Source organism: Cynocephalus volans, chromosome 16 (assembly GCF_027409185.1).
Source record: "Cynocephalus volans isolate mCynVol1 chromosome 16, mCynVol1.pri, whole genome shotgun sequence".
In the NCBI taxonomy this organism is placed as follows: Eukaryota; Metazoa; Chordata; class Mammalia; order Dermoptera; family Cynocephalidae; genus Cynocephalus; species Cynocephalus volans.
This window is the reverse complement of record NC_084475.1, coordinates 72013707-72085795: the sequence shown is the minus strand read 5'-3', so window position 1 is coordinate 72085795 and position 72089 is coordinate 72013707.

The following is a 72089-nucleotide window of genomic DNA, read 5'->3' as shown; positions in this document are numbered from 1 at the left end:
ATTGCTTTGTATATTAGGGGTCTTTTTTGGTTCCATATGAATTTTAGAATTTTTTTCTATTTCTGTGAAGAATATTATTAGTATTTTGATATGGATTGCATTAAAACTGTAGATTGCTTTCGGTAGTATGGTCATTTTGACAATATTAATTCTCCCAATACATGAGAATGTCTTTCCATTTTTTGTGTCGACTTTAATTTCTTTCATCGATGTTTTGTAGTTTTCATTGTAGAGATCTTTAACCTCCTTGGTTAATTTATTCCTTTGTATTTTATCTTTTAGTAGCTATTGTAAATGGAATTGTTTTCTTGTTTTTTTCTTGCTAGTTTGTTGTTGGTGTATAGAAATGCTAGTGATTTTTGTATATTGATTTTGTATCCTGCAACTTTACCTAATTAGTTTATCAATTCTAAGAGTTTTTAGCAGTGTCTTATGAAAACAGTAGCAATTAGACTTTCTCTTTCCCAATTTGGATGCCCTTCAATTCCTTCTAATGCCTAATTGCTCTGCCAGGAACTTCCAATACTATGTTAAATAGAAGTGTTGAGAGTGGACATGCTTGTCATGTTCTTGGTGGTAGAGGAAAAGTTTTCAACTTATTCCTGTTCAGGATGATGTTAACAGTGTGCTTATTATGGATGGCCTTAATCGTGTTGAGATAATTGTCTTCCATACCTAATTTGTTAAGAGTTTTTATCATGAAAGGGTGTTGAATTTTATCAAATAATTTTTCTTCATTTATTGACATGATTATGTGGATTTTGTCCTTCATTTGGTTGATGTGGTGTTTTGGAGTCAACATTTATTCACTCTCATATGTTGAACCATCCTTGCATCCCTAGAATGAGCCACACTTGATCATAGTGTATAATCTTTATGATGTGCTGTGTTTAATTAGATTGCTAGTATTTTGTTAAGAATTTTGCAGCTATGTTTGTCAAGGATATTGGCTGGTAGTTTTCTTTTTGCTGTGTCTTTGTCTGACTTTAGTATCAGGGTAATGCTGGCCTCATAGAAGGATTTTTAGAAAATACCCTCTGCTTCAACTTTTTGAAATAGATTGAGAAGAATCGGTATTAATTTTTCAAACACTGGTGAGGATGTGGAGAGAAGGGAACACTACTGCACTGTTGATGGGATTGTAAATTAGTACAACCACTATGGAAAATAGTGTGGAGGTTTCTCAAACAACTACAGATAGATCTTTCATATGATCCAGCAATCCCTCTTTTGGGTATATACTCAGAGGGAGGGAAATCATCATGTCAAAGAGATACTTGCACTCCCTTGTTCATTGCAGCTCTGTTTACAATAGCCAAGATATCGAACCAACCTAAATGTCCATAGATGGGTGATTAGATAAGGAAACCATGGTATACATACACTGTGGAATACTACTCTGCCATAAAAGAATGAAATACTCCCATTTGCAACAGCATGGATGAAACTGGAGAAACTTATGTTGAGTGAAATAAGCAAAGCACAGAGGGATACATACCACATGTGCTCACTCATATGTGGGAGCTAAGAGAGAAAGGAAGGAAGGAAAGACCACAGTAGTGAGGTGGTCTTACAGAGGGAGGGAACATTCCTAGGGCTACAAAGAGTAATGGGGGGAGATGGCCAGGGGTAGGGAGGTTGGGGGATAATTGGGTGGGGACATGGGGTACAAAAGCAATTTCTGGTAATGGGTATGTCGCCAGTATGAACCTGGCCCTCACACCATGGCCATGAGGGGTGACAGTTAGCTTTTTATTTTATGAATATTCTTTATAAATATTAAAAAATAAATAAAAAGAAAAGGCAAAACTCAGCTATGGTAATAGAAGGGAGAGAGTAGTTACTTTCAGGGGGAAGGTGAAGATTATGGCTAGAGAGGAACATGAGGGAACTCTGTGTGGTGATGGAAATGCTCCACATCTTGATCTGGGTGATGGTAATGTCAGTGTACGCATATGTAAAAATTCATCAGGTTGTATACTTAATACGTGTTCATCTTACCCCATGTAAATTATACCTCAATAAGAAAGAAAAAACAAGATTAAATAAATAAACAAATAAAAGAAAAAAATTTTTCTTTAGAAGTCTGGTAGAATCCAGCAGTGAAGGCATCTGATCCTGGGCTTTCCTTTATTGGGAGACTGCTGATGATTGATTTAATCTCTTTGCTCATTATCGGTCTCTTTGGGATTTCTGTTTCTTCTTGGTTCAGTCTTGGTAGTTCATGTGTGTCTTCTCTCTTTTTTTCTAAGTTAGCCTAGCTAATGGCTTGTCAATTTAATTTATCTTCTCAGAAAGTATTTTTTAAAAATTTTTGTATCATTTTTTGGTTGCTAGGTCATTGAGTTCTGCTCTAATCTTTATTTTTTTCTTTTTGTCCACTACTTTTGGATGTGGGTTTTTCTTGTTTTCTTGCTTTTATAGTTCCTTGAGGTAATGTTATGTTGTTTTGAAATCTTTCTGGTTTTTTTATGTAAGCACTTATTTCAATAAACTTCCTTGTCAGTACTGGTTTTGTGGTATCCCATAGGTTTTGTATGATGTGCTTCTATTTTAATTTGTTTCATTTTCTGCTTATTTCTTTTTGACCCATTGGTCATTCTGGAGCATATTGCTTAATTTCTATGTATTTCCAAAGTTTACCTTGTTATTGGTTCCTAGAGATTGTGCTCTAAAAAGATACTTGATATAATTTCAATATTTTAAAAAATTTGTTGACACTTGATTTGTGACCTAACATGTGATCTATCCTGAAGAACAATCCGTGTACTGATGAGAATGTGTATTTTGCTGCTGTTGGATGAAATGTTCTGTAAATGTCTGTCATGTACATTTGGTCAATAGGGTAGTTTAAGTACAATGTTTTTAAGCTTATTTCCATGGAGATGATCTGTCCAGTGCAGAATGAGGCGTATTGAAGTCCTCAGCTCTTATTGTGTTGTGTACTATCTCACTCTTTAGATCCAGTAATATTTGTTTTATGTACTTAGGTTCTCTGATGTTGGGTGCATATATATTTACAATTGGTATATCCTTTTGTTGAATTGATTTCTTTATCATTATATGATGTCCATCTCTGTCTCTTTGTTATAATTTTTGGTTTAAAATCTATTTTATCCAATATAAGTATAGTTACTACTGCTTGTTTTGGGTATCCATTTGTATGGAATATCTTTTTCTATTTCTTGACTTTTACTCGATCTGTATCTTTACAGGTTAAAAGAATTTTTTTTTCAGCATATAGTTAGGTCTTGTTTTTGGTCCATTCAGCCAGATGGGGAATTTAAGGTTGTCATTGAAAGGTATTGGATTACTCCTGACATTTTCTGAATTTTTTGGTTAGTGTATGTATCTTTAGTTCCTTTCTTTCTCTTTTATTGTTTGTCTTTGCTGTTTGGGCCTTTTGTGATTATAAGACAAAATTTCTTTCTCTTTCTTATTTATTATCTGCTCTATAAGTGAGTTTTATTTTTTTGTGTGTTATCATGATGGAACTCATCATTCTTTTAGTTCCAGATTTAGGACTCCCATAAGGCTTTCTTGAAGGGTCAGTCTTGTGGTTGTGAATTCCCATAGTTTTGGTTTGTCAAAGAAAAGACACTATTACTCATTATTATGAATTACTATTATTCATTTCAGAAGGTAGCTTTGCTGGGTATAATATTCTTGGTTAACAGTTTGTTTCTTTGAGTACTTCTAATATATATTATCCCATTCTGTCTTGGCTTATAGAGGTTTCTGCTGAGAAATTGGCTGATGGGGATTTCTTTATAGATAGACTTGATGCTCTTTCTTTTTTTGTTGTTGCTATTTTTAGATTTCTTTCTTTGTCTTTGATTTTTTGACAATTTGACTAGACTGTGTCTCAAAGAAGAGCTTTTTGGGTTAAATCTGTTTGGGGATCTTTGAGCTACTTAGATCTGGAAGTCTGTTTCTTTTCTAATATTTGGGAAGTTTTCAGCTATTATCCCACCAAATAAGGTTTCAATGCCTTTTTCCTTTCTACTCTCCTTCCATAACACCCATAATATAGTGTTTGTACACTCAAAGTTGTTCCATAGATCTTGTATACTTTCTTCATTTTTCAAAACCCTTTTTTCTTTTTTTCTTTTTGACTGGGCTGTTTCAAAACATCTCTTTTCAAGTCCAGAGATTATTTCTTTTGTTTGATCTAGACTCTTGCTTAAGATGTTAATTTTCTTTTTGTTGTTGCATTGAATGAATTCTTAAGAAGCAAAAGATTTCTGCTCGGTTCTTTTCCCCTAAGAAGAGGCCTTTGGGTACACCACACTTTCCAAGTTGGAGTTCATGGCTCTGAATAGGTTTTCTAAAGCTGTGGCAGTACTCAGTTCCATTGTAAGAGATGTGTACATGCTCCACTAAAGACAGCAGGGCCACCAACAATGGCAGAAGACCCCAATTGATTGGTGCTCTGGCTCCAGAAAGTGCATGCACTGGCTCTCTCTGTCCTGGGGGGTGTCTCTGCATATCACTGGTCTGCCTATTTCCCAGAGTGCAGGTCACCATGTGGGCTTTGGTGCCAGAGTCCCATTGGAATAAGAGGGCCTTAGAACTGTGGAGTTACTGGGGCTACTGAGCCCCAGGGGACAGAGCCTCATATACAACACCAGTGAGACTTTTCAGGGCTACCTACCCCAGCTGGGGAGCTTTAGAGAGACCCAGCACCTCTCTTGGGGCCAAAGGGGCCCACCTACAACCTCACTAACCTTGCATAGGCAGCCCACTCCAGTTGAGGAATAGCAGAATGACCCAGTGTCTCTATCAGGTGTTGGCTCTGATCCCAAAATGGTAAAGTGCTGCAGCAGCCTGGGATCTGGGGGTTGAGGGGTTCAGCATGAACTCCCTCCTTGGATTAATACAGTGATGTGAGCTCCCAGCAATTCCCTACACAGGAGTGGCCTGCACAGGCTGCATACCTCCCATGTGGCTTGGATTGCAGGCATCCATGGTACAACTCTTGCTAACCTTTTCCCTGCAGGCAGGAATTTCTCTAGGTTCCCTCCTGATTTAGATTTAGATTAAGATTTTTTGGTTAGAACCTAAATCAAAGAAGGCAGTTTCATTATTTATTAATTAGAGAGTAATAGCATATTATTTTTTCAATTTGATCCAAAATTTATAAAACATTATTTGAGGAGTTAATGTAAAAACAAAAAGAGCTAAGGTCATAGGATTAAAGCAATAATCTGAAAAAAAATTGAGATAAATCAGAATGATTTCTATATATGCAGAATAAATGGAGCAATAAAAGAAAGAGAACGCATGGTCATTTATCTGAATTAATGAAGAGAAGACATTTTATAATTTAAAATATGCTCACTAACAGAGTTGTTAATTAACACAGTTGTACAATTATAAAAGTAAGGATATTTTGTTAAAGTGAGTGTTTAGTATTTTCTTCCATGTCTGTAAAAAGCCTAGGGAATTTATCATTGTGGAATTTTAAAAAACTTTTTTACTATCTGTCAGTACAAAATGTTCCAAGACCATTTGAATATTTCCTTCCCCCTTTTAAAGTTGACCACTTCACCAAAGAACCCTGGTTTCTTTTGTTGGTATATGATGTTAGAAACCAAGCTCACAGTGCTAGGTTTGCTTGTTTCTTCTAGAGTGGTCTTGCTTCTAGGTCTCTCACTGACAGACCAAAAAATTATACATGAGTATACTAATCCATGTATACACTTATGCCTATAATTATCGCTCTTTGTAACCATATCTATCTATATTAAACTAAATATAAGCTTATATTGATATCTCCAACCCTAGTCCATTACCATTAGTAACTCCAGCCTCCTCTCTTTGCTCATCTGTATCCTTCCACTCCAAAAGTGAGAAACTTTCCTGCCATCTGTCATTTATTTTATTCTGTATCAGAATTGTTAACCTGTACCCTCATGAGAAAAAAATATCAACTAGAGTATGGTGCTTATGAACTGAATTATGCCTTTAGTCATACAGATTCTGCTCATTTTCAGAGTTCCTTAGGTAATCATCTTTTCCCCTACCCTCTTCAGTTAGGTTATTTCATAGATTTGTAGTACAGTTAAATTGTTTTGTCACATTCTACATTTGGTCCTGGGATTCCCCAAACATTTAATTTTTTAAAATTTGTATACATTAAGGTTTACTTTTTGTGCTCCTAAGTTCTGTATTTTGACAAATACATAGTACCATGCATTCCCCTTACGGTATCATACAGAATAGTTTCATTGCCCTAAAATATCCCATCTGCTTTGTCCATTCAAACCACCTCCCCACAAATTTCCTGGCAACCATTGATCTTTTTGCTATCTTTATATTTTTGCTTTTACAAGAATGTCATATAGATTGAACCATGTATTACATAGACTTTTCAGAATTTTTTCTTTTACTTAGCAATATGCATTTAAGAGTCATCCACATCTTTTCATGGCTTGTTAGCTCATTTATTTGTTATCATTGAATAATATTCTATTATAAAGATGAACCATAGTTTATCTATTCATCTATTGATGAACATCTTGGCTACTTCTAGTTTTTGGTGATTATCAATGAAGCTTGTATAAACAATTACATAAAGACTTCTGCATATACATACATTTTCAAATAAGTTACATAAATACCTAAGAGCATGATTCCCGGATCACATGGACAGACTATGTTTAGCTTTGTAAGAAAATGCCAAAATATCTTCCAAAGTGTTACCATTTTTCATTCCCAGTAGCAGAAAATGAGAGTTCCTGTTCCATATCCTTGCCAGGAATCCCTATTTCAGTTTTGGGGGTTAGCCATTTTAATAGATATATAGTGGCACTTCATTGTTGTTTTAATTTATATCATCATCTTTTTTATACATTAAAATATGAAAAATTTACTTTCTGAAATGATTCTGGGTGTTTCACCCTTTGTATTTCATTGACAAATTTTGGAGGAAAATGGTTGGAACAGAAACCAATAATGCCCTGTCTTAGTTTAGGTGATGCTAGGACAGGGCATGCATTTCTGTTCCTTTGCTCAATAACAATAAGAAAAAGTTTTAGAAATTTGTTTCAAGATGCACTTACTTCCAAAGATTAGACAATGAACTAATATTGCTTTCTTTTGCAAACTAACTTATCTTTGTTACTCATTATTCACCAAGACCCACTATTATCTTGTTCTCAGCAATCTAAAGCTACTGTGTCATGATGTCTGCCCTACCTCAGCCCATTCCCTTCCCTGCAAGACTCACCTTAAACTGATTTAGCTTAGCTCCTAAAATCCTGTTAATAACCTCTTCTGACTTTCCTCTTAGACACTATTGAGACTCTCTTGCGGTGATGTTATTTCTGACCTTGGTAGGACTAATACCTTTATCTTTGATTTTCAGCCTATGTTTTTGATGGTCTTTGAGGAGTCAATAGTCATCAATGATATTTTCCACTGAATATGTAACCTTTCTAAGCTCTCAAGATTCAAAAGAAAATGTCATCTACTCTCATGTTGGCTGAAATTAAAGCATGAGGACTACTCTTACCTCATTTTTAACTTTTGATTTCACTGCAATTTAATACCTATTGAATGTCTGAGGAAAAATACATTTTGTATAGAGATTTTCTAAGACTGTCTGTTCTATTCATTTCTCTAATGAATACTAAAAACTAAGCTGAGATAAACCTATAGCAACCAGTGGCTTGGGTCATGATTGTCCATACAACAGGTTTGACCTGCTGTATTTTGAATTGATCTTTGTTGTTAGCTTATTGACTGAGAAATGAGTTTCTTATAAAGAACAGCCCTTTGAAACTCATCATTGTTTGATGAGTAATACTTTTTATGATATTAAAGTTTTTCCTCTACGAGGATGAGTATGTGAAATAGCTCTCTGCCTCCCTTGCAAATGAACATCATTACTCATTTCTCAGTAATCACTTTTATTTTTATTGTATGAATTCTGAATTGCATAGTTGAATATTTTCTTCTTTCCACCAGTAGACTCATACATCTTCTAGCAGCAGTAAATAAAAGGGATTTCATACTCCAAATTTTGTGCTATAATCATATAATTGACTGTATCTTACCTTCTGGCCTGAGTTTTACATTCTCTGCTTCATTTCTTATTTTAAAAAAATTCAGTTTAGGGCCAAGCCCGTGGTGCACTTGGTAGAGTGCTGCGCTGGGAGCGCGGCGACTCTCCCGCCGCGGGTTCGGATCCCATATAGGAATGACCAGTGCGCTCACTGGCTGAGTGCTGGTCACGAAAAAGACAAAAAAAAAAAATAAAAAAAAAAAATAAATAAATAAAAAATAAAAATAAAAAAATAAAAAAATTCAGTTTAGAAACATAATAGATTATACATATTTTGGGGGTACAGAGTTGACTATCAGTATTTGTGTACAGTATGTGGTGACTGAATCAAGATAATTGGCATATTCATCATTACAAAATGTACGCATTCTTTGTGTCCACTAACCAGTATAGCTTATTCAGCTATGTTGCATATCTATTGTACTTAACTGCTTAATAATACTCCGTGGTACAATTCTTCACACTCTCAGTGATGGTTGGCTTTATTTCCTTCTGTTTCCTTCCTGACCGAACCATGTACATGCTTGTGCATGCCTCTTTAGGGAATGGTGTAAACATTTCTTTGTGCTATATACCCAAGTTTGTAATTATTGGTTCATAATGTATTATTATACTTAATATAAGGAGAAAAAGAGCTAGTTTGCTCTTCAGAACAGCTGCCAACAGTACGATGAGAGGGCACTTATGTGCTACATCATCATCAACACTTGCTATTATCCATTTCCCAATTTTTACTAGTCTAATGGCTGTAAAATTATAGCTAACTCTTCTTTTACTTGCATTTTTCACATTGCTAAAGAATTTGATTATCTTTTTGTTAGCTTTGGGGGTTTCTTCCTCAAAAACTACTTGTATCTGTACTATGTCCATTTATCTTTTGAGGTTAATCTTTTGTTCTTATTGACTTGTAGAAGTTGCTTGCACATTATAGACAGTAATAACTCCCTTATTGATTTCAGACATTACAAATATCTTCTCCCATTATATAATCTATTTATTAACTTTGTCCATTATGTTTTTTCATTACAGATAACATAAAAAAAAGTTATCCTTCATTATTGGTCATTAATATAAGTTCCTACATTGTTTTATGTTAATCTTTTAGTTTTACTTTTCACATGCAGTTCATGTTATATAGTCCACATTTGCATACAGGATCTGGTTTTACATAATTTTTCTCTAAAATAAGGCAATCTTCTAATACTGGCTACTAAATAACTCATTGTTTTCTTGTTAATTTATTATATAAATTTCATTTTTTATTAAATTACATGCACACACAAATTTTTTTTTTTACTCTTTACCAGAGTTTTACTTTCCTGTGCTTGTTCCATTTCAACGTTATTGTTATTTTCTGTGGCTTTACAACATGTCTTAATATCTGGTGCACAAGCCAGCCGCTGTTCTAAAATTACAAATCTTCATTTCCAAACATCTTGTTCTTAAATGAAATAAATGAGTCCTTATGTAGACAAGCTTGAATTTTTTGGAAAAATGTGAAGAAGAGGTCTATCCAGTTAACTAAGTTGGTTAGAGTATGGTACTAGTAACACTAAGGTCCAGGGTTCCATCCCTGTACTGGACAGTGGGACAAAAAAAAAAAAAAAGAAAGAAAAAGAAAAAGAAAAATGTGAAGAAGTAAAAATAAATAAAATTTTATTATGTGAAGATGTGAGTTATCTGGCTCTAGAGGCTGAAAATATCTCAAGAAAGAAGATCGATACAAGATAATATACATATATGTTGTTTTACATATTTGCCATTATAATAGTGCATAAAATAATTACATAATTATTGATGTTTTTTGGTTTTAAATATTTTGTAGTTTTTTTCTTTAAATGCATACTCTCCATTTGTATTTCCCTTTTATATTCCTGATAAGGCCTACATATATTTCAAAATGATTCATTTATTGTCAGTTGGGATTTCCTGTAAGGCTGTCAACGTAACTAGGCAGAAGAAAACACTGTCACCTTGTTGTGGTGAAGAGAGAGTCAGTCAGATACTGATAACAGCAACAGCCTAGAAATGGCAGAAGTTCAGGTAGTGGCAGCGCCAGAGACTATTTATGGGAGTTTCTGTTGGGAGTTATACAGAAATATTAGTGGTAAAGTAAATCTCAGCCTGTTGTAAGGGTTGTTGCACCTTTGAGGCCAGTTAACTTCGTATCCAACTGTCAATGTAAAATTAACTTCTATGAAATAAATAGAGACAAAGTAATTTTTCATTTTAGTTCTTTTATTTGTACTTTGTTAAAGAATGACAAAGAATTACAAATATCAGCAAAACCAAGCAACTTGTTATAAGCATAGAAATCCAAGATAATTAACACAAAAATGTGTTAAAACAGTAAAAGAATTCAACAAGAAGCAATGTTAATGTATAAAAACCAACAGCTTTTGTATACATGTCTACACCTGCAGCACCGAATTTGACCCACTTTAAAACCCCCGTGCCAGGAGCTGGCATAAGGAAGGCCTCAGGTTGATAATTTATTTCATGCTGAAAATTTATAAAATTATAAAGTAAGTTTAAAGTTACATCGTTTCAATTCTAAATATGTAAGTATTCAGGACTTTTATAAAAATCAATTTTGCTATATAACTCAAATTTTTTTCATACTTCAAAAATATAACAGTAATATTCCTTAATATTTTCAATACCCAATCCATATTCAGGTTTCCCATTTGTCTCCCAAAAGTATTATGAATAAAATTCTGTTATTTCAATCTGGATTTCTGGCTCTGTAAAGTGCACTCACCAAGCCCCTCTGTCCTGAGAGTGGCACCCTTGCTGCACTAGATCACCTGTTCTGAGGGCTCAGGACGCCACATGGACTTGGATGTAGGTGAACCAGCATGATGATGGGGCGTGAGGACTATGGAGCTACTGCCAGATCTGAAGCAAAATGTCCTTGGCTGTTGGGTCCAATCCCAAAACTGTGATTGCTGCAGCAGCCTGGGACCCACCGGGTGGGGGCAACTCAGCATGAACTCCCTCCATGGATAAATGCAGATAAGTGGGCTCCCAGCAGTTCCCAATACCAGGTATGTGGCTGCAAGGGCAGAACAATTTCCCTGTGGCTTGGGCTACCCACTCATGGAGCCATGCTTGCTTGCCTCTTTCCTGTGGATAGAAACTTCTGGATTCTTGGTGCTCTTGGCTTGGGGATGAGGTGGTGGCAGGAAATTTTCTTTCATTCTCTATGTGGCTATTCTGAGTTTCTGCACTCACCAGCATCTCTGCTGATCCTTTGATGTGTTCCAGATCTCTTCTTTCACTATTTTTGTCCAAATATAGTTGCATATTTGATGTATTCTGTGTCATTGCGGGAGAGACAAGCCTGAAGCCTTCTAGTCTAACATCTTGCTCCACCCCCTTATTCCCAATTAAGAAAAAGTATTTAGGTTAGCTAAGATATGTAGAACTGTTTATCTACAACCCCAGGATCTTATTCTAAGGCAATCATAATTTTTCAATGTTTTGTATTAATAATTGGCTTAGAAAAGAAAATTTGTCTCAACTATGGCCAGAGATACAAAGGGAAATTTACTGGTGAAGTAGAGTTGAGTCTGGTTTTGGGTAAGGCTACTTTTTTCCAAGAAAAGGACACAGAAAAAGCTGGCTTGTAACTTTACTTTCAGCAATTTCATTTCTATATGTGATGTGCATAACTACTGAAGCTGTCTTATTAGCAGCCCAATGACAAAGTGAAAACCAGGAAATGTAGAATCGAGATGTGCAAATCGTTGTGTAGCTGATTCAACCAGTTCTGGAGCTCAACCTACCTCTGGAATTATTATTTAACTTTATTAAAAAATCAGTCAATAATGATTGATTGGTTATCTGAGGTTAGTTATTAAATGTAGATATCAATGCAATATCAGTTCTACCTTAAGGTAGAAATAATTGTCACTTAGAAGTGCTGAAACTCAACAAGTAAGTTAAGGATGCTATCAAAAATTTGGAGTCTGTATACTTAAAGTTAAGTATAGGGATCAAAATATTTTCAATGTAGTATTTATAGATTAAAAAAAACAACACAAGAAAGAATGAGCAATGCCTATATTTATTAGATCAAAAGAGAAAAAATTATTCCTACAAATGGAAATTTAGGAGTGGTCAGAAGAGAACTAGAACTTTCAGTGTGGCAGAATCAAGAAAGAAAAGCATTAACAGTGGTATTGGACAGTCAAAAGTATTGAAATAATATCAAAGAATAAATGTACAAAAGAATGGTAGACTTTTTTCCAGGGGTTAGGGACCTTTGAACGAACTTCAAAATTTTCACCCAATATGTCAACATGTCCTTATTGAAGAATTCAAGGAAGATAAACATACTAGGAGGTACATAAAAAACATAAAGAAATTTTCTTTTAGGTCTTCTAAGGAAATTAAAGCCTTTTGAATTCTGTATCAGTAAAAATCTTTTCCAGTGATATGTTTTAAATAGTTTAGCACATTGCATGTCTATTCTTAAGCAAGGAGGCTATAGAATTGACTGTTGCCCTGTTGAAAGAACATTCACTATTTCCCACCCAGCATTCCCAACTTTTTAAATTTAGACTTTCCTTCTGTTGTTGCATGCATTAGGTAAGGAATTGCACTGCTTGAAAAAGTCAGTGTGAATTTTACCTTAACAGATGGTTGTTGAGACAGATGGAAATCAGGAACATGCACGTGTCTTAACATTTTATTTTCATTTTAATTGCACACCAAGAACCTAATAAACAAAAATTCCCTCAGCTATCCTGGGTGGGGGGGTTTTCTCCAAGTTTTCTGGTACCACAGCCTCCACAAATACCAAATATTAATAATATACTGCTATAAACTTTGCCTGAGGCCTGTCTGACATCACAAATAACTTTGGGTTAAGAGATAATGAGAAATGGGAGAGAAGCATGGAAAAGAAATGGAAGATAATAGCTTTCTTAAGAGTCCTCCAGCTTTCATGTAGGTGAGAAAATCAAACATACATGTCCAGATAAAAATATAGAATAAGTTTAAAAAAAAGAAATGAAGGAATAATGTCTCTATTGAAGACTTTCTTTTTTGACTAGTCCTCCAAGCAGTGATTTGAATGTTTATGTAGTCAATAGCATATGATCCTTTAGTTCAAGGAGAATGTAGACCCTGTCCATGTTAAGGCTATATCTGATGTCGCAGGTTTTGCTCACTACAATGTAGAAAGATGTCCAAAGGCCTTAGGGAGAACATATGAGAAGTGCATGTCCTTCACTAGCCCAATTCAAGATCTATTCTTCTAAGTCTATACTTAAAGACATGAATAAATAAACCTGGTAAGAATGGAAAAAGATATAAGGAACTTTATTAATATCTACTTGAAATATTATTTAAATAAGAGCCAGCATTTCAGAGCTGTAAGAAACCTAAGAGATATTTTTCCTAATTTTACAGCTTGGTAAACAGGAATGAAAAAATCATTGACTGAGCTTCTAGTCTAACCTTAGTTTAGTCCCAACTCTATTATATAATATGTAACTTGGTAAATTAATTTCAAATTTCAAATTTTAATTTCTTCAGCTGTAAATTTATGATAAGAATAACATGTATCAGAGGGTTCCTGTAATCAGTAAATAAAACAAAATGTGCACAAAGAACAAAGCTCAGTACTCAACATTGAGTGGATACTCTATACATATTAGATCTTTTTCTGTCCCTGATATTACCAAATGGTTAGTAATTAAATTTTTTTAAATTAATTTAATTAATTTAATTAATTTTATTTTTTTAATAAATTTTATTTTGTTGATATACATTGTGGCTGATTATTGTTCCCCATCACCAAAACCTCCCTCTCTTCTCCCTCCCCCCCTCCGCGCCAACAATGTCCATTCTGTTTGCTTGTCGTATCAACTTCAAGTAATTGTGGTTGTTATATCTTCTTCCCCCCCCTTGGTTTTGTGTGTGTGTGTGTGTGTGTGTGTGTGTGAATTTATATATTAATTTTTAGCTCCCACCAATAAGTGAGAACATGTGGTATTTCTCTTTCTGTGCCTGACTTGTTTCACTTAATATAATTCTCACAAGGTACATCCATGTTGCTGCAAATGGCAGTATTTCATTCGTTTTTATAGCTGAGTAGTATTCCATTGTGTAGATGTAGCACATTTTCCGTATCCACTCATCTGATGATGGACATTTGGGCTGGTTCCAACTCTTGGCTATTGTAAAGAGTGCTGCGATGAACATTGGGGAACAGGTATACCTTCGACTTCATGATGTCCATTCCTCTGGGTATATTCCCAACAGTGGGATAGCTGAGTCGTATGGTAGATCTATCTGCAATTGTTTGAGGAACCTCCATACCATTTTCCATAGAGGCTGCACCATTTTGCAGTCCCACCAACAATGTATGAGAGTTCCTTTTTCTCCGCAAACTCGCCAGCATTTATCGTTCAGAGTCTTTTGGGTTTTAGCCCTCCTAACTGGGGTTAGATGGTATCTCAGTGTGGTTTTGATTTGCATTTCCCGGATGCTGAGTGATGTTGAGCATTTTTTCATATGTCTGTTGGCCATTTGTATATCTTCCTTAGAGAAATGCCTACTTAGCTCTTTTGCCCATTTTTTAATTGGGTTGCTTGTTTTCTTCTTGTAAAGTTGTTTGAGTTCCTTATATATTCTGGATATTAATCCTTTGTCAGATGTATATTTTGCAAATATTTTCTCCCACTCTGTTGGTTGTCTTTTAACTCTGTTAATTGTTTCTTTTGCTGTGCAGAAGCTTTCTAGTTTGATATAATCCCATTTGTTTATTTTTCCTTTGGTTGCCCGTGCTTTTGGGGTCGTATTCATGAAGTCTGTGCCCAGTCCTATTTCCTGAAGTGTTTCTCCTATGTTTTCTTTAAGAAGTTTTATTGTTTCAGGGTGTATATTTAAATCCTTAATCCATTTTGAGTTGATTTTAGTATACGGTGAGAGGTATGGGTCTAGTTTCATTCTCCTGCATATGGATATCCAGTTATCTCAGGACCATTTGCTGAAGAGGCAGTCCCTTCCCCAGTGAATAGGCTTGGTGCCTTTGTCAAGATCAGATGGCAGTAAGTGTGTGGGTTGATTTCTGGATTCTCTATTCTATTCCATTGGTCAGTGTGTCTGTTTTTATGCCAGTACCATACTGTTTTGGTTATTATAGCTTTGTAGTATAGCTTAAAGTCAGGTAGTGTTATGCCTCCAGCTTTATTTTTTTTGCTCAGCATTGCTTTGGCTATGCGTGGTCTTTTATTGTTCCATATAAATGTCTGGAGAGTTTTTTCCATTTCTGAGAAAAATGTCATTGGAATTTTGTTTGATGGGGATTGCACTGAATTTGTATATCACTTTGGGTAGTATGGACATTTTCACTATGTTGATTCTTCCAATCCAAGAGCATGGGATATCTTTCCATCTTCTTGTATCCTCTCTAATTTCTCTCAGCAGTGGTTTGTAGTTCTCATGATAGAGATTTTTCACCTCCTTGGTTAACTCAATTCCTAAGGATTTTATTTTTTTGGCGGCTATTGTAAATGGGCAGGCTTTCTTGATTTCTCATTCTGCATGTTCACTATTGGAGAAAAGAAATGCTACTGATTTTTGTGTGTTGATTTTGTATCCTGCTACTGTGCTGAAATCATTTATCAATTCCAAGAGTTTTTTGTAGAGGTTTTAGGCTGTTCGATATATAGGATCATGTCATCTGCAAACAGGGACAGTTTGACTTCATCTTTTCCAATTTGGGTGCCCTTTATTTCCTTCTCTTCTCTGATTGCTCTGGCTAGTACTTCCAACACTATGTTGAATAGGAGTGGTGAGAGTGGGCATCCTTGTCTAGTTCCTGTTCTTAAAGGAAAAGCTTTCAGCTTTTTCCCATTCAGGATGATATTCGCAGTGGGTTTGGCATATATGGCTTTAATTATGTTGAGATACTTTCCTTCTATACCTAACTTATAGAGGGTCTTTGTCATGAATGAGTGCTGAACTTTATCAAATGCTTTTTCAGCATCTATAGAGATGATCATATGGTCCTTGTGTTTGAGTTTATTAATATGGTGTATCACATTTATTGATTTGCGTATGTTGAACCAACGTGCATCCCTGGGAGGAATCCCACTTGATCATGATGAATAATTTTATGTATGTGTTGCTGTATTCTGTTTGCTAGTATTTTAGTGAGGATTTTTGCATCTGTATTCATCAAGGATATCGGTCTGTAGTTTTCTTTTTTGGTTATATCTTTACCTGGTTTTGGTATCAGGATGATGTTTGCTTCATAGAATGAGTTTGGGAGATTTGCGTCCATTTCAATCTTCTGGAATAGTTTGTAAAGATTCGGTGTCAATTCCTCTTTGAATGTTTGGTAAAATTCTGCTGTGAATCCATGTGGTCCTGGGCTTTTCTTTGTTGGGAGCCTTCTGATAACAGCTTCAATCTCCTTTATTGTTACTGGTCTGTTCAAATTTTCTACGTCTTCATGGTTCAGTTTTGGGAGCTTGTGTGTGTCCAGAAATTTATCCATTTCCTCCAGATTTTCAAATTTGTTGGCATATAGTTGTGTATAGTAGTCTCGAATGATTCCTTGTATTTCAGATGAATCAGTTGTAATATCGCCTTTTTCATTTCTAATTTTTATTATTTGAGTCTTCTCTCTTCTTTTTTTTGTTAGCTATGCTAATGGTTTGTCAATTTTATTTATCTTTTCAAAAAACCAATTTTTTGATTCATTGATCTTTTGAATTGTTGTTTGTTTTTCAATTTCATTCAGTTCTGCTCTGATCTTAATGATTTCTTTCCGTCTGCTAACTTTAGGTTTGGATTGTTCTTGTTTTTCTAGGTCTTTAAGGTGCACTGTTAGGTTGTTCACTTGCCATCTTTCCATTCTTCTGAAGTGAGCATTTAATGCAATAAATTGCCCCCTCAGTACTGCTTTTGCAGTATCCCACAGGTTTTGGTATGATGTATCTTTGTTTTCATTAGTTTCAATAAATTTTTTTATTTCCTGCTTGATTTCTTCTTGGACCTATATGTCATTAAGTAGAATGCTGTTTAGTTTCCATGTGTTTGTATAGTTTCCACAGTTTCGTTTGTTATTAATTTCTAGTTTTAATCCATTGTGGTCTGAGAAGATACATGGGATAATTCCAATTTTTTTGAATTTATTGAGACTTGATTTGTGACCTAATATATAATCTATCCTGGAGAATGATCCATGTACTGCTGAGAAGAATGAATATTCTGATGTTGTTGGGTGGAATGTTGTGTAGATATCTGCCAATTCCAATTGGTCTAGAGTCTTGTTTAGATCTTGTGTTTCTCTACTGATTCTTTGCCTAGATGATCTGTCTAATATTGACAGTGGGGTGTTCAGGTCCCCTGCTATTATGGTATTAGTGTCTATTTCCTTCTTTAGGTCTAATAGAGTTTGTTTTATAAATCTGGCTGCTCCAACATTGGGTGCGTACATATTTATGATTGTTATGTCTTCTTGATGGATCAGTCCTTTTATCATTAAGTAGTGTCCCTCATTATCTCTTTTTGTGGTTTTTAGTTTAAAGTCTCTTTTGTCAGATATAAGAATAGGTACTCCAGCTCGTTTTTCATTTTTGTTTGCAAGGTAAATCATTTTCCATCCTTTCACTCTTAGTCTATGTGAGTCTTTATGGGTGAGGTGGGTCTCTTGTAGGCAGCATAAAGTTGGGTCCTCCTTTTTGATCCAGTCAGCCAGTCTGTGTCTTTTGATTGGGGAATTTAAGCCTTTTACATTAAGAGTTGTTATTGAAAGGTGTTGATTTATTCCTAGCATTTTATTGGTTGTTTGGTTGTCTTAGGTGTCTTTTGTTTCTTGCTTTCTGATTTACTGTTTGGTTTCTGTGTTTGTTGGTTCCTTAGGTTGTAGATAGCGTTTTTGTTTGCTTGTTTTCTCTTCATGAATGCCATTTTTATTATACTAGTGCGTTTTGATTTTTCTTGGGTTTTTATGGCAATGGTAGTTATTTTTCAGGAACCAAACCCAGTACTCCCTTGAGAATTTCTTGTAAAGGTGGTCGTGTGGTAGTGAACTCCCACAGTTTTTGTTTGTCTGAGAAATATACTATTTGCCCTTCATTTCGGAAGGATAGCCTTGCAGGGTAGAGTATTCTTGGCTGGCAATCTTTGTCTTTTTGTATTTTGAAAATATCATCCCATTCCTTTCTAGCTTTTAGGGTTTTTGATGAAAATTCTGATGTTAGCCTGATTGGGGCTCCCTAATAGGTGATTTGACGCTTCTCTCTTGCAGCTTTTAAGATTCTGTCTTTGTTTCTGAGTTTTGCCAATTTGACTATAACATGTCTTGGAGAAGGCCTTTTTGGGTTGAATACGTTTGGAGATCGTTGAGCTTCCTGGATCTGAAGATCTGTGACTTTTCCTATACCTGTGAAGTTTTCTGCCACTATTTTGTTGAATATGTTTTCAATGGAATCTCCATTTTCCTCCCCTTCTGGAATACCCATGACTCCGATATTTGAGCGCTTAAGGTTGTCTGATATCTCTCTCAGATTTTCTTCAATGTCCTTGATTCTTTTTTCTTTCTTTTTGTCTGCTTGTGTTATTTCAAACAGCCCATCTTCAAGTTCAGAGGTTCTCTCTTCAACATCGACAAGCCTGCTGGTTAAACTCTCCGTTGTGTTTTTTATTTCGCTGAATAACTTCTTCAGTTCAGAAAGTTCTACTACATTTTTCTTCAGGACATTGATTTCTTTGTACATTTCGTTTTGAGATCCTGTATACTTTTCCTCATTTCATCATGATGTCTAGCTGTGTTTTCTTGTATCTCATTCAGTTTCCTTAGAATTATCACTCGAAATTCCTTGTTAGTCATTTCAGGGGCTTCTTGTTCTATAGGATCTAGAGTTTGAGATTTATTTACTTTTGGTGGTGTACTTTCTTGATTTTTTGTATTTCTGGTATCTTTTTTTTGATGTTTATTCATTGTGGCAGTGGGTTTCACAGTCCACCGGTTTGCGACTAATGACTAACTAGGATGTTGCTGTGGTTGCCAGTTTCTTATGGCTACCTCTGTGGCTGCTCAGTTGGCCTCTAGTGCCTTGTGTGTGTGGTTGCCTCGGGTCTTGGGCTTCTCCGGGGAGCCACCTTTCTGGTCAGCTTGGACTCTGCTGGGCTGGTGGATCATGTACCACAAGGTTTGTGATCTCTGTTGAGCTTTCACTTCCTGTGCAGGACTTCTCCCTGTTCCGTGTGCTCTGGCCCCGGCTGTTGGATTGTGCAGTGGCGACCCCACCAGGTGTGTGGTTTCTGTCGAGTCTCCACCTCCCAGGTCACTCGTCTCCCCACTCTGTGCGCACTGTGCTGGGCTGGGGAGTGTCTTCTGCAACCCTCATCTATCAGTTGGGCCTTCAAGACCCTGCTCGGCACCACCTCGCCCAGGAAGTCTACCAGGTTTCTGCTAGGCACAGAAGACTGCTCTCTCTGGGTGCCTTTGTAGCACTGTGTGGATCTTTCTCGGGTCTTGTTCACCTTTGTATCCCCCCGGCATAGACCAAATCTAGCGCCCACATGCAGCCTGCTCTCCGGCAGGTTCAAGTGGACCTGGGAACTCTCCTACCACACTATTCCCAAGCAGAAATTGGTTAGGCTTTTTTCCGAACTGGTGGCTGCAGAGATGGTATCTGCCTCCCAGTAACAGGAAGTTTACTGGGGGCCGAAGTCCAGGGTGTGGTGGAGTGACAGTCAGCCCACCCGTACTTCCTTGCCCTCCCGACACTGGCCAGGGATGCCCCATGCCACCAGCCCCGCCAGAGAACCGCAGAGGGAGTGGGAGGGGAGGCCGGCCTGCAGGCTCCAGAAAGCCCCGCACCGGGCCAAGCAAGTGGGAAGGCTCAGTGACAGCCGAGCCGGGCGGAGCTGCCAGCACCTGGGAAAATGGAGGCAGCCCCGGGGTGGTGAGTGGCCTGGTGATGCACGTGGGAGCCAGGTGGGCGTAATCCCCCCAAACAGAGCTGGGCCAGGGGTCACTCACAGGGTTTTGCCAGGTCAGGTGTTCACTCTCTGTCTCTGGTTTGTCGCCTTCCCTGTTCTCGGCTGCTGCCGCCTCGGGCTGTTCAGTCGTGGCGCGGCTCGGGCGCTCCCAGGAATCTTCTTTAATGCCGGCCTGAAACCTCGAATCCTGAATAGGGCAGCTGGCTGCCTTCAGCGCGGCCATGGCCTTCGGGATCCTGTCTGCATCCACAGCAGCCCTGGCGCCATGTTCCCTGTTTCGAGACTCGCTTTTGCAGCTAAGAAACAGTTCTTTTCCTGCTCCACACTTCAAAGCTGTTGCCTGTAAATGAGGCAGCCTCTCCTGCCGGGGGCAAAGTGGCGGTCACCCCCCTCGACCGGCCACCAGCAGCAGTCCTCCCTTAAGTGATGGCAAGAGGAAGGTCCACAAGTTTCCCAGCTGCCTGAAGCCCAGTGGCCACCTTTTCCACCTCAGCTACTCCGCGCCAGCCGCCGCAGCCACCGCCATCTTGAAACTCCGGAATCTAAAGCCAGAGTTAATTTGGTTGTTTTGAAGAAACTCATGTTCTAAGGCTCTTTGTTCAGAGATTTTTATCTAGTAGGTATTGAATAGGGAGACAAATTTTAATTTTTCTGAAGCTCCTTAGAAAATTCTGGAGCCAAGTGTATAGTTTCCAAAGTAGTAGTTATGTACTCAGCCGTGTGCGGAGAGGGAGTCATTTATTGAATGCTAAAGGTAATATTGGAGATATTTTATCTATTTTTAGCTTTACACACATAGACACACACACAATAGTACTTCAATAAATTCATAGAAAGATTTGTATTATCTTTTTATTCCATTTTTCCATGAACTTTTTCAAGTACCCTTGTATACTAAAAAAATACTTTATTATTTAATATATGAATTGACAAAGGTCACCCCTCATGTCCATAGGTCCCCATGGAAATGATATATTCGAGGAGAAGAGAAAGAGTTTTGCTCCAGGGATGGGTTGACACAAGCACATACATAGTTTTGTTGTCTTGGAGCACATTGTTAAATATTGCAATTTATGCCTGCTCGGTTACATGGATTTAAAGTTTACAGTTCCCAGGCTTGTTTTCTCTAATTCTTACCTAATAAAAAAATGACAAAAAATGAAAATAAAAGCTGTCAAGAATCTGAAGATTACAAATACTATTTAAGGTAAGCTTTAGTGAACTGACATTCAAAACTACTTCAAGGCTTCATTAGTTCAAGGAAAAACATTGATATGATATATTATAAGAAATAAGCCTTAAAAATCAATCTTATCAAAAGTGTATTTTTTCAGCTAAAATTTTTACTTTAAGATATATTTTAACTCCTGTACTCATCCAAAAATATCTTATATTTTAATAGTACAATCTTCTTTTTATTTTTTAGTTTATTTTTTCAGCCATTGCCTATTTAATTTAATTTTTTATTGGTTATGAATATTCATGAGATAAAAACTGATTGTCACCCCTCATGCCCAAGATGTGAAGACCAGATTCATACTGGCAGCATGCCCATTATCACAAATTGCATTTGTACCCCATGCCCCCCACCAAATTATCACCAACCCCCCACCCCTCCCCCATCCCCCCACTCCACTTTGTAGCCCAACATAAGTTCTCTCCCTCTGCAAGTCCAATGCACCACTGTGCTCTTTCTTTCCTTCCTTCTTTCACTCTTAGCTCCCACTTATGAGTGAGTACATGTGGTATTTATCCCTCTGTGCTTTGCTTATTTCACTCATCGTAAGTTTCTCCAGGCTCATCCATGTTGTTGTGAATGGGACAATTTCATACTTTTCAAACTATCCCATAGTGTATATATACCACAGTTTCCTTATCCAATCAACCATCAATGGACATTTAGGTTGGTACCATGTCTTAGCTATTGTAAACAGAGCTGCAGTAAACGTGGGAGTGCAGGTATCCCTTTGACATGATAATTTCCATCCCTTTGGGCATATACCCAGAAGTGGGATTGCTGGATCATATGGAAGATCTATCTGTAGTTGCTTGAGAAAACTTCATACTGTTTTCCATAGCGGTTGTACTAATTTACAGTCCCACTAACAGTGCAGGGGCATTCTGTTCTCTCCACAACCTCGCCAACATTTGTTATTCATCGTCTTTTTGATTATAGCCAATCTAACTGGAGTGAGGTGATATCTCAATGTAGGTTTAATTTGCATTTCCCTGATGACTAGTAATGTTAAACATTTTTTCATGTACTTATTGGCCATTTGTATGTCTTCCTTTGAAAAATGCCTATTCAACTTCTTTGCCCATTTTTTAATTGGGTTATTTGTTTTTTTTTTTACTGTACAATTGCTTGAGTTCCTTGTATATTATGGATATTAATCTCTTGTTGGATATGTAGTTAGCAAAATTTTTCTCCCACTCTGTAGGTTGTTGCTTCACTTTGTTGATTGCTTCCTTTGCTGTGCAGAAGCTTTTTAGTTTGATATAGTCCCATTTGCTTATTTTTTCTTCTGCTGCTGTGCTTTTGGGCTCATGTTCATAAAGTCTGTGCCCAGACCTAGTTCCTGAAGTGATTTACCTATATTTTGCCTTAGTAATTTTACAGTTTCAAATCTTAAACTTAAGTCTTTAATCCATTTTGAGTTGATTTTAGTATATGATGAGAGGTACATGTCTAGTTCCATTCTTCTGCATATGGATATCCAATTTTCCTAGCACCACTTGTTAAAGAGGCAGTCTTTTCCTCAATGTACATTTTTGTTGCCTTTGTCCAATATCAGATGGCTGTAAGCCTGAGGGGTGATTTGTGGGTTCTCAATTCTGCTCCACTTGTCTGAGTGTCTATTTTTTTATGCCAGTACCATGCTGTTTTGGTTACAATAGCTTTGTAGTATAATTTGAAGTCAGGTAGTATTATCCTCTGGCTTTATTTTTTTTGCTCAGGATTGTTTTGGCTATTTGGGGTCTTTTGTTGTTCCATATTAAAGTTAAGATTGTTTTTTCCATTTCTGTGAAGAATGTCATTGGTATTTTGATGGGGATTGCATTAAATCTGTAGATCGCTTTGGGTAGTATAGACATTTTGACAATGTTAATTCTTCCAATCCAAGAGCATGGAATATCTTTCCATCCTTTTGTGTCTTCTTTAATTTCTTTCAGAAGTGGTTTGTATTTCTCATTGTAGAGATCTTTCACCTCATTGGTTAAATTGATCCCTAGGTAATTGTAAATGGGCTTATTTTCTTTATTTCTCTTTCTGTTAGTTCAATATTTGCATATATAAAAGCAAAAAAAGTGTATTTAAAATAACTGCTTGTATTCACTATGGTTAACAATAAACTTCTTTAAGTATACATTGTGTCCCACAAAGTGATAACTAATGATAATATGAAGACATTATAAAATATACTTTAACTAGTTAGTATTTTATATTTACTTAATCAATTCCAATGTTTCTGACTTTGATAAAATTTAAAATGAAACGGTATATGCATATGACTATATTCACATATATTATTAATAAATCATGACACATTTATGTGGCCATATATATTTCTTTCCCTAAAAGAAATAAAGAATCAAAAAAGTTTGGATAACACTTTTTCAAAATAACAATCATACTGCTGGAAAAGGCACAGAAGTCTCCTCATCACTTCATCTAGGCTATGTTCAAGGATATCCTCAGAACACTATTTTTTTCCCTTCCACAGCTATGTAAAACCCTAGGCCAGAGATATAAATCTTGAGAGGCAGAGACAGAAGGAGAAATTAAGAATTTACTTAAAAAGGAGATTTCCATGCTCTAGTCCCCCTAATTTAAATCATTATGTGCCTGGAGTGTGTTCCAAGAATCTGCTCTTTTAACAAGTGCATTTTGAAAAGCACACTTATTACTGGTTATTACTCCTCATTTCTGAAATAAAATTTACTCCGTTGCCATTGCTAAGAACATTCTTTTACCTTTTGGTCAATTAACTTACAGGGATATTTGATGCTCAAAATCTACATCCTTTTTCTCTGCAACTTCCCTTAAACCATTAAGCCTTAAATCTTAAAACCAAGACAGCAATAATTTTGTCGCCATTTGTGTTCCATTAGCATTTTGCATGTATATCCATTTTACTTCATATCAATTTCCTACTCAAAGAACAAATCACTAACCAGAAGGATCACTTGGGAGTTTGTTAGAAATAATGAATCTCAGGATCCACTCCATGTTTACTGAATAAGAATCTATTTTAACAAGATCCCAAGTTGATTCATATGCACATTAAAGTTTAAGAAGTACTTTCATCCTTCAAAGTAGCTATTATTTTTTTTCTTCTTCTTTTTTTTTTTTTTGTTTTTTTTGTTTTTTCTTTTTAAGATTCTATGTCTCTCCAGGTAAACTAAGATTTCTTCTAGACTGGGACTGAGCATTACAGAACATTGTTTCTTCAGCTTTTAGAACAAAACCAAATATATAGTTAGTAGTCACTATGAATTTTTTAAAATGGATATGTAGTTGTGAAAGAATTCACAGGGCTACAAAGGAAGCAGAAGAGAAATATAAAGAAAAGATGTAATATCTCAATGTCATTTTGATTTGCATTTCTCTGAGGACTTGTGATGCTGAGCATTTTTTTCATGTACCTGTTGGCCATTTGGATGTCTTCCTTTGAAAAATGTCTATTCATCTCCTTAGTTAAGCTGGCGATTATTAAAAAGACCAAGAATAACAAATGATGGTGAGGATGTAGGGAAAGGGGAACTCTTCTACACTGTTAGTGCGACTGTAAATTAGCACAGCCATTATGGAAAACAGTATGGAGGTTTCTCGAACTAGAGATGGAACTACCATATGATCCAGCAATCTCACTACTGCATATATATCTAAAGGAATGGAAATCATCATGCTGAAGGGATACCTGTAGTACCTTGTTCATTGCACCTCTATTTACAATAGCCAAAATATGGAACCAACCTAAGTGTCCATCGATGGATGACCAGATAAGGAAAATGTGGTATATATACACAATGGAATACTACTCAGCCATAAAAAATAATGAAATTCTCCCATTTGCAGCAAGTTATCTTGCATATTGCTGGTACGGATGGAAATTAGTACAACCATTTCAAAGAAACTGGAATTACTTTGTAATTTAGCACACCTATACACTATAACTCAGTAATTTTAATTTAAGGTACATACCCCATCCCCAAAACTTTTGTATATATGCCAGTGTAGACAAACACAGGTATTTGTAAAGCAGCACTGATCATATGAAAAAATGATGAGAGTGAGTCACAAGAAGAGAATTATTTTTAATTTAATTATATGTACCTGGGGTCCAGTGAAAGGGGAAAAATTATGCAGGAACTTGTAGTCATGGTAAGTAGACTGTATGAGCTGTATTCACAATCTTGACTTAAATAAAAACAGTGGGAACAGAGATATGAGGGAAGTACAAGAAAGATACAGTTATCAGGTACAATTTATAGGATGTGCAATCTAGATTATGAGGGGTGAGAAGGAAAAGGGGGCCAGCTGATTTCATGCCAGAGACAATTATTGAGATTCTAAATACAGGAAAAGAACACAGTTTAGGAGATAGGAAGAGGAGAGATATTGATTTTTAATGGAATAAGATAGAATTAACCTCAAAATTTGCTATTTTTACGTATCCTACAGTTATTTGAGAGGACTGAATATTTAATGACTCTTTGGGTGTTTAATAATTTCTCATATTTTAAAATAATAACATGTTATCTTGGGTTATTATTTCTACACTCTATTTAAAAGTGAGGCATAGACAATCATCATGGTATCCCTTGTGTCATGGCTCAAAATTTTTTAAAAAACATAAAAATAGTATGTCTACCCACTTATGTCAAAATAAAAGGGTTTGTTTTCTGCTGTTCTTGCCACTGTATATTCATAGGTCACTTTTTAAAACTCCCTTATCGATCCTGACATTTCAAAAGAGGATATTATCCCAAGTTGGCACTTAGTTTAATCTGCATATGGGGTGGTTTGTTTTTCTCTTGTTGATCCTTGAAGACTTTCATTTGTCTCTCCCATATGGCAAAAATTGGTACATATTTTGTGAGCATCTGCAAGGCAATATTTAATACCCTCACATTCCTAAGAAATTATATTCAAGCTGACACGTTTTCACAACCAATGTAGTTAAAATGTGTAATGTCACTCTGCCCGAACAGAATAAGAATCAATTGTCAGTTTTGCTGAACATTAGGAATATTATCTGATGATCTGTAATTCACTTTGGACAAAATTGCATATTAATTAATTTCTGCAAATTTATTTGACCACTCAATGTGTTAGTTTTTTTTTTCTTTTTTCTTTTCCTATTTGATAAAAATGTTCACCAGAAAAAAAAAGAAAAAGAATCAGGATGAAGGTTGACATGCAAAAGTAATGTGATAAAATATCATAGGTGACACCATGAACTTTATGTTTATATACCCTGTTCATACCAGATATGACTCTAAATTCTTAGGTGCAGAATTTTTGAGACTTTTAACCCTGGTAAACAATGCACTCATTTTTCTGATGCTTGTTTTGTTCAAAATATTTTAACTGCTTTTTTGATATTCCTTTGGTCAGATTACAGTCCTCATAAGGACATAAATACCATTGCTTCATATTTTCACACCTAAATTCTATTGCCAGCTGTCAAACACACTATTCAGCCACCTTTGCTTTGGAAAAAATGTGGATGCTTCCAAAATTTAAATTCACCATTATATAGCAAATGTGTTTTCACCAGTGAGAGTATATATGTGTGTATACCACAGAAAATAGCAGTCATTTAGATGTATAAATTCTGAAATGCTTTTCACAAAATCTGTTGCACAGCTTTAAATTCATATTTTCTATACCAAGTTGAGTTTGCCACACATAATATTTCTCCTAGGAAGTTTTCTACTGTAAATAACATAGAGATTACTAAACACTGCTGTTAAATTTTTTATCTTATTCCTCTAATCTAAGGGTCATTGCATTTTGTTCTGAAAGAGGCCAATAAATATTTTAGGCTTTGTGGGTAATATTTTCTGTATGGCAACTACTCAGCATTAGCACAGTATTAAGAGAGCAGCTATAGGCAATAGGTAAACAAATAAAACTTTATTGATAAAAACAGGTAGCAGGTTTTGTGGCCTATAGTTTGCCAGCCCCTGCTCTGATTAGTCATATTCATCTATTGTGTAGATATAACGCGTGCTTTTTACCCGACTTAAGAAATAACTAGTAAATGATAGAATTGGGTGATCATGAGAAATAAGGGATGTAATAAGCATTTTGTAGCAGATCTACAAAGTTAAACATCTTTTATAAAATTTATTTTTAATTGAAAAATAATTGATTATACATATCAATTATTAGATAGAGTTGACTATCAGTATTTGTGTACAATATAGATGATTGAATCAATATTATTAACATGTTTGTTGTTACAGATCCTAATTACTCTTTGTGTCCCTTACCCAATTTCTCTCTAATCCCCCATTCCCTCCCTCTTTCCCAAAGCTAGTAACCACAGGTCTGTTCTCTCCTTCTGAAAGTTCAATGTATTATTGTGGTCTCTCTCTCTCTCTCTCTTTTAGTTCCCACTTATGAGTGGAGACATGTGGGAAAAAAAGATGAGAAAACAATAAAATAAAAAACAAAATCTGTGAAAAGTATTGCCATTAAAAAAAATTAAATATCATTTGTGGAACAGAAGAAATATCCTGCATATTGGAAAGGTTTTAATTTAGCTATTCATTAATCCTACCAATATTTTTTTGAGTGAATAACAAATATCAGCCTTTAGGATAGGAACAAGAGAAGCAGTAATGGAAAAAATAGACACAGTCCCAGTCTAAGGAAGCCTGCATTTAATGCTTTGAGCAACATACTGTTGCGCTTTGGAATAATATCCTCTACTCTAAGAGGTAAAAAAGTTAAATAAAGATGACTTAGGTGTTTGTTTATTTATTTATTTATTTCCGTTTCAGGTTTCCAAGTCTTTCCATATCCACAGTAACAGATTGTACTATATAATGACAGGAATAAGTGAAAAGGGGACAAAAGAAAACAAAATACCATTGCATTTATAATGAAATTGCAGTATCTAATTTGATCAAAGTCATGCCTAAAGGATGATGTAAACAATGGAAATTCATATTGTAGTTTGACTTCCCAACAGTGTAGGTTCTAGTTTATTTCAATACATTTTTTTTCCTAGAAAAAATCAGAAAAAATTGTGGGTAAAAATAATAGTTTTCGAGCATCTACTATTTACTAAAAACACTCCAAGGTGTTCTATGTAAGTCACTTTCTTGATCCTAAATAACACCCATCTTATGAGTTTAAAATTATTTTTCACATTTGACACATGTGAAAGCTAAAGATTAAAAAAATCATGCTGGTCAACCAACTGATAAGAGCCAAATCAGATTAGAACCCAAATCTTTCCACATCAAACAACTCTGTGCTACTTATAACTCAATTGTACCTAATAAATAATAAGAAGATCATTGAAACCATTATAAATACTATTATAAAAATTGCAAACTTTTTTCATTTGTAAAGTCAAGACTTGGTTTATATTAAACAGTGAGCATCATGTCTCTTCTCTTACCATTTGAATTTGTTTTTAGGAAAATGTCCTTCAAGGTGTGACTTTTCTATCCTCCTTTGCAGATAGTCTTAATAACTTCTTAGTTACAATAGTAGAATGTTTACTTAATATAAAATGTGATTAATATGAACAACAATTTACTGGGACTGTCTAGAGAACAGTTTACTACGTTATATGCTAGAAATAGCATGTCACATACATGCAGCAGAATGGATTTGTTCTCTTGATTAGAAGCCAAGATTATTGAGTTTCTAACATTTGACTTATGGGGGACAAAAGTTTTCAGTTTGAAAATCCACTAGTTGCAAGACTAAAGGCAAAATAAGCTGTTCATAAATGCTGTACTTTAGTTGATTAAGATATTTTTCCCATAGGGATATGAGTTAATTATTCCAATATCCCTATAGGTGTATACTGATATTGAACAATTACACAAATGAATGGTGGATGACAAGAGTCAGTTTTATGAACCATACTTAGCTTAATGTAGATACAGATGATTACTTATAAAAATATGTTTAGATATTTGTGCATACATAGGTTAGTAGCCACACAGTATTTCTATGCTCTGTCATCTGAGACAACTTGGAAGTAAGAACACCTCAGGAACAATGAGCTCCCCTAGCATTTATATTTTGCTTTCTAATCCCATTCTTCAGTGAGAAGAATCAAGACTCCTTTGATAAAATGGCTAATTCTAGGACCTGGACAGTAAATATACGAGATGAGCCTGGTACATCTCATAGCACCAGAAAGAAAGTGTTCAAAAACAAAATAACATAATAACAACACACACACAATGATAGAGGTATGTCAAAGTAACACAGGAGCCAGCTGGAAGAGCTCCCAACTGTCAAAGCTGGAAAAATTTGAACAACAACAAAAAATTAATCGTGATTTATAATCCAAAATATAAAATAATTATCCATGCAATTGCACTGAATCTACATAAATTAGTAATAAATAAATAAGATAAAATGAACAAATATCCCAAACAGAATTCCAAGTAATTTATGTAGATAGCCCACAAGATCAACTAGATCTTTTTTTTTTCTATTTCCCCATTTGCTTTTCACTTCCCCCACTATTTGAAGTATAGATTGCACATAGTTACTTCCTTCCAAAGAGTACAATATGGAAGAAGGGGTTAAGTAACTTTATATGGAAAAACATGGCGAACACTACTTCAGCCAGGTGATCAAGTTTACATCTCATCTTTTCTCCTTCCAGTTATGTGAATTTTAGTTAAGTTATATAAAGTATCTAGCTCTTATTTCCTTCCGTATAAGAAGTACACAGTTTAATAAAGTTGAGCCAAGTATTTTGGATTTACACAAAGTGAAGCACGTGAGCTCTGAAAAATAATAAACTGAGAGTAAAAAAGTTAAACATTGTGAACCACCTCCCATTCCATTCAATGAGATATTTTTCCAAAATAATCTTAGATGGCAACACTTCTTTGATTGTGATACTGGTATTTAAAGATATCTATTATTTACACAAAGCAAGTCAACTGCTGTTTCAGGAGCAAAGGAAATGATCTGACTAATACCAGTGCAAAATCCAGCTGTAAAGATTTGTGGGAAAACTGAGCATTAATCTCCCATGTGGCACCTTCTTCTAAGGCACTTTGCAAAGAAATTTTGACTTTATAAAATTTTCACCTTAACTGTCAAATCCTTACAGTAGAAATAATTTCATCATACCCATTATTGCCATTAGTTTATGCAATAATGATTAGAAGTCAAAGAGAAAATACTTTTACTGTACTTAGCACAGTGCCTAGGATTTATTAAGTGTTCGAACTTCAGCATCTACTGAGAGAAACAATATAAGCTACTGCCAGGCAAGTACATCCTGTTGTTATATGTAAGAAAATGAGTGTGAAGAAGACGAGACTTCATATCTTCTTTATCATAAAAATTGAATAGCTTGATAATTCTATTATATATGTATAACCTGCAATGTTTAATACTTCTTGTCAGTTTTAGCTCTAGGCACATACATCTGTAACATAAGATTATGCTGATCACATTACATTTTACTTCTTTAATTTGATATATCTAAAATAGTCTCCCTATTTAGATAATTATCTTATTAAATTATTATTATCTACCTAAAGCATTTTTTTCCTTTTTTCTTTTTTAGTGCATATTACAAACAACATGGGTATCTTCAGACTGTGCTATATTTATGGCTATATGTATACAATATACTGATCATTTAAATTATCTTGGTAAGGAGTTAAGAAAAATGCATTATTTCCAATATCATTGTCATTTTTTGAATGCTGGTGACAACTTATTGTATATGTTATTTTCATCAATCTTAATTACAAATTAAATTCTTTTTGTTGAGTTTTCACACAGAAGGCTAGGCCTCATGCTTTCATGTGAATATTATAATTGAGCTAGTATTTCAAGATGCTTTTCCAAGCATGATAAATATTTTTCCATTCTAAAGTATTTTGTAATACATAACCCAAGGAAAAGGGCTTATCTTCAGTTCTATTAGCTTTAACTGAGTGTGACTATGAATAACAATGATATATTTTCAAGGGCTGACAAGCACTACTGACTGCCTTTTTGTAACATATCTGCTATTTGGCTATTCTCTCAGAGAGACATGTTGATTAACAGGGAATTGGTTTAAAAATGTTTAATTATATCTGTAAGCAAAGATTTATAATAACCAAAGCAAAGATTTAACTCCCTTGTAAGAAAATTTCCACTGTAAAAAATTCTGATATTCTTCTAGGCTCGATATAATGACTGAGGGAAGCAACTCTGACTTGCCATGGCTTGATAATGGCTGGTCATCCGATAGCAGTACACATAAAGGCAGAATTTTGATTGCCAAAAGGATGAAAATATTAAAATCTCTACCTTTTAGAGTGGTGAATTATAATCCCAGTGTAGGAGAGTTCATTCATTTTCTCTCTTACTCTCTCTCACATAGTTTTTTCCTTCTCTGCCTTCTGTAGCATATGAATAACCTCAAAATTACATTGCAAATATGATAGGTATAATCTGTCAAGGTAGATCAGGATCAAACTGCATTCTCTTTCTCTTTTTTAGGTTACCATATCTACAGTGTAAAATGACCCTCAAAAATACCAATGTACCTACATAACTCCCAAATAGCTCTGTGTTTTCCTCTTACAAGGCCTCAAGAGCTATTGATTTATAACACTACCCTCCTCTCCTCCAAAATGCCTGAGCTGCATATTTTTCCCTGAAAAAAAGTATAGATTACTATCTAATGCACATTAATCTGTGTATTTCTGAATTTGTAGGTAATATACTCCTTCCAAAGTATGGCACAAGGTGTTCATCTGTAATGCACTCTCCTTTTCAAAGCAAGTATGAAGCATTTCCTTATTGTATAAACTAGTTATCTAGAAAATTGCCATTATTTCAGAAAAGTGCAATTTTTTCCAATTATGTAGGGATTATGTGCTCTTAAGGGTACTTTGAAAATGACGGGTTTTCCAAAGAAAGTCTTAAAAGCATTTATAGAAGTCCAAAAAAAGTGCTTTCAGTAAGAGTAAAAACACTCTGATTCTGTTAAATAGATCACCCAAATTATTCTCCATATAGCTTCTGTCTGGAAAGCCACATTTTTCCTAGTTCTTTTCATTTTCATTCCCATAATTGTTCTTCCTAAGGTTATTATGTATAATTTTGATTACATTAATGGACTAGTTTATAGGAAATATTTAAAAACAGAAAAGCAATATAAAAATAAGAAGGGAGGCCAACTGGAAAATTCATCCTATTAGAAGGTTTCAAGAATTCGCATTTGTGATTAAACCTTGGTAGCAAATAGCTCTCCAGCAGCATATTGAAGATGAAAGATGGCTTCAAATCTGACTGCTGGTCTTCGTACTAAGATGAAATAATACATTTTTTATAATTTATGAAAATGCTTAATATATTTTGTTTGGGTTTCTGTTTTATAATCCTGATGACTTGAAGAGAGGCCATCAAATCTACAATATCAATTTTTCAAAGATAAGCAACGGGATTCAGAATCTTTGGAGTGAACAGTACATTTACGTTTTGTAGGAAGCACATGGATATCAATCCTGTGGTATATGTTCTTCAGAAAAAAAAGTATAAAGTATCTTTGAAACATCATCTTAAAGTGTTGTCATTTATATGGACAGTAAACAGAAATATTAACATACCAGTAAATAAATTTCAGAAAAGAAACCTTTACAAAAAAGTCAGCTCTATCATAGTGTCTTTATATAACCTAAAGTTCTAAAATTTGATCAATCACTTCTACATTTTAGGTAATGCTTTTTCAACCACTTAACTGTGGCCAGAAAAAAAGAAAAGAAAAGAAAAGAAAAAGAGAAGGTAAAGTGATGATTAAATTATTCTTAAAACTAAGAAATATATTTTGAACACATAATGGTAAATAGTGAAATTATCTGCTACTGAACATCCTTTTCTCATGTTTATATTTATGCACTGTATTTTAAGATTGGAGAAGACTGCTGCTATGAGTGCATAAGGAGAAATCACTAATGTATTTTGAGATTTTAAAGTATTTTTCAGGGTTTTGGAGTTTTATGCCATTTTGTGTAATGTCTTGAAATGAGTACCTGCCATAGAGTGAAGTGATATGTATTGAATACTTTTTAAACTATTACTAAAATCCTAAAAGTGGATCAAACATGGTTGGTGCAAAAATCTTATGCCATCCTGCTAATATAATTACTATATTTTTAAAACTACTGATTTTTTCATAAATATCTAATCAGTTCTCTGATATACTAGATATTATTTTATTTTTTCCAATACATAGCTTTTCCCCCTCCTCTATTTTTGTAACCCCCATGGTACAATACATATAGAGAAGGTGTATATGTTTGTATATATACACATAATTGTGTATGAGAATAATAAGTATGTTTATAAAAATTAGGCAAGGTAATTTCCTTTTACTCATGATTAATGAAAACATTAAGGAAAATGTTCACTAAGTCAGCAGTTGGAAAATGAGCAACTGTTTGGGTTTGCTGTCCCAATACAGCTGTAATATCAGAGGTTAAGTAAAATATTTTTGATATTTATATGAATTTTTCCTGGTTTGCTTTAGTAGCAGTGTAGTAGTTGTGGCCTGTACTGGTGTTTTTTTGGTTTGTTTTTTTCCCCAATGGGAGGGACTCACTTTATCATTTATTTTAGGGCATCTCTAGTGGTTAGGGTTATTTATTTATTTTTCTTTAAGAACTACAGTTTTAATGAAGAAGGAATTCTTTTTAAAAAATTTTATTATGAATATTCATGAGATACAATATTGATTGTCACCCCTCGTAGCATGAGGTGAGGGCCAGATTCATACCGGCAGCATACCCACCACTAGAAATTACTTTTGTACCCCGTGTCCCTCACCCAATTACCCCACCTCCAAACCCCTCCCCCTCTGCCATTCACCCCCACTCCAATTTGTAGCCACTTCTGGGTATTTACGCAGAGGAATGGAAATCATCATGCCAAAGTGATACTTGCACCCCCATGTTCATTGAAGCTCTGTTTACAATAGCCAAGACATGGAACCAACCTAAATGTCCATTGATGGATGATTGGATAAGGAAACTGTGGAATATATACACTATGGAATACTACTCTGCCATAAAAAAGAATGAAATACTCCCATTTGCAACAACATGGATGAACCTGGAAAAACTTTTGTTGAGTGAAATAAGTAAAGCACAGAGGGATAAATACCACATGTACTCACTCATATGTGGGAGCTAAGAGAGATAGAAGGAAGGAAAGAAAGACCACAGTTGTGTGTGCGTTGATCTTGCAGAGAGAGTGTACAGGTGTTTTTTAATGAAGTGAAAATAGTGAAATATAGTAAATTATCCTAGATATAAGACATTATATCATATTCTCAAAAACATCAGTTTCTTCATCTATAAAATTCAGACTGTAATACCTGACAAATAATGGTAAATGTGAGGATCAATTGAGATGTACATAGTAAAAACTATGACATATGTTAGATGTGTATTCTAGAACTATCCTATTTTGTGAAATGAAACACTGAGACTTTACCAGAAAGCAGAAATTGCAATATTTTTATCTCTCTGCTCTATTTAAATAAAAAAAGATCATCTGACAACTAGAGATCAAGATAGATGGACATTAATTAGGTAAAGAAGGCTAAATAGGATAAATAACCTTGATTTCTGACTTTAAGAGCCAAACTCAAAAGAGGTTTCTTTGTCTTTTCAAAGTAGTAAAAGACTCAGACTCATATTTTTAAAATAGCATTTAAAAATATATATACAGATAAATATTGCAAAAACGTAGTCATTTGGCTGTCATTCAAAACCTGTATTTTTTTAAAAAGTCTTTTTGAAAATACAGATAATGGTAATTTGATTCTACTTATAAAATCATCATAATGCTATTTGTAGCCAGGTTAGCTTAGTCATTTGACCTACTCTAGAGTTTACAATAGTCATACTTGTCTGGACACAGTTGCCAAAACTCATGGGCATCTAAACAGTGAGACACAAGCCAACCTCTTGAAAGAATGAAAATAGGTTGCTTACTAGCAGTTTTCTTTCCAAAAAGGTTAACCATAGCTGAAGTGGCAACCACATGTACAATGTATGGTTAAAGTATTTGGGAAAAGTTGTTCCCTTCTGTTAAGAATAAAATCAACTGAAATAAATGAAAAATCTAAAGGAGTGATGCATATATTTACATTCAAAATTGAATGTAAGCATGTGTGATATGGGTTATTCTAAAACTGTTTCCTAATACACCAATCCTGCTGGAAAAAATATATGTTTCAAATCAAGCATTATAGCAGAGCTGACTACAATTGGAATATGTAAAAAGATAAGTATTTTTTCCTCTTGTCCCCATTCTGAATTCTAGCAAATTATCGATGACAATACTAACTGCAGAGATATGGTAATGTGACTCCAGGCAGAAGAGCAGATAGGAAGTCTTTGGAACACAAATGTAGAAGTAATGCTTATCCACAGTTAGATGTTAAACAAGAGTATGCTTGATGTTGGAGGAAGGGTCTGGGGGGCCCAGTAGCAGGCCTCAACCCACCTGTCCTCTTACCAGGTTCTTGACTTTGTCACAGGAAAGAATTCAAGATATGGGTCACAGTAGAAAGGGAGAACATGTTTAATTTAACAGATAAGAAATACAGGTTCTGCAGAGAGTGTGCAGCCTAGCACCTGAGACTGGGCAGGGCCCACACAAAGTTTAATGCAAAAGTAAGAAATACATACTTAAAGTTCAGTACAGAGTGCAGGCTGGCTCAAGAGAATGAACAGTTGCTTGCTGAAAGTTAAGTTTGACACAAAAGAGAGCATACACACTTCAGCCAGTGAAATGCTGGTTGGCCTCAGGAAAGTAAGCAACAACCCACCTTCTGCTGGGATGTATAGTTTCTCTATCTAATAAATATTCAGTTAAGGAGGTGATTACCAGTTATGTCACATAGTCTCACACACGCTCAGTTGGTCTCCTTTTGGAGCATATTCGTGAGTCAAATCCCATCATATGCACCAGACATATTCAAAAACATTCTGTGCTCTATAGCATCCCTAGTAGAAGGTCATCCAGCTACCAGGGTTATATAACCCTTCTCTACTGAGCATGCCCAGCCACTGGACTTCCATAGACCAGTCCCCTGAGTTCTCAATTTCCTAGTATTTGTGCTAAAAATAGATCTAACTAACAACAGTAGCTTTCCTCTAGGGAGCCTAGAGGAGGGCCTGAAACCTTGGAGAATGGCTTGTAACCCAGAGGCAGGTCCTGTAACCCAAGCCCAGGGAAACTGAGCACCTCCTATCTCACGTTGAAGTTTGAGGTTAAAAAAGAGTTGAAGTTGGAGGTTAAAAAATGCTTATCAAAAGAATGCTGGAGGCTTAACTTCGTAAAAAAACACAAACCTAAAATTACATACATCTGCCTGATTGAAAGCCCTACTTCTTTTCATTAAGCGAACGACTATTCAGCAGTTATGGTCTTCTTGAATATCTGACAAATGTAATTAAATATAAGACATCAGTGCTTAGTTTGGCCTAGTCCATCATCAGAAATGAAGCATGGGACTATTATGGCACAGAAAAAATTTACATTGTTAGCCCCTGCTATATACTATGGATTACAGTCATCCGAAAAGTTTTACATTCTAAGATAGGCTAAAAATGAAACAAAAGTGGTTTATTATCCAAGATAGAAATTTCTAGATATTTTTAATTCAATATTGACCCAAACTTTATCCAATCAGAATTGCTGACTGTTTGTGATAACTGAATTATAAATGCATTCTTCTTTCTTTCATAAAAATTTTTTTTTATGAACTCTAGACTCCTTTGTATTATGATTTATTATTATAAGAAACAAACAACCAGAACAATAATGTTTATTCAGTAATCAAAAATTTTTATCAATTCTACTATTATTATATAGCATAAAGTTCGTACCAATGAGCCCACAAGGATTAATACACTTAAATTCAATGAATTGTATTGTCTCAGGAGTTGATATCACATTCCCCTTATTCTCAGCTAATTTTCCTTTGCTTCCTTGGAAAGTCTTTCTGTGCAGTCCAAGATCTTTTGCTTTTAATGACTTTGTTTCTGAATTATTTCTGACTCACAAATAACTTCTCCGGTTTCTTTATGGATATCTAATTTGAATTATTTCTGTCTTAATGACCACGTAGTCCTTTTGCAAGTGCTGGGGTCCATGCATGTCTATCTTTTTTGTTGTATTTCTTCAGGAGTCGGAAGAATAGTAGTTAAGTTACCTCTTTACAACAGGTCACAATTGGCTGGAGTTTTAGCAGGATTCCAGGCCAATATCAACAACATGGCTGAGAAAGTTGATCCCTATCATATCCTACAAAACTGATAGTACTTTAATTTGTCTACAGAAAGAATGCTCAGATTGACTTGTCTATATGTCTACCACACAGGAGTCATTGAAATATACATTTGCTCTTAACCCAGGACTTGATAAAGAACTGAAGCTGTACAATCTCTATGTTACTGTTTATCTTTAAACAAGAAAACCTTGATTTTTGAAACAAAGTAATCAGTCAATTGCAATGGCCTTTTTAGTGTTTTTAATATTTTTATTTAGTACAAATAAAATAATCACTCTCACAAATATCTTATCTATTATTAACACATTTTACACAAAAATACGCTGTTTATATAACTATACCTAATCTTTTTATGTATAAATTTTACATACTGAAGAATAGGTTATATCTTATACATATAAAAGTCACACAAAAGGCAAAATCATTGAGCTCTATAGATTATATAAAATTTCTAGTATATCTCATTATGATCTCAGTGTTGAAAGCAATTTGTCATTTTCCATTTTATTTGATTCTGCATTAATTATCTTTGTCACTATAAAGAAAAATGTGTTTCTGTTATTAAATCAGAATTTTAACATGTTTCCACTAGTTTAAATATGATTTAATTTCAAAAATGATTATTTTTAAAAGTAAAAATTAATACTAAAACATAAATGCAGTTTCTGATGTTTTGTTCACAAAACTTATTTTCTAAAAACAATGGTCTATTATTTCTTCTTTGTCTTTATTTTTTCTTTAGCAACTTCTGTGTTAGGAATCTGTACATTGTCTAAATTTTGAAATTCATGGTTTCAGATTTTTTCATTTAATTTTATTTTTATAAGAAAAGTTAACATGAGATCTACCCTCAACAAAAATTTAAGTGTACAGTACAGTATTGTTAATATAGGTACAGTATTGTAATGGTCTTTTATAATGGTGACTGTAAGTATTAATGGGAGACCTACTGAGGACACTCTGGAGATTAATTGATTATCCAGGTCTGTCTTTGCTTCTACTCTAGGGATATCTGCATCACACATGCAATTATACAAACAGTGAGAAAAATATATAAGCAAATATATTAGTAAATTCAAATTAGTTTTGCATGATTTGGAGATTAGAGAGCTCTGATTTCTTGGCATTAGCTGGCTTCTATGAGAACTGTGGTAATGAGATTGAATGTGTGTCTTAAATACCGAGATGTAGATGATAGAAGGCATGTCTATGTGTGTCTGACTTGTCTGGCATCAGCCTCCCATTCTTTATATCTGAGATCGTGACTCTTTCTCTTGTTAGTAGTGGGGAAGACTCACATACAAGCCAAATTAAAATACGAAGTAAAGCTTGTGCGCCAAGAACAAGACATTGAAGTTTTAGTTAAGCCTTTACCTAAACCTAACATCTGATCACAAACTCTTTGCTCTAGGATTCTATAGGTTACAATTATGTACCTGTACTAAGATCTGTAATTAATATCAGCCCCAAGAAAAATGACTTATATGGTAAAAGCAACCTCAAAACTCTCAGGCTTTTTTGGCTATGATTCTTTCATCATGTGGATGTGAATATTTTCTAAGGAAACTTGCTGGTGTAAATTGCCTACATCTAGGAGGAATTAATAAATTAGACAACATATCCCAAGTGTGCTAATTTTCTAACAGAACTATAAATATTATTATGTACCTATTTAAATCTCAGATCAAAGTTCTGGAAAATTCTAAGAGAAGAAAGAATTTCCATTTCCAATGCTTTAATTGTTCTGGCTATCAGCTTGGGAAAAGTCTAGTTACCAATGGATTGTTAGATGAAAAACAAAGTAACACAAATAACCATTAGTCTGATAGTCATAATATTGCAATAGAAATTTATGAAACTTTTTAAATACTTGGCACACAAATTCAGAAAATTTGTAAGAATCCAATATTTATGCAGTACCCTAAAGAAAGTAAGTTCTTGTACAAATTGGAGTGGTTTGATAAATTGGCTTAAAAACAGCCGTGTATCTTCTCTCTGATCTTTTACAGTATGAAATACTATGCAAGTGTAATATTAAACTTTATGTAAGATCATGAAAATATAAACATGTTTTAACAAAAATGACTTTTTAAATGATTTATCCCTTGCAAACTTTAGGCACTGGTGCATGTAGACTTAATTATTCCATATAAACTGTATCAAAATATATGTCATCTCTCAGATGACTTTCTACTGTGATTGTGCTGCTCTGTAGAATAATTATAAATTCCAAATGATTTTAGGACATTAGACAAATAATGAGTAGAAATAATAAGTGAACTGTTTTTACTTACTTGAAGTCTTTTGTTATCTATACAATGTCTATGAAGATTAAAATTTTTTAGAAGAAAATTTAAGAATAACCATACCTAGTTTTTACTTATATGTCCTGTCTACAGAGTCCTTATTTACTCTTATAATACTCCCATTAAGATGACAGTATGAGGGATTATCTTATGGAAGATTCCCAGAAGGTTAATATACTGTAATCTAAATCTATCTCCCTACCTATCTATTTATCCATATTTACATTAACATCTATGAAAATTATTAAAGAAATGATAATAAATAAAAAAAATCAGAAAACCATTACATTATTCAATAAATTATCTTCAAATATTCAGTCCATTCTTCAGAAAAAGCACTAAAATTTATTCTCCACATTTATTTTTTCCTAGATTCAATGGTACTGTTGAGAGTTGGTTAACTTTTTGTGCTTTTTAATGATGTTAAATATTCTTTTTTAAAAAAACTATTTACTCCTTAATAAGGTAGATTTCCTAATAATTATTTTGCTTGTTTCTGTGTTTTTAAATTATTTTTCTTCTAAATCTAGTCTGTGATAGTTTCTACACTATGTGCCTATAATTTATGCATACATATTAATGTAATAAACGGTGTCTTCTCACACAATTTTATAATACTATCTTTCTTAAATTTAGGCCTCAAGTTTAGAATAATAAAACTGTCAAGGTAGATTTTACTTGAAAAAAGTTAGTATTTCCCAGATGACCACTAAGTAGCTCCAAGGCTTATTCCTTCACCTTATAAAAGGAGAGTTAATAGAAATACATATGCATGTGTTTTTCTTCATATATTTAATCAGCTTAACATCTCTGAAAAAGTTATCTTATCAAGCTCACAAGAAACAGCTGCCTATTTGTATGAACAGAAGTCAAACCTCTCCTAGATCTGTAGTGTATAGATAAAAATATTATTGATATAAATAGGTTCCAGAAGGATATGTTTCTCCTCTCATTCCAGTATAAATAGAAGCATACACTCGTTAATGCTCAGAGTAACATTCTAACTTTTAATAAATTAATATTTAATAAGATTTACTCCTAGACTTGAACTATCTTTATCATTTTTGATAGTTAAGGCATGCTATTCTGAATGAGTGGAGGTCCCTGGAGTTTTGCTTGTGCCCTACTGTTCATAATGTATTTTTAGTTTTGACTCAATCATAAAATAGTTATATGTCATATATCAAAAGAAGGATTCCATTCTCCTTCATTCTGATATTATTGATTGCGGCAATGAATTATTTACAGCCATTCAATCTTATGGTCAATAAGTGGTTTCTCTTTATCACTCATGCTAGCCTGAAGCCCTCTTCTAAAAGCTTTAGGACAAAAAAAAGAAGCAACAAAAGAACAATCACCTCAGTAAGTACTTTACTTACTCTGAACTAACTGTTGCTACTACAGGAAATAGATTCATGAGTAGATCTTTCCCAGTGAAAGTAGAACTCAATACCAGAAACAAACTCCTTCAGAATATTTAACTGGACTGAGTCAGGATTTCCAAGGCTGTTTTAATCCCAAGCTGATAGTTGTATTAAATAGCTGTTAGGTAAGCAAAAGTTACTGAAATAAATTAAATTATATAGAATCTAATGAAACTTACAAATAAAATAAAATTCTGTCCATTTGATTAAAATATTTTTGGCATTGTTTTTACTATTTTATGTGGGTATATGAGCAAAAATCTCTCCTTGAAATATGACCAAATTTGGTTAAAATCTGCACTTTAAAGGTTAAAGTTGACCAAACGGTAGTTGTAAAAGACTTAAAGCTGATATTGGTCTTTGTCTTAGCCTCAGTCTGACATGAAATATGTCACATATCATGGCCCCAAATAGATTAACATTTATAAAAATCTTGCAGTTTTATAGAAGACAGAAGTCATGAATTACAGCAGCATCTAAAACTCTTCTGATAAGCTGTAATACTCTTGTCATTGCTGTTTCTCTTTTTATCATAGTCAGCAACTTCTGTGTGTATACAAATGTTATCCAGATGTTATCCACTTTGAATTGAACACTGTTATATATAATTTGTTGAGCTGCACATACTGACTTCTTTTTAATTCTGGGAGCTGTAGTGTTGAAATGCATAAATTAGATTCTACAATATGCTATACTACCACAAGTAAAAAAAATCAAAGCTTTAAAATTGTCTGTCAATTTTTCTACCAAGCAAATACATGTATATTTGATTCTCCCTACTATTTCAACCCTTGTAGGAATCAACACCATAAAGCCTAACCCTGAATCATGTTTTCTCTATGCCAGGCTAAAAAAAAGAAAAGGAAACCTTAGTCACCTAACGTGCATAAATTTTTCAATCTTTGTCTCCTGGAAAAGAAGTAATATATATACCTTCAAGAGAAATTTGACTTGTAAGTCAAATACTATATGTAGAAGTGTTAGCATACTTAAGAGATTTATAGTAAGCACATGAATCCAGGTTACTTGGGTTTAATTGGCATTTTCTTCCCATGTGACTTAGGCTTAAGTTACTAAGTTTCCCTGTTTTTTTAAATTTATTATTTCTAAACTGTTGGTATGATAGTAACTACCCAGTAAAGTTGATGGAGGATTAATGGACAGTCCATAAAAAGCATTCATAATAGCATTTGACACATATTTGAGATCTCAGACTCAGCACCTATCCCTTCTAGGCTTATTGGTTGTTCACTGCCAATATCTCTTCTGACTGTTTGGCATCCATGCCATATTGGTTATTGCATATTTTTTATGTCATTGCAATTAACTTCCCATAAGAATTAACTATTACAATATGACCTAAATTACAGTTCTATTACATATTATCCATTAATAAATACTGCTTTTCCTCACCCCATGTCTGCAATCCCTGCCTCCCTAACATCATTTTCAGAAGGATAAATGAATGATAGATAAAAGGCACTTCAAATTTTCACTTTCATAAATACTTTTACTTTTACCTCAAGCTACATAAGTTTGGCTACAACATTATTCACACAAATAACTACACAATGTAAATTTTCACTCAGATGATTTGTGGCAACTGTACAAAGCATGAAGGCTCTCTAAACAATGTCCTTGTCTACTGAGAGTCATTCAGTATTGTTATAAGGTTGAGTTACATGGTGCCGACTGTGCAAAATAAATAATTGTGGAGCATTCTTTAGAAGAAAACTTTCACTGAGTAAAGATAAATTTCAACCAACTCAGCTCACATGAATCAGAAGTGATATGCAGAAGAACATAGACATTACACTGTGGTTTTTTTTTTTTTTACTTTGATTCATTGTGGAAACTGCATACCAGCTGAGAATATTGTTGAAAAGTAATGTTTTTTTTCTTTTTATATCTTTAATATTACTGTTTTTCTAGTAGGAATGGGAGAACAGAGATAAAGTCTTATGTTCATTTCATTTTATTTTTGAGTAGCTGTGGTGATTTACATATAATGGAATAATCAAAAAATATATTATTGTTGAAAGAGAAAGCAATTGACAAAAGAATAAATACTATTTATAACATCCCAAGAATTTATATAAACAAATAGATATTTATTTGCTGTTTGAAGCTCACCTGTAATTCAATGTTACCATTCAACAAGTATAAATGACCTACATTTAATCATGGTATCAAAACGCTAATTATAAAATTCAGTAAATGTTACACATGAGAAGGAGATGGCTGGTTTTGTTCACAATGCCATGTTTGGATGAAAATCCATAGCATTAAAGGTTATTGAGGACTACTAAAATGTCACTATTACATCAGCTTAGCTGGTTGTTTCCAAATTTTGTGTCACAAACAACAACAATGAAAGTCACCAAATAGAGTATTATTTTAGGAAATGTCCTTAAGAATGTTTGAGTACTTATTTTTTCACTCACTTTTTGTTCTTCAAGATTGTGAAGGAGAATGATATTTAAATAAATTTAATGTGCATTTTTGTATATGTAAAGTAAGAAGAAATCCACCAAAAACTGTTAGAAATAGTAAATGAATTCAGTAAATTTGCAACATGTTTTTATACAGTTACAACAAACTGAGAAAAAAATCAAGAGAACAATCTCATTTTCAATAGCTAAAAAATAAATTACTTAGGAATATATTTAACTAAGCAGGTCAAAGATCTGTACACTGAAAACTAAAAAACATCATTGATGAAAAAATTGAAAAGACCAAATAAATAAAAAAATATCCCATGTTTATGGATTGGAAGAATTAACATCGTCAAAATCTCCATACTACCCAAAGTGATTTATAGATTCAGTGCAAACTCTATCAAAATTCCAATGACATTTTTCACAAAAGTAGAAGAACCAATTCTAAAATTTATATAGAACCATGAAAGACCCTGAATAGCCAAAGTAATTTTGAGCAAAAAGAACAAAGCAAGAGGCATCATGGTACCTGATTTCAAAATCTACTACAAAGTTATAGTAATCAAAACAGCAAGGTGTTGGCCTAAAAACAGGCATGTAGACCTATGGAACCAAATAGATATACCACAAATAAATTCATACATTTATTGTCAACTGATTTTCTAAACATATGCCAAGAACTCACAATGGGGAAAGAACTGTCTCTTCAATCGATTTTATTGGGAAAACTAGATATCATGTGCAGAAAAATGAAACTAGACCGTATCTCATTCCATTTAGAAAATAACTCAAAATTGATTAAAGATTTAAATGTAAAACCTAAAACTGTAAAACTACTAGGAGAAAACATAGGGGGAAAGCTTCCTGGCATTGGTCTGGCCAATAATTTTTTAAATATGATTCCAAAAGCACAGGCAACAAAAGAAAAAATAAATGGGATTATACCAACCTAAAAAAAAAAAAAAAGCTTTTGCACAGCAAAAGAAACAACGAACGCAGTGAAGAAACAACCTATGGAATGGGAGAAAATATTTCCAAACCATACATCTATTCAGGGATAAATATCTGAAATATATAAGGAACTCAAACTACTCAATAGCAAGGAAACAACCAACTAAAAAAATGTGCAAAAGTCCTGAATAAACATTTCTAATAAAAGGACATGCAAATGGCCAGAAGGTATATGACAATGTGCTCAATATCACTGATTATCAAGGAAATGCAAATTAAAATCACTGTTAGATATTATCTCATACCTGTCAGAATAGTTATCACCAAAAAGAAAACATAACAAATGCTGGAGAGGATATGAAGAAAGAGGAACTCTCTTACACTGTTGGTGGAAATGTAAATTAGTACAGCCATTATGCAAAACAGTAAGAAATTTGATCAAATAATTAAAAATAAAATTACCATATAATTCAGCAATTCCATTACAGTACATATTCAGAGGAAACATAATCAGTATGTCAAAAAGATATCTGCACCCTCATATTCTTTGCAACATTATTCAAAATAGCCACGATATGGAATCAAACTAGGTGTTCATCAATGAAAAATGTATAATGGAAAGCTGGTATGTGTGAACAATGGAATATTCTTCAGCCTTAAAAGAAGAAAATCCTGTTATTTATGACGACATAGATGAATTTGGAAGACTTTATGTAAAATAAGCTAGGAAAAGAAAGACACTATATGTTGTCGCTTGTATGTGGAATATAAAAAAGTTGAACTTGGGCTGGCCGGTTAGCTCAGTTGGTTAGAGCACAACCTTGTAAGACCAAAGTCATGGATTAAGATCCCCATACCAGCCAGCCACCAAATAAATAAATAAATAAATAAACAATAAATAAATAAATTAATAATAATAAATAAATAAATAAAATTAAAAGGTTGTACTTATGAAAGCAGAGAGTAGAGTGGTGATTAGGAGAGGGTAGGGTTTGAGGAGACTTTGGTCAAAGGATACAAAATTTCAGTTAGACAGAAGGATTAAGTTCAAGAGATTCATTGTACATTGTGACTATATTTAATAAGGATGTATATTGTATATTGAAATTTGCTAAGAGAATAGATTTTAAGTGTTTCACACACAAAAAATGAGTGTGAGGTAATGCATATGTTAATTAACTTGAGTTAGCTATTTTGCATTGTGTACATATATCAAAATATCATGTTGTACATCATAAATATATAATTATTTGTCATTTAAATTTTTTTTATAAAAGAACTTTTGTGGGTTTCTTTCTTTTTTTTGCATTACTAAATATTGAACTTGGTAATTATACAAAAAAAACGTTTTCCATTAGAAATTTTAGAGAGCTGAGAAAAAGTTTTCCTTTAGAAATTTTAGAGAGCTGAGCATTAATTTTGGCTTCAAATAAAATTACCTAAAAAAAATCCTATTAGTAAAATGTGATACATATTTAGCCTCCTTAATTATTATTATTTGGATGAAGCTTAGTATTTATTAGGGGGGAAAACTGGAATTGCCAAATATTTTGAAAGATAGTGTCTTTGACCATTTTGTGCTGCTGTAATAGAATACCTAAGACTGGGTAACTTATAAAGAAGAGAAATTTATAAAGAAGAGAAAGAGTCTGGCATGATCAAAGTTCTGGCATCTATTGTGGACCCTCTTGCTAACATCATCCCATGGCAAAAGGTAGGAGGGGAGAGAGGGTGAGAGAGAGAGAAAGAGACAAAGAGGCTGAACTTCATCCTTTATAAAGAACCCACTCCCATGATAACAGTCTTAATCAATTCTGTTGGTGCCCCCATGACCCAAACATCTCTCATTAAGCGCTACCTTTCAACACTGCTACATTGTAGATCAAGTTACCAACACATGAACTTTAGGGAGGGTACATTCAAATCACAGCATTCCACCCTGGTCCCCCAAATATGTTTTTATCACATGTGGAATAATGTAATTCCACCCCCAAATCCCCAGTGTCTTAACTTGTTCCAACACCAGCTCAAAAGTTCTAACTCCATAGTCTCATCTAAGTCAGACATGAGTGATATTCAAGACATAATTCATTCTGAGGCAAATTTTCTTCTAGCTATGTGCTTGTAAAATGACAATAAATTATCTACTACCAAAATACAATTGTGAGACAGGCATAGGATAGATATTACCATTCTAAAAGGGAAAAATGGGCAAGAAGAAGGGAGTAAGAGGCCCCAAGTAAGTTCAAATCCCAAAAGAACAGACAACATTAAATCTTAATACTCCAGAGTAATTTTTCATTTCATGTGCTGTCTCCTGGACACACTGAGGTGGGATGGGCCTCCAAGGTCTCAGGCAATGCCCCCCTATGGCTTTGCTAGGCCTAGCCTAAGTAGAAGCTCTCACAAGTTGAAATCTCATGACTGCAGCTCTCCCAGGCTGGTGCTGTACCCTGTTAGCTCTAAAGTTTGGGGTCTCTGTGTTGGCCTCACACCCATAGCCCCACAAGATATTGCCCTAATGGGGACTCTCTCTTGTGGCTCTGTCCCTGTGACATGTCTCTGCCTGGGCCCTCAGACTGTCCACTACATCCTTTAAAATCTAGGTCAAGAAATGCATTCCCCTACAACTCTTGTGCTCTTGCATTCTGTGCAACTGTAGAATTAACACCACACGGATGCTGCCAAGGCTTACTGCTTGTGCCCTTCAGAGCAGTGGCGTAAGTCACACCTGGGGCCACTTGAGCCACAGGTGGGGTGGGCAAGGAGCACTATGCTGGAGTGAGGGGAGCAGAGTACTAAGGCAGCCCTGGGCAGCGAGTCCACGGAGAGTGCTCCAGGCCCATACCCCCAAATTATTTGTCTTTCTATATCTCTCAATCCATGATGGGAGCACCAGCCTCAAAAATCTCCAAAACGCCTTTGGGATTTATCCACGCTAATCTCTTTATCAGAGGGTTGTTTGGCCACACCCTTGCATGCTTTTTTGTTCTTTACATGGTGGCTGTGAATATTCTAGATTTTTAGGTTCTGTTTTCCTTTTAATTATAAACTCCATCTTTAAATTATTTCTCCCTTCTCCCATTTTACTGTGTGCAATGAAAAGAAGACCTTTAATCTTACATGGCTCCTTTAATATTTTGCTTAGAAATTTCTTCTGCCAGATACCCTTATTAAATTTTGCCTTCCATAATGTCCTAGGGCATAGACACAAGTAAGCCAATTTTTTCCCCCAATTTACAACAAGGATGACCTTACTCCAGTTTCCCAAAAGATATTCCTAATTTCTTCTTCAACCTCATGAGAATGGCTTTTATTGCCGATAGTTCTACAAACATTCTGCTTAAGACCACTTAAGTAATCTCTAAGAAGTTCCATACTTCTCCTGCCATTATCTCTTCTTCTGAGCTCTCACCAGAAATGCCCGTAAAGATTCATTCACAACAATCTAGGCTTTCTCTAGCCTGCTACTACAAGTTCTTTTAGTCTGCTCATTACTCCGTTTCAAAGTAACTTCCACATTTTCAGTTATTTGTTATAGCAATGCCCTACTTCTCTGGTACCAATTCTCTGTCTTAGTGTTGCTATAACAGAAAACCTGACTGGGGAACTTAAAAAGAAGAGAAATTTTATTTCCTCACAATTCTGGAGGATGAGAAGTCCAAGATTAAGGCCGTAGCATCTGATGAGGGTATTCTTGCTGCATTGTCCCATGAAGGTGAGAGTGCAAGAGAGGGTGAGAAAGAAAGAAAAAGAAATGGGGGCCAAATTCATCCTTTTATAAAGAACACTTCCCATGTAAACAAACCCACTCCCATAATAGTGACATCAATCCATCCATGAGTGTGGTGCCCTACAACAAAAACATCTTCCACTGGGCCCCAACACTCCTACATTGTTGATCAAGTTTCCAACACATGAACTTTGGGAAACACATTCAAACCATAGCAGATAAGTAGGCTGGCAACTACAGGAAGCTCTGTATTGAAAACCATTTTAGGGACCATACATAGGCCAATATTTAATGGAAAGAGATATTTTATATACCATCTTAACAACATGGCTATTTTGCTCATGCTTGTGACAGTAACACAAATAATAAGTTATTAAAGCATTTTATAGTAATCTCTGGATACACACACACACACACACATGCCTGCATATATCAAATAAATATTGTAATAAGCTCTGGAATTAGAGTATATAAATATTAATCTCAATTTGGAGTGCTTTCCTAGATGTGTGACTTTAGGCACATTTCCCAATCAGTGAAAATCAGTGTTTTTTTCCTGTAAAACTGGTGATTATAGAAGATTTTAACACATAAAATGCCTCAGAGGATTAAAAGAGACAATCTCTTTAAAGTATTATATTATCTGAATTTAGTAAGTGAGTCCTTAGAGATTAAATAATCTATAAATGTTAAATTAAAAAAACTGAATAAGTAACATTATGTTTTACATATAGGCTTAATAAATAAGAACACAGTGCTATTAGTAGATTTTATGCTAGTAAATGGGACTTATGAAATGATTGCAATGTTCTATAATTGACACATTGACTTAATGTATACGTAACCTCTTAACCTCTCCAAAGTAGCCTCTTGATCAAAATAAATGTTAGCCTTACTGTCATTGAATTTGTGGAGATATCAGATACTAGGATATTTGATCTAGTAAAAAGCTTTGATCATTTGTAAATTATTTTATAAATGAGGAAACCTCAGTTATCACTAAAAATATTTTATCCAAAAAAATAACCATGACATAATTTCAGATTTATGAATTTCTACCACAGTGATAGAATATATCCTTACTGACTAGAAATTCAATACATTCACAAGACAGAAATTTATTTGTAATATTTGGTCCTTAGAGAAATTTGATAGATTTGTTTCCTCCCCAATCAAGGCACTTGGTTGTTAATAATTTTAGGGTTGATGAGCCACTATCTAACCACCATTAGATTAATAAGAGTCATAGTAAGTTTGAGATGAGCCAATTTTATTCCTTTTATTTGCGTGTGTATGTGTTTGTGTATGTGTATGTGCACACGTGTGTCTGTGCCTATGCAACAGTCAACACAAACACAATGAGACAAACCTAGTCACATTAATCACAGTGTCACCTATTTACAAATTAGGAGAAGATGTTTGCAATACATACAAACAATAAAGCAAGAAATCGGTATAAAGGGCCACAAAAAATGATTACATTGTCCAATGATGAATAGATTAATTATCTAGATTTAAGTATCACATTTTGCACACAGGTATTGATATGCAAATTTGTGCAATCAATTATGTTTAAATATTAAATAAATAAATAAAGTTTGAGATTCCTAAACATACAAAAAATTCCTATAAGCCATTAATAAAAAGAATAAAAATAAAAATGACAAAAAATATAAATAGATATTCTGCACATTTGTATAAATTCTAAAAAATGAGGAAAATCTAAAACCAAGAAATTTTCAAAAAAAGTAGTTTAGGTGCATCACATGAGAAAAAATGCTCCATTGATTCATTAAAAAAAAAAGGTTGTTATTTTACATATATATCAGAATGGCAAAATATGTATTTTTAAATTTAGTTTTTAATTGAAACATAATTGATTGTACATACTTATGGGGTACTCATTTGACTATCAGTTTTTGTGTACAATATATGACAATCAAATCAGTACTGTTAGCATGTCCATCAATATAAATTGTAATTACTCTTTGTGTCCATTACCCAATTTCTCCTTAATCCCCATCTCTCTTTCTCAACTTTAGCAACCAAAGCTCTCTTCTCTCCTTCCATATGTTCAATGTATATTGTGGTCATTCCTTCTTTTTCTCTCTTTCTTTCTTTCTCAAGTCCCACTCATGAGTTAGAACATAAGGTATTTCTCTTTCCATGTCTGGCTTATTCCACTTAACATCCTTTTTTTCCCAGTTCATCCAAGTTGCTGAGAATAGCAGAACTTCATTCTTTTTATGGCTTAGTAGTATTACATTGTGTATATATACCACATTTTCCTTATCCAGCCATGGTCAATGGACACTTAGGTTGGTTCCATATCTGGGCTATTGTAAATAAAGCTGCAAAAAAATAAAAATAAAAAATATGTGCATGTTTTCCTTCAACGTGATGATTTCCATTCCTTTGGGTATATAATCAGCAGTGGAATTACTGGATCATATGGCAGTTCTAGTTGTACTTGTTTGGGGAAATTCCATACTGTTTTCCATAATACCTGCACTAATTTAGAGTCCCACCAACAGTGTAGGAGGATTCTCATTTCTTTGTATCCTTGCCAGAATTTGACATTCTCTTCCTTTTTGATAATAGCCAATCTAATTGGGGTGAGATGATATCTCTGTGTGGTTTTGATTTGCATTTTCCTGATGATCAGTGATGTTGAGCATTTTTTCATGTACCTGGTGTTCATTTGTATGCCTTCCTTTGAGAAATGTCTGTTCAGGTCCTTTGTCCATTTTTTAACCAAATTATTTGTTTTGTTTTGTTTTGTTTTACTGTTAAGTTGTTTGAATTCCTTGTATATTCTGGATATCGATCCCTTGTCAGATGTATAGTTTACAGATCTTTTCTCCCATTCTGTAGGTTGTCTTTTGACTCTGTTGATTATTTCCTTTGCTGAGCAGAAGGTTTTGAGTTTGACATAATCATATTTGTTTATTTTTTCTTTTGTTGCTTGTGCTTTTGGAGTCTTATTCGTAAAGGCTTTGCACAGTCCTACATCCTGAAGTGTTTCCCCCATGTTTTCTTTTAGAAGTTTTTTAGTGTCAGGTCTCATACTTAAGTCTTTAATCCATTTTGAGTTGATTTTGGTATATGGTGAGATGTATGAGTCTAGTTTCATTCTTCTATACATGGATGTCCAGTTTTGCCAGTACTATTTACTGAAGAGGTTGTCTTTTCCCCAATATATTTTCTTGGTGCCTTTGTAAAGGATCAGTTTGCTGTAGGTACATGGGTTGATTTCTGGGTTCTTTATCCTGCTCCAATTGCGTCTGCTTTTATGCCAGTACCATGTTTTGTTTACTAGCGCTTTGTAGGATAATTTGAAATCAGATGGAATAATACCTCTGTTTTTATTTTTACTTTGGGGGCTATTTGGGGTCTTTTCTTGTTCCATGTGAAATTTAGTATTGTTTTCTCTATTTCTGTGAAGAATGTCACTGGCATTTTGATGGGAATTGAATCTGTAGATCACTTTTGAGTTGTATGGGCATTTTCAAAATGTTAATTTATCCAATCAATGAACATGGAATGTCTTTCCATCTTTTGGTGTCCTCTTTAATTTCTTTCAGCAGTGTTTTGTAGTTCTCCGTGTAGAGATCTTTCACTTCTTTGATTACATTTATTCCTAGGTATTTTATTCATTTGTTAGCTATTGTAAATGGGCTTCTTTTCTTGCTTTCTTTTTCTCCTTGTTTGTTTTTGGTGTATAAGAATACTACCGATTATTCTGTATTGATTTTGTATCCTGTAAAATTACTGATTTCATTTTTGTGCTTTATGAGTTTTTTGGTAGAGGTCATGGGTTTTTTTATATATAGGGTCTTGTAATCTGCAAATAGTTGCAATTTCACTTCATCTTTTCCAATTTGGATGCCCTTTATTTCTCTCTCTTGCCTGATTTCTCTGGCTAATACTTCCAATACTTTGTTGCATAGGATTGGTGCAAGTGGGCATCCTTGTCTTGTTTCTGTTCTTTCAGTTTTTCTCTATTCAGGATGATGTTGGCTATATAGAGCTTTTACTGTGTTGACATACTTTCCTTCTAAACCTAATTTGTTGAGGGTCTTTATCATGAAGGGATGCTGAATTCTGTCAAATGATTTTTCTGCTTCTATTGAGATAATATGTTTTTTTCTCCTTACTTTTGTTGATATGTATCACATTTACTAATTTGCATATGTTGAACCATCGTTTCATCACTGGGATGAATCTCACTTGATCATGGTGTATAATCTTTTTGATGTGGTGTTGTATTCTGTCTGCCAATATCTTATTAAGTATCTGGGCATCTATGTTCATAAAGGATAATAGTCTGTAGCTTTCTTTTTTTGTTGTGTATTTATTTTGTTTTCAGGGTGATGCTGGTCTCATAGAATGAGTTTGGGAGAAGGGCTTCTGTTTCAATTTTTTTGAAGTTTGAAAAGGATTGGTGTTAATTCTTCTTTAAAGGTTTGGTTTTATTCAGCAGTGAAGCTATATGGTCCCGGGCTTTTCTTTGTTGGGAGACTGCTGAGTACTGCTTCAATCTCAACGCTTATTACTGGTCTGTTTGGTTTTGAATTTATTCTTTATTCAGCCTTAGTAGTTTCTATAAGTCAAATGTTTTCCTGTTTAACCCAGATTTTCAAGATTTTGGTGTATAGCTGTTCATAATAGTCTCTAATGATTTTTTGATTTCTGTGGTATCAGGGGTAATGTCTTCTTTCTCATTTCTGATTTTTGTTATTTGGGTCTTCTCTGAATTTTTTTAGTCAGTCTGGCCAGTGGCTTGTCTATTTTATCTTCTCAAAAAATAACTTTATGTTTCAACTTTGTTTCACTGATGTTTTATATCATTCTTTGGTCTCTATGTCATTTAGTTCTGCTCTGATACAATTATTTCTTTCCATTGACTAGTTTTGGGATTAGATTGTTCTTGTTTTTCCAGTTTTTTTGGACTTAATGTTAGGTTTTTTATTGAAAGTCTTTTTATTCTTTTGATGTAAGCACTTATTGCAATAAACTTCCCTATTAGTACTGCTTTTGCAGTTTCCCATAGGTTTTGATAAGTTGTGCTTGTATTTTTATTTGTTTCAAGGAATTTTTTGATTTCCTGCTTTATTCATTGACCCATTGATGGTTCAGAAACATGTTGTTTAATTTCCATGAATTTGTATAGTTTCCAAAGTTTTGTTCACTGTTAATTTCTAATTATATTCCATAGTGGCCTAAATATATACTTGATATGACTTCAATTTTTAAAAATTTATTGAGACTTAATTTGTGGCTTAGCATGTGGTCTATCCTGGAGAACGATCCATGTGCTGATGAGAATGTATATTCTGCTGTTGTTGAATGAAATGTTCTTTCAAGTGTCTTTCAAGTCCATTTGGTCTAAAGTGCTATTTAAATCCAATATTTGCTGGCTAATTCTTTGTTTAGATGATCTGTCCAATGCTGAGAATGGCATGTTAAAATCCCCAACTATTACTGTGTTGGGTTCTATCTCTCCCCTAGATCCAACAACAGTTGCTTTATATGGGGGCTCTGATGTTGGGTACGTATATGTTTTTGATTGTTGCATCTTCTTGCTGCATTGGTCCTTTTATCATTATACAATGCCCTTCTTTGTCTCTTCTTAAAGTTCTTAGTTTGCAGTCTATTTTATCTCATATAAGTATGGCAACTCCTGCTCATCTTTGCTTTCCACTTGTGTGGAATGTCTTTTTCCATCTCTTCACTATTAGTCTATGTGTGTCTTTATTGGTGAAATGAGTTTCTTGCAGGCAGCATATAATCGGGTCTAGATTTTTAATCCATTCAGCCAGTCTTTTATATTTCTTTTGTTTGTTTCTTTCCCTTTTATTACTTATCTTTGTTGTTGGGTGTGTTTTGGTAGTGATAAAATACATTTCATTCCTCTTTTTCATTTATGTATCTGTTCTACTAGCGGTTTTTATTCTTTCTCACATGTTTATGGTGACATATATCTGTCTCTTGATTCCAGACAAAGAAGGACTCCCTTAAGGATTTGTTGAAGGGCTGGCCTTGTTGTGGTAAATTCCACAATTTTTCTTGGTCTGGAAAAGATACTATTTCTCCTTCATTTCTGAAAGAAAGCTTTGCTGGATACACTATTCTTGGTTGGCAGTTTTGTTCTTGTAGGATTTTAAATACGTCATCCCACTCCCTCCTGGTCTGTAGGGTTTCTTTTGAGAAGTCTGCTGTTAGCCTGATGGGGATTCCCTTAAAGTTTATTTGATGCTTTTTTCTTGCAGTTTTTAGAGCTTTTTCTTTGTCTTTGACTTTGAAAATTTGACTACAGTTTGTCTCATGGAGGTTCTTTTGCGTTGAATCTGTTTAGGTATCTTTGAACTTCCTGGATCTGTAAACCATATATGTCTCCCAATATTTGGAAAGTTTTCAGCTATTATTTTACTAAATAGGCTTTCAAGGTCTTTTCCTTTCTCTTCCTCTTCTGACACACCCATAATGCAAATGTTTGTACATTTAAGGTTATCAGAAATGTTTTGTAGGTTTTCTTCATTTTTTAAAATTTGTTTTTCTCTCTTTCTTTCTTTCTTTTTTTTGGTCCAACTGTGTTAATTTAACACAGTCTGTCTTCCCGTTTGGAGATTCTTTCTTCTGCTTGTTCTAGCCTTTGTATGCTCTCAGTTGTATTTTTTATTTCTTTGAATGAACTCTTCAGTTCCAGGATTTCTGTTTGATTTTTTGTTGTTGTTGTTGCTATCTCTTTGTTGAATTTTTCATACATGTCCTGAAATTTATTTTTGACTTCATTGTGATTTATATCTATTTTTTCATCCATCATTTTAAGTTTCCTTGGTATTGCCATTTGGGATTCCTCTTCAGGCAATTCATCAGTTTCCTGTTGTTTGGGGTCTAGTATTGAGGAATTGGAGTCTTCTTTATGGGGAGTAACATTTCCCCATTTTCTCATGCTTTTCATATTTCTGCATTGATGTCTGGGCATCTGGTGGTGTAGTCAGTTCTTTTAATTATAGGAGTGGCTATTGAAAGGGGAGACTCTTTCCTGTCTAAATATTCTGTATTGATAGTCAGTTTGGGTGTTTGAAGTTTGGATCTGGGTGAGTGCAGTAGTGCAGACTTCATATGACTTTTTCAGCTGTATTCAGTCTTAAAGTTGTCTGTGGGTGTCTGTAATCTAAGTGGTGGGGCAACTAGCATTTCCTTGTTGGGGTTGGTGATCCTCTGTAGGTAGGTGAACAGATATATACTGTCGCATCAAGTCCTGACAGGTCTGTAGAAGGCCACTGGATCAGCTGTTGAGCCTGGAGCAAGCCTGTGTGGATGCTGAAAAAGCTGCTACCCAATCAGCTGTTGGTTTGGGAGTATATTCACAGCTGTCACAGGGGCTGGCAGCTCTGCAGGTGGCCTCCTAATCAGCTGTTGAGCCTGATGCCAACCTGCAAGGGTACAGCTGAGGACATCAGCTCTGTAGAGGTCTGCCTTGGGGCATCAGAGCCCTACCTTGTCTACTGTTGGTCTGGTAGCAGATAAACACTGAAACAACAGGTTCTGACAGCTCTGTAGAGGGCTGCTTATTCAGTTGTTCAGCCAAGGGCAAGCTTGCATGAATGCTGCAGGACCCAGTGGCTCACTGGAGGTGTGATGTAGGGAGGAAAAGGTGCTACCCAGTCAGCTGTGTGACCAGGAGTAGGTACACACAGCTGTCACAGGGCCTGGCAACTCTGTTGGTGGCCCCTGTTCAGCTGTTGAACCTGATGCAAGCCTTAAAGTGTACAGCTGAGTCCAGCAGCATTGTAGAGGCCTGTCTTGGGTGTCAAAGCCCCTGTCTCATCTGCTGTTTGTCAGTGAGCAGGTGTATACTGTTGTAGTAGATTCTGGCAGTTCTGGAGAGGGCCACTGGATTGGCTGTTGAGTCCGGAGCAAGCTTGTTCAAATGCTGTATGACCCAGCAGCCCCCTAGAGCTGTGGAAGGCAATTAGGGAGAGAAGGGACCACTACTAGACTGGCTGTCAGCATGGGCACCTGTGCACTCAGCAGGACAAAGAGTTGTTCAAGACTGATTCACACAAATGTGGGGAATACCTGTTTACCAGCAGCTTTCCCACTGAGCTGGTTAGCCTAACCACCTGGTGAGGGCAGGGAGGGTTGCATGGGCTCAGACACTAGGGTCTCAGTCCCTCTGTTTGGTCTAGACTCCCAATAGCTGGGTTTGTGGTCCTGCTGGCACCCATACAAGCATGTAGAGGTTCATGGTGTTGGTGGTGGGGGGGTGAGATTCATGGTAGGCGGAGGAGAGGCCAGGCTGCTGTTAGCCATGTAGTAAAGTCAACTATATCCATATCTATAAGACCTTGAATAGATTACTAAAAATGTCTTAACTTCAGCTTCTTCATCTTAAAAAGATAGCTATTAAATTATATCTCTAAATTTATTTTTAGGATTAAAGGATAAATATATGTCTATTTATGTAAAAAGAACTTAAGCAAATGCAAGCCATCTTCAACCACACAATTGTGTCTAGAAGAAGAACAAATGTGGTCTCTCACTACACAAGATTCAAGAATAAAGAACAAATCTTAGGCAAAATTAATATATATATATATTTTTAGGTGAGAAATGCAGAAAATATTCCAACATACCCGATCCATTCAGAAATTGATTTGACTTGGCTGGTTGGTGAGGAAATATTTTTATTCTCATTGTATTTGTTTGAGACTGAAATTTGTTTTGCTATTACTTTAAAGCAGAAAATATGAAATTGCTACCCCTCTCTTTAATTCCTCTTCGTAGAAGACTGTCATTTGGTTTACACAATGGATTTCCAGTTAGTCTATTTAAGAAAATCATTTTTTTGCTTCAGTTAAACAGCCATATTTGGCTGAAAACTGCAACATAGAGAATATTAAAAAAAAACTCACCAGCTACATGCTCCAGGATTACATTGGTAATTATCAAAGTAACAGTAGTGCTAACATGGTAAAGTGACTGAACATTTGAAGGTTCAAATAAAGAAATTTGACTTATTTCTACAATCTATTCTTGCTCTGTATTTGAATTGAAACATAGTCATAGACATACATAGACCATTTAACTGATATTTAATTCTAATACTGAAACTGCCTAAAAGCAGCTGAAGCTAGTAATATTTACCTATTTCAAGTTGTATTACAAGTTGACTTACAGGGTGGAAGCTGTGCTTGTGCAGAAAGAAGGACATTGCCCTCCAGATGCCTTCTATGAAGAGAGGTTTTCCAACAAGGAAAATCTGGCATCCAGCAGCTTCACTGCCATATACTGATTTGGAGTTAGCCAATCCCTTAAACTTCCTCATTTCTTCAAGCCTTTAAAATCTGTCCAGCCCCTGCATTGAGGACACAGATTTGAGCTTTGCCTCCTGTCTTCTTGCTGGTTGACCTCACAATAAATCCCTTATTTCCTTAAGAGTCCAGTGCCATAACATAGGTTTCTATGTGTGTCAGGCAGTGGGAAAATATAGGAAAATAGTCAGGGCCCCTCAGATGTTCACAGTCTTGCTAAGCATTTGTTGTTAATAGGTACATGTACTCAGGTGTTCCTTGGTTATAGTCTAGTGTAATTGCGCATGTGCACCCAGGTGTCCTGGGTTATGGACTTAAGTATAAGGATGAGTGGCTCTGATCCATGGCGCCTCCCAACCCCGGTGGCGGGGGGGGGGGGAACAGGGGAGGCTACACTCCTGCTGCTGGAGGATGCTGCTGCTGCTGCTAGTACCCCCGGGACCTTCCGCAAGGCCACCACCACTGCCGGACCTGTAAGCTGCTGCCACTGAGGAAGCTGAAGACTGAGTTTGTGTCATCTGTCAACAGCTCCCAGAATCTTTCCCAATTACCTAGCATGGACCTGCATGTGAGGGGTCTGGGGACCAGTCTGTAAAACTGGTTTGAAGGTATGAGCCCTAGCTCTGACAATATAAATGGAAACTTAGTATAACTAAAATAATGAAACATTTTGGCTTTAGTTATGATTTGCCTTACTTTATAGAGGCCTTTGCTCAATAACAATTTTGGAAACTACAAAGGGCCTGTTGTCTTTGTGACTGTCTGTTGAAGGCACTGCAACCCCTAGTGGGGTGCAGGCCCTCCTTGCTGACCCTTAGTGACCATCTAGACCAGTTTGTCTACAGGCTCAGCTATGGATTCCTTGCTTCTGTACCTCAGATGCTTCAGGTCCTTCAGCACTACTTTTTTAGGGAATAGAAACAGCTCTGGGGATCAAGACGTCACTGGATGAGTAACCTTGCTACACACTTATACCCTTGTCTTTTGGTCTCATGAGGATTGTGGATTAGAGTCCCAAGAAAATTAAGGGTGATACAAAAGGTTATACCTGTGGAGGTTCTCATGTAATTCAGTTTGGAAATGAAGGTTTGGTTAATAGTGTGCTTGATTTACTGTTTTTCTGTTCTGTGTGATCTGTGTGTTTTGTTTGTGTATAATTGGCTGGTTGAGATTACATTCTTTGGTGACCACAAGGAAACTATGTCCCCAGAGAAAGGGTTATTTTTTTTGTTCTGGTGCGTTAGACAAAGTTCTTCCAAAATCATGGTAAGTGCAAGTGGCTTTCCCAATTACAGTCCTTTGGGATGGATTCCTTAGAATTGAGAAATGTTCATCCACAGCCAGGTGTGCTCAGTTTCTGAAGACTTGCCTCCTTCATGAACATAGGATGACATTAGAGAAGTCCCATCAGGAAGATGAGAGGCTTCTATGAGTTGCAACGTAACAATCCAATTAATTCTCTGGAAGCAGTACCCAGAGCTGAACCAGGGTGGATCCCAATGACCCCAGGGACTACAATATGTGCTTAATAACAGGAATGCAAAAGTGGATTCCTAAACCAAAGAGCTGGAAGAAGGTTCAGTAGGCACAAGGATGAAAGAAAATCCCCTTCGCCTTCCTTGAAAGAGTTTGAGGCCTATATACTGATATTGACCAAGAGCACCCAGATAACGAGACTGGTTAGTATGATCTTTAGTCAGAATGCTCCAGATATAAGAAAAAAGCTTCAAAGAATGGAAAAAGAATTGGGAATGTGAAGGCTTAATTCGTGGAGATTGCCTTCAGGTAAAAAGCCATATGTGAACAGGCTTCAGGTGAAAAAGCTTCAGGGGAATGGGCTTCAGGTGCTAGAAGCCTTTGCCTTTGCTCTGAATCAGGTAGCAAACAACAACTAATCCTCTGCCTGAGTGTCAGACAGGATGCTATATTACCTGTCCTATTCATGCTCTGTTCCATAGCCAGGTGTAAAGCTAGGGCTTACAGACCCCTCGAGTCTGTTGCACAGATTAGGTTACAAACCTTCCACATGCAGGTCTGTGAGCTAAGTAATAGAAAAAAAAAGGTTCTGGGAGCCATAGATATAGAAAAATGAATGGGTTTTATTCAGATCTAGGAGCCAAATATCCTAGTGGCTTCTCTGAGTTGAGAGAAGCCCTGTGGACCAGAGCTGTTAGTCTTTTATACTTAGGTCCACAACCCTGGACATCTGGGTGCCCATACACAACTTACATTAAGTAATAACAAGGAACGCCTGAGGATATTTATAGCAAATGCTCAGCAAGGTTCTGAACATCCAAGGGGCCCTGACATTTTCCATTTTTCCCAACACCAGGTGCAAGAGAAACAGAAGCAGTGAGAGATAAGACAGCAAGCAACACTTGCCCACTGTTTATTTAAGGAAATAAACAACCATGGATAAGACCCCTCCCAGGGCTCCCACCATCTAGCCATGAAGGCCACCCAGCCATGAGACCACAGCAATGTGCCTACTGCAAACAAGAAGGCCATTGGAAATGATAGCAATCAGGAATGATAGGGCCCAAGGGCTCCTCTAGATTCCATCAGCTCCATTAACATGGAATGACTGTGGGAAAAAGACTTGCAGACTTACTGATATCAGAGCCACATATTTAGTTCTAAACATCCAACAAGATCTCCTCTCTCCTAAAACCACTGCAATCACAGTGTCTTTGGAGAAGTTTCTCGTAGGCCTTTCCTTCAGCCCTTCGAGTGCCACCTAGAAAAGACATATTTGAAACATAGCTGCTTATAAATATCTAAATATTCGATAACCCCTGTTGGGCCATGATTTGCTACCAAACTAAATGTGCAAGTGGCTTTTACTTGTAACTCCATGCCTCATAGAGGCCCCAGTCTACAGGAAAGACAAAAAAAAAAAGAATCATACCTTAAAGACTTGTTCAAATAGTCAAGAAACCAATCTGATGTGGTTTAAGTCCTTAACAGGCCACCTGTTGGTTGCCTTGCTTAGAGAGAGGGGGGTCCCTAGAAGGAAGCTCCAATTGAGCCCCCATGAGATGTTTGATGGTAGACCCTTCTTTAAAACTGAACATTACTGTAGCCTTGATAACTCATGTTGTTAAAGAACTAGACACTATAAAATGCATTCAGTCTATAGGAGCTACCCTTGCAGCAACTGGCAAATATGTTCTAGTCACATAATATTTCCCACTGATATTCCATTATGTTGTTTGAGTCTGGGAGACTGGGCTTTACTCAAAACCTGGGAAACCAACATCCTGAGAGCTAGCTTTGGCCCAAATGGATCAAACCTTATGAAGTTTTGCTGGTTATACATTCCTCACTTAAAGGGGTTAGACCACAGATTTATCATTCTGGTATAAAATTAATTCCTGTTAATGAGCAAGAACCTCCTCGATCCCTTCTTAATTTCCAAATGGACATGCTCTCCACAGATTAGAGGAGGCAAGCAGATTCAGCTGAACATCAGGTGGTTGATAACACCAGACATTGATTTCTCCACTGAATATTCTTGTGAGCCTGTTGAAAAAAAGTTACTTATCAAGAAAGAACACTAAGATAAGCGAGCAAGTTTCCCTACCTCACTTTTCTAGTTTAAATATTTGCTTGCTTAGTTTTAATATTTTACCTACAAAAACCTGAAGGATTAAATCACTTTTCCTATAGCCCTTAAATAATGGCTTCCCCTTTACTTGTTCCTGAGATTGCTCTTTTTAGCCTAATATCCTTAAGTACCTTTTAGACTTGGAGAGAGAACTTCAACAGGTGGCTATTCAATCTGAGACCTGTGAGTATTTACAATTAAATGCAAATAAGTTTTATTCCTCGAACCCAGATGTACACCTCTTATTAGCAGGACTCACTTATAGCAGTCATCCCTCACCAGGTTCCCCCAAGATTGGGGAAAGTAGAAAGAAAATGTGGGACCAAGAGCATCTAAAACCAGCTGAAAGTAGGTCTTTTTCCCTATCATTGTTTTATAAGCTCTTACAGGATGTAAACGGGGCATGCACAGAGAGGAGAACCTTGCCCTCTAGACACCTTCTATGAAGCGAGAGACCATTCAAGGAAAATTTGACATCCAGTAGCTTCATTGCCATATATTGACTTGGAATTAGCCAATCCCTTAAACTTCCTCATTTTTTCAAGCCTTTAAAAACCTGCCCAGTCCCTGGATCAAAGAGAGAGTTTTGAACTTTGCCTCCAATCTCCTTGCCCGTCAACCTACAATAAAGCTCTTCTTTTCTCAAACCAATGCCATAATATTAGTTTCTATGTGTGTTGGGCAGTGAGCCCTTTGCTCGGTAACAGTATTAATTCAACTTTTAGTATTATCATTCATTATTTTCCATATCATCCATTATCTATGTATTGTGAATAAACACAATTTTTAGTTTGAGTTGCTAGTCACATTTCTTTAGGAAAAGCTGATTTTTAGCAAAACGTTTCATAGATTGTTGTCATAACAGAGCATAGATTAGGTATTTTTCACTCTTAGGCAATCTTAATTTCTGTACAGAACTGAAAGAGAAATTCATCTTTTTTTCCTTGAAAAATCCATAAGGAAAAATCGAGACCAACCAGTAAAAAATCCTTAAGGAAAAGTTGACACCAACCAGTAAAAATCTAGAGAAACTGACCAAAATAAGCATAGGTCTTAGAGAAAGGTCCAAGCAAGATTGTGGGTACTAATCTTCAAAAAAGAAATGACCATTGAGAATTTCAGAGAAGATATGGCTTAGGAAACGTCAGCAGCTGTCCAGTATTCAAATTGTAAGTTTTCTGTTAATCTAGATATTCTAGGTTGATCTGCAATATGTCTTGTCTGTTGTTCAACTTCTGTTATCTACCAAAATCTTCAGAAAAAGGTGATGTATAAGTGGTCTTTTTAGAAAAAATATGGAAAGAAGGCTCTTTTCCCCATAACTAATAAAAAGAACAAAGATAGAAAGAGATGCAAGAGACTCAAGAAAAACTGAGTACATAGATGAGGTAACTAGGAGAAATACATAGCCACCAGGAATTTCCAGAGTAGAGGAAATCCTGGACTTTAAATTTGACTTGAATGCAGTTTTGAGCCACTTATAAATAGCTTGAGTGAGTGAACTCCAGCAGGCTGGAGAATTTGTAGTATTGGCAGCTAAAATTATGGTTGAAGAAAAACATTTTTCCTGCTTTGAAGGAAATGGTTAATGGACTTCTGTGGACAGCACCCAAGGACGTGTTCACTTGGTGAACTCGCAAACGAGTTAGCCAAGAAATGTCAAGGATTGCAAACAATCCTTGACAACGCTTGAAGTCGTGAGAACACTTTCTTGGGATGTTCCCAGGAGACACAATACGGATAACCAAGTGCTTCAGAAGGGAGGTAACGGCCTCCTGCTCTTGAGAATAGTATAGCAGAATTTATGCATTAATGCTTATCTCGCATGCACTAGCTTACTAAATGTAATAAAAGCTGTAACAGCGGCTGGGTTGGTGCTATTTGCCTGAGAGAGCAGTAGCCCCCGCTCTTCACCTGCATCTCGTCTGCTGTGTCTTCCTTCACGTCTCCGATCATTTTAATCAACACTGCTGTCTTTAAACAAAAATCTGAAACTAAGGCCCACTTTCAAATGTCAGAAAGGTCACAGGTGAAGGAAAAAAAATGTGTGTTTGTGTATATACATGAGAGTACATCAAAAGACTCATGGAAAAATGGAATCAAAAGATAATACAAATCTTTCCATGAACTTTTTGATGTACCCTTGTATACATACAGTGAAATAAATGCCATACAAATATAAACAGTGATGTTTTGAAGACTACTTAAACTGAACAATAATTCTTAAGTTATTTAGGTCAGTACATCTAAATTAAAATATATCAGCATACTTCTTTGATATTCATTTTCCTGGTAAATAATGTGAAATATATTTTCATATGCTTATTGGCCATTCATATTCCTTTTCTTTTTTTGATATTTAATTTTCAGATCAGAGTTAAAATGAACACACCATAGCTTTAGAGAGATGATTTCCCTTGCTGATCACTAATTTAATTGTCCAAATATCTTTCCCTCTGTGGTCATTTTCTATTTTCTACCAACATAATTTCTACCACTTCTCCCCCAAGTAATGGGTGCATTGCTTTCTGATTGTAATCACAATACTGCTCTGAGGGTGTTTAACTGATAACTTTTCCTGTTTTTAAAGTAGAGGCTACCAGTTCAAGGAGATTATTGTGAACTCGCTTATTATTTGTAATTAAACTAAACTCAGTATCACTAGTTAACATTCTGACGACTTTGTGTATCCAGTAATTGAGCATTTGGCCAATCACTTCTGTTTCTTTTTTTTTCAATTTAATTTTATTTTGTCAATATACAATGTGGTTGATTATTGAGGCCAATTACCAAAACCTCCCTCCCTCCTTCCTCTCCCCCCTCCCTCTTAGCAATGTCATTTCTGTTTGCTTGTCATATCAACTTCAAGGAATTGTAATTGCTGTGTCGTCCCTGCCCCCCCCCCCCGCAGGTTGTTTGAGCATTTATTTATTTATTTTTACCTCCCACAAGTAAATGAGAACATGTGATATTTCTCTTTCTGTGCCTGACTTGTTCCACGTAATATAATTCTGTCTAGGTCCATCCATGTCATTGCAAATGGCAGTATTTCATTCTTTTTTACAGCAGAGTAGTATTCCATTGTGTAGATATACCACATTTTCCGTATCCACTCATCTGATGATGGACTTTTGGGCTGGTTCCAACTCTTAGCTATTGTAAAGAGTGCTGCAATGAACACTGGAGAACAGGTGTACCTTCGACATAATGATTTCCATTCCTCTGGGTATATTCCCAGCAGTGGGATAGTTGGGTCATGTGGCAGATCTATCTGCAATTGTTCGAGGAACCTCCATATCATTTTCCATAGAGGCTGCACCATTTTGCAGTCCCACCAAAAATGTATGAGAGTTCCTTTTTCTGTGCAACCTCGACAGCATTTATCATTCACAGTCTTTTAGATATTAGCCATCCTAACTGGGGTGAGAGGGTATCTCAGTGTGGTTTTGATTTGCATTTCCCGAATGCTGAGTGATGTTGAACATTTTTACATATGTCTTTTGACCATTCATATATCTTCCTTTGAGAAATGCCTATTTAGCTCTTTTGCCCATTTTTTAATTGGGTTGCTTTTTTTTTTGTTGTAAAGCTGTTTCTTTGTATATTCTGGATATTAATCCTTTGTCAGATGTATATTTTGCAAATATTTTCTCCCACTCTATTGGTTGTCTTTTAATTCTGTTGTTTCTTTTGCTGTGCAGGAGCTTTTTAGTTTGATATAATCCCATTTGTTCATTTTTCCTTTGGTAGCTCGTGCTCTTGGGGTTGTATTCATGAAGTCTGTGTCCAGTCCTACTTCCTGAAGTGCTTCTCCTATATTTTCTTTAAGAAGTTTTATTGTTTCAGGGTGTATATTTAATTCTTCAATATATTTTAAGTTGATTTTAGTGTATGGTGAGAGGTATGGGTCTAGTTTCATTCTCCTGCATATTGATATTCAGTTCTCCCAGCACCATTTGCTAAAGAGGCAGTCTCTTCTCCAGTGTATAGGCTTGGTGCCTTTGTCAAAGATCAGATGGCTGTAGGTGTGTGGGTTGATTTCTAGATTCTCTATTCTATTCCATTGATCAGTGTGTCTGTTTTTATGCCAGTACCATACTGTTTTGATTATTATAGCTCTGTAGTATAGTTTAAAGTCAGGTAGTGTTATGCCTTCATCTTTATTTTATTTTTGCTCAGAATTGCTTTGGCTATGCATGGTCTTTTGTTATTCCATATAAATGTCTGGATAGTTTTTTCCATTTCTGAGAAAAATGTCACTGGAATTTTGATGGGGATTGCATTGAATTTGTATATCACTTTGGGTAGTATGGGAAATGTTGATTCTTCCAATCCAAGAGCACAGGCTATCTTTCCATCTTCTTCTGTCCTCTTTAATTTCTCTCAGCAGTGGTTTGTAGTTTGCATTATAGAGATTTTTCACATCCTTGATTAACTCAATTCCTAAGTATTTTATTTTTTTGGTGGCTATTGTAAATGGGCAAGCTTTCTTGATTTCTCTTTCTGCATGTTCACTTTTGGAGAATAGAAATGCTACTGATTTTTGTGTGTTGACTTTGTATCCTGCTACTTTGCTGAAATCATTTATCAACACTAAGAGTTTTTTTGTAGAGGCTTTAGGCTGTTCAATATATAGGATCATGTCATCTGCAAAGAGGGACAGTTTGACTTCATCTTTTCCTATCTGGATGCCCTTTATTTCCTTCTCTTCTCTGATTGCTCTGGCTAGTACTTCCAACACTATGTTGACTAGGAGTGGTGCGAGTGGGCATCCTTGTCTAGCTCCTGTTCTTAAAGGAAGAGCTTTCAGCTTTTGCCCATTCAGGATGATATTGGCAGTGGGTTTATCACATATTGCTTTAATTATGTTGAGATACTTTCCATCTATACCTAACTTGTCATGAATGAGTGTTGAATTTTATCAAAAGCTTTTTCATCGTCTATAGAGATGATCATATGGTCCTCGTGTTTGATTTTATTAATATGGTGTATCATTTATTGATTTGCATATGTTGAACCAACCTTGCATCCCTGGGATGAATCCCACTTGATCGAGGTGTATAATTTTGCATATGTGTTGCTGTATTCTTTTAACTAGTATTTTATTGAGGATTTTTGCATCTATATTCATTAAGGATATTGGCCTGTACTTTTCTTTTTTGGTTATATCTTTACCTGGTTTTGGTATCAGGATGATGTTTGCTTCATAGAATGAGTTTGGGAGATTTGCGTCCGTTTCAATCTTTTGGAATATTTGTAGAGAATTGGTGTCAATTCCTCTTTGAATGTTTGGTAAAATTCTTCTGTGAATCCATCTGGTCTTGAGCTTTTCTTTGGAGCTATCTGAAAACAGCTTCAATCTCTTATTGTTATTAGTCTGTTCAGATTTTCTACATCTTCTTGGCTCAATTTTGGTAGCTTGTGTGTATCCAGAAATTTATACATTTCCTGCAGATTTTCAAATTTGTTGGCATTTGTTTATAGTAGTCTCAAATGATTCCTTGTATTTCAGATGTATCAGTTGTAATATCACCTTCTTCATTTCTAATTTTTGTTATTTGGATCTTCTCTCTTCTTTTTTTAGTTAGCCATGCTAATGGTTTGTCAATTTTATTTATCTTTTCAAAAAACCAACTTTTTGATTCATTGATCTTTTGTATTGTTTTTTGGGTTTCAATTTCATTAAGTTCTCTCTGATCTTAATGATTTCTTTCCATCTGCTAAATTTGGGTTTGGATTGTTCTTGTTTTTCTAGTTCTTTAAGCTGAAGTGTTAGGTTGTTCACTTGCCATCTTTCCATTCTTCTGAAGTAAGCATTTAATGTGATAAATTTCACCCTTAGTACTGCTTTTGCAGTATCCCATAGTTTTCGGTATGATGTATCATTGTTTTCATTAGTTTCAATAAATTTTTTGATTTCCTGTTTGATTTCTTCTTGGACCCATATGTCATTAAGTAGAATGCTGTTTAATTTCAATGTGTTTGTAAAGTTTTCAGAATTTTATTTATTATTGATTTCTTATTTTAATCCATTGTGGTCTGAAAAAAATACATGGCATAATTCCAATTTTTTGAATTTGTTGAGACTTGATTTGTGACCTAACATGTGATCTATCCTCGAGAATGATCCATGGGCTGATGAGAAGAATTAATATTCTGAGGTTGTTGGATGGAATGTTCTGTAGATATCTGCCAAGTCCAATTGGTCTAGAATATTGTTTAGATCCTGTGTTTCTCTGCTGATTCTTTGCCTAGATGATCTGTCCAATATTGACATTGGGGTGTTCAGGTCCCTTGCTATTATTGTATTAGTGTCTATTTCCTTCTTTAGATCTAATAGAGTTTGTTTTATAAATCTGGCTGCACTGACAGTGAATGCATATATATTTATAATTGTTATGTCTTCTTGATGAATCAATCCTTTTATCATTATGTAGTGGCCCTCATTATCTCTTTTTATGGTTTTTAGTTTAAAGTCTATTTTATCAGATATAAGAATAGCTACTCCAGCTCGTTTTTTATTTCTGTTTGCATGGTAAATCTTTTTCCATCCTTTCACTCTTAGTCTATGTGAGTCTTTATGGGTGAGGTGGGTCTCTTGAAGGCAGCATATAGTTGGGTCCTTTTTAATCCAGTCAGCCAGTCTGTGTCTTTTGATTGGGGAATTTAATCCTTTTACATTAAGAGTTGTTATTGAAAGGTGTTGATTTACTCCTAGCATTTTACTGATTTTTGTTTGGATGTCTTAAGTATCTTTTGATCCTTTCTGATTTACTGTTTGTTTTCTGTATTTGTTGGTTCCTTGGGTTGTACATAAACTTTTTTTTTGTTTTCCCTTCATTGTTGCTATTTTTATTTTACTAGTGGGTTTTTATTTTTCTTGGGTTTTTATGGCAGTAGTTATTTTTCAGGTATCAAACTGAGTACTCCCTTGAGAATTTCTTGTAAGGGTGGTCGTGTGGTAGTGAACTCCCGCAGTTTTTGTTTGTCTGAGAAATATACTATTTGCCCTTCATTTCAGAAGGATAGCCTTGCGCGGTAGAGTATTCTTGGCTGGCAGTCTCTGTCTTTTAGTATTTTGCATATCATCCCATTCCTTTCTGGCTTTTAGGGTTTGTGATGACAAATCTGATGTTAGTCTGATTGGGACTCCCTTATAAGTGATTTGATGCTTCTCTCTTGTAGCTTTTAAGATTCTCTCTTTGTCTTTGAGTTTTGCCAATTTGACTATAACATGTCTTATATTATTAAACCCTTTTTGGGTTGAATACAGTTGGGGATCTATGAGCTTCCTGAATCTGAAGATCTGTGTCTTTTCCTATACCTGGGAAGCTATCTGCCACTATTTTGTTGAATATGTTTTCAATGCAATCTCCTTTTTCCTTCCCTTCTGGAATACCCATGACTTGGATATTCGAGTGCTTAAGGTTGTCTGATATCTCTGTTAGATTTTCTTCATTGTTTTTAATTCTTTTTTCTTTTCTTTTTTTTTTGTCGACCTGTGTTATTTCAAACAGCCCATCTTCCAGGTCAGACGTTCTCTCTTCTGCTTCTGCAAGCCTGCTGGTTAAACTCTCTGTTGTGTTTTTTATTTCATTGAATGAATCCTTCAGCTCAGCAATCTCTGCTACATTCTTTTTCAGGGCATTCATTTCCATGTACATTTCTTCTTTCAGATCCTGTATACTTTTCCTCGTTTCATCGTGTTGTCTAGCTGAGTTTTCTTGTATCTCATTTAGTTTCCTTGGAATTATCACTCGAAATTCCTCTTCACACATAAAGGTTTTATTATGCTATAATAAAAATAATTTTAAGGAATGCCATTCTCGGTATATCTTTTGCTTCACTGAAACATCCACATAGCATAAAGAAATCAGTAGCACATTGTATCAATCTGGTCCTTCAGAGTTTTCTAGGAGAAAACATTCAAGGTACCTATGAGATATTTTGGTACTCAGAATTAAACTAGGGATTACACCAGGTAAATAAATTAAAAAACAAAAACATTACAAAGGTTCTTAAACTTTTTGGTTCCATGGACTCCTATGGATAGCTGGTGAAGCTCTTGGACACTCTAACTAAAATATTACTTTTAAATATATGAATATTCCACAGGATTACAAAATAAAGCAATTACGTTGGAACAGCCTATTAAATATATTAAAAATCAAATTTGCTATTCAGTGATGTCCCTCAATAAATTTATTAAATAACAAGTTTACACATTTAAATTATAAGCAATTTAAGTCTAAATTTTGATTTTTAGACATACCTATGTGAAGGCTGCTTGTAGTCTGTCTAGATGCCTATATATCATAACAGGTTACACTCTCTTGAGGAAAGTTAAGAATTCTTATTTGAACTGTCATGTTCTAAAAGAAAATAATGAAAATGTCTCACCTCCTTCTATATATTGCTCACCAAACAGAGAGTACTTGAATGATGGATAGCTACATATATCACCAACATAAAAACATGATTTCAAGATTTAGTTTGCTTAAATGACTGGTAGATGCAGGGTTTTGCTACTACTTAGAGGTTAATGTTGAGCATACCTTTGTAGACAGGAAGACTGGCTTCACTTGTGATCTGTAATTCTAATAACTACTCAAATCAAGTTAGTGATAAAAGTAAATTACATATGCAATAATTTAAATGTGGAATGGAAGTATCTATAATATCTTTCAGTGACTAAGTCACAGTTATTAATACTACATGCTTTCCTGCTTATAATCATAAAGAAATACAGGAAAATGATTAATTAAATGTTATTAAAAATGAAATTATATTTTTCCTATGTTCATGTTCATGAACCTTTTAGATTCAGTGTGTGAACTCCTTGGGTTTCTATGGAACCCCAAGAATAATTCCTGAACTAGTGAAAAGAAAATAGGAACTGTTAAAATTTAGAGGAGTATCAGTATATCAGTAAATTTTCCTAGGTAGGATATTAAATATTTTACTATAATATATATTTTATTTGCTTAGTAAAAAATCCATACTTGTTTAAAATTATATTTCACTATGTATTGATGATTAGTAACAAACATTAAAATACTGAAAATTCTGAAACTACTAAAGATAAAAATGCTGAAAAGTATAGATTATTTTAATGAAAAGTCAAAATTAAACTTAAAAATTTTAAATTTAATTCATAATTTTAAAAATTCTGACATTTTTCAGGTACTTATTAGGAGTGGGAGTTGCAAAGACAACTAAGACACGTCCCTGCTCTTATTGAGTTTATTATCTAGGTAAAAAAAAAAAAAAAATCCCACACACAGAAAAAATTTTCTTCCTAACTGAATTTTCTTCCACTTTAGTACACTTCGATACAAAAATGTGTTTTATTGTGTTTCACCTGAATGATGCATAGCCTTTGCTGACAGAAGTGTGCAGACCTGGGATGGGAGTAGAGATTGCCAGGACTTGTCATTAGACTCACCCCCTCTAGGTAAAGAGTGGTAATCAGAAATGTAGTATTACAGACAAGGCCTGATCTCTGTGAAATATGGGAAACTCCAGTCACTTTACTTCCATAGCTAAATATTGTAATCACTAGGAGAAGCAGCATATCTTCCCAGAGAAGAACATAACAAAGAAGACAGGACTGTCTATGAACAGTAAAAACCAAATCACCATTTACAGTTTCATAAATGGAGCTCAAGAGAGAGAACAAATAATAACAACAAAAGACTCCCTTTCCTTATAGGTTACTGAAATAGGAAATGATTGTGTGTAAAGAGCAGAAGCTCAGGGCATGAACTGGGCTCAGTATTAAGACCCTGACTGGAGTGTCAGAGGGATGTTTTGACAGAGGGATGAACCCAACAGAAGCACTAGAACCATGTGTCTAACTAGTTACCATGAGAAGGTAACTAAGAATAAATTTGAACTAGTAAGCAATGAAATAGCATGGCAGTGATGCAGCGTTACAAGTTATCAGGGTTTGTAGAAAGGAATATCTCAGAGAAGAATAATCCCTTAGATTTCAGGGATGCTTGGATGATTTTTCTCATGCCCAGATATATTTTTTCCAATCAAGTGTTCTGCTGGCTAAAATTCTAAAGTCTCTTTGTCTCTTTAGAAAATACAAATGTTGATTTAATTTTACACAAAATATTATTAATCAATTTATTAACATATGCTACCACTCAGCGGATTTTATTAAGTGCTCACTATGCACCAGACACTGTGTTAGCCCAGTGGATACAAAGACAAATGAACTGTTAACCTGACTTTGAACAACTCAAAGTAGAGGTAATACTAAAATTGAAGCATAGCATATACTCAAGGTGATAAACATAGATGCAAGCACCTATCTGTGCTTAGTCAGTCCAAAAACAGGGGTCACATGGTAATTTGAACATGTAAGAGGAACTTTGGGCTAAGACCTGAAGGATGAGTTCATTTTTCCCAGACACATAAGAAAAGTGTCAACATTCAAGATAAATGGAACAATGCATGCAAAATATATAACAATGAAAAGCTATGGTATTATCATGCAATGCTGGCTATTGATATTACAGAGTGAATAAATTTACTTGCCCTCTCCTAGCTCAATTCTGTTGGGGGAGGATGACAACTCTGATATCTGTAATATACAAGAAACTTACAAGGAAGAAAAGTACATAAAGGGAGGCACATTTCTTCCTCCTCCAATTGTGTTTGGAGCTCTCCTTGCTCACAAATGAGAAAGATTAGACTCAGACATGAATGCTACATAATGATATCATAAACA